General features: G+C 34.8%; 1 non-coding gene across 1 annotated transcript; it reads left to right on the top strand.

Moving 5' to 3' along the window:
* Positions 1–50,295: 50,295 nt before the first annotated feature.
* LOC121229782 (small nucleolar RNA R71) lies at positions 50,296–50,402 on the top strand. The gene has a single exon (XR_005927738.1). It is a non-coding gene; the product is annotated as a small nucleolar RNA R71 (small nucleolar RNA).
* Positions 50,403–72,089: the final 21,687 nt, after the last annotated feature.

Genomic DNA, 72,089 nt, shown 5'->3' with positions numbered 1-72,089 from the left:
TTCAGCTTTCACTTGTTGACAAACTAAGCACTTTGATACAAACTCGGAAATATCTCTTTTCATTCCACTCCACCAGTACATTTTCTTTAAGTCATTATACATATTCGTATTGCCCGGATGAACCGCCAAACAACTATTATGTGCTTCATGCAAAATCTTTTGAATCAACTCATCATTTTTCGGTACACAAATCCGATTTTTAAACATCAAACAACCATCAGAACCGATTATGAAATCTGATCCCATATCAGCTTCACACTGTTTTCTTTTGGCTAGCAAATCTTGATCATTTTTCTGAGCTTTAAAAATCTCTTGTAAAAACATCGGTCTTGCTCTTAACTCTGCTAGAATCGAACCGTCATTTGACATTTTCAACTAAGTGTTCATAACTCTCAAAGCAAACAACAACTTTCTACTTAAAGCATCGGCAACCACATTCGCTTTTCCCGGATGATAATCAATAACAAGCTCGTAATCTTTCAATAACTCTAACCATCTTCGCTGTCTCAAATTCAAGTCTTTTTGTGACATCAAGTATTTAAGACTTTTGTGATCGGTATATACTCGGCACTTTTCACCATACAAATAATGTCGCCAAATCTTCAAAGCAAACACCACTACAGCCAATTCCAAATCGTGAGTAGGATAATTCCTCTCATGAGGTTTTAACTGCCTCGAAGCATAAGCCACGTTCCTTCTTGCATGAGGACACACCCCAAACCATTTAGAAAAGCATCACTATACACCACAAATTCTTTACCTAATTCGGGTTGTATCAACACTGGTGCTTCAGTTAATAACTTTTTCAATTCTTCGAAACTCTGTTGGCATTCTTCCGTCCATTCAAATTTAACATCCTTTCGGAGTAGTCTAGTCATAGGAGCAGCAATTATAGAAAATTCATTTACGAACCGCCGATAATACCCAACTAGCCCCAAGAAACTCATAACTTCAGTTACATTTTTCGGTGGTTTCCAATCAACAATGGCTGAAATTTTACTAGGATCAACCCGTATACCATCACCTGAAACAATATGACCCAAAAATCTAACTTCCCGGAGCCAAAATTCACTTTTACTAAACTTAGCATACAGCTACTTATCTCTCAAAGTTTACAAAACTATCCTCAAATGCTCAGCATGCTCTGTCTCATCTTTTGAATAAATTAAAATATCATCTATAAACACCACAACAAATCTGTCCAGGTATGGCCGAAATATGCGATTCATTAAGTCAATAAACACAGCAGGAGCATTCGTCGACCCGAATGGCATAACTAAAAATTCATAATGACCGTACCTTGTTCTAAAAGCAGTTTTAGACACATCTGACTCTTTCACTCGCAGCTGATAATACCCAGATCTCAAGTCAATCTTTGAAAACCATGTCGCTCCTTTTAGCTGATCAAACAAATCATCAATTCTCGGTAATGGATACTTGTTTTTGATTGTCACCTTGTTTAACTGCCGATAATCAACACATAATCTCATAGAACCATCCTTCTTTTTCACAAATAACACGGGAACACCCCAAGGTGAAAAACTCGGTCTCACAAAGCCTTTATCAGTCAACTCTTGCAACTGCGACTTTAATTCTTTCAACTCTGTTGGTGCCATTCTATATGGAGCAATCGAGATCGGAGCTGTTCCCGGTATCAAATCTATACCAAATTTTACTTCCCTGACCGGAGGCAAACCCGGCAATTCTTCTGGAAATACGTCCGCAAATTCACACACAACTGGCACTGATTCAACTTTCTTTTCAACTTCTTTTGTATTAATTACATACGCCAAATAAGCTTCATAACCTTTTCTCAAATATCTCTGAGCCGACATCGAAGAAATCATACTAAATTTTGCCTCTGATTTGTCTGGTTCAACCCGCAAGATTTCACCACTTTCACATTTTAATTCTATAACCTTTTCTTTGCAATTTACTATAGCATCATGCAATGTCAACCAATCCATACCCAAAATAACATCAAATTCATCAAACGGCAACAACATCAAGTCGGCCGGAAAATAATGACCCCGAATCATTAAAGGGCATTTCTTGCTTACTTTATCAACTATCACGCATTTGCCTAGTGGATTCGACACTCTAATCATAAATTATGTGTTCTCAACAGGTATATTCATACTAGACACCAGTTTCATGCATACATATGAATGAGTAGAATCGGGATCAATCAAAGCAATAACATTAGTATCGTAAAGAGAAAATGTACCGGTGAGGAAGCATCTTCACGCGCTTTAATAGCATAAGTTCTAGCTGGAGCTCTTCCTTCAGATCTAACTGTTGCATCTCTGGCTACATTCTTACTGCTTGTTTCACTTCCAGCTTTTCTCGGATACCTTCCCCTCGAGTCTGCACCACTAGATTTTACATTCTGAAATTTTTCTTTCTCAGCTCTCTCTGGGCAGTCTCTAATAAAATGATCCGGAGAACCACATCAAAAACATTCATTTGCTTTGCACGGACCAAAATAATTTCTACCACACCGCTGGCACTCGGGTTTAACAAATCTCGTATTTCCCACACTAGCCGCAGAAGTAGTCTGAGATTTAGGACCCACATTCTGCTTCTTAAAATTTCCATATGATTGCCCAGCTGAAACTTGGGAACGAGGATTCATATTTCTTAACTTTTCGGGTTGCTGTGAAGGTGCATTACTCATTGGTCTTTGCTTCCAATTTTATGTTTCAGATTCTACCTTTTTCTTTTCCTTCAGTAGATCTTCAGCCTTACAAGCTCGATCAACCAGTACTACCATTTCTTTCAGTTCAAGGATCCCGACAAATACCTTAATGTCTTCGTTGAGGCCGTCTTCAAATCGTCGGCACATCTTGGCTTCTGTAGGAACATATTCCCTGGCATACTTACTCAATCGAACAAACTCTCTTTCATATTCTGAGACTGTCATATTACCTTGCTTCAGCTCAAGAAACTCTTTACATTTCTCATCAATAAATCTTTCACTAATATATTTCTTCCGAAACTCTTCTTGAAAGAATTCCCAGGTTACCCTCTCTTTCGGTACCACCAAAATCAAAGTCTTCCACCAATTATAGGCTGAATCTCTCAACAAAGATGTAGCACATTTCAAACATTCTTCAGGTGTACAAGATAATTCATCAAATACCCGGATAGAATTTTCAAGCCAGAACTCTGCTTTCTCTGTATCATCATCAATATTTGCTCTAAATTCTTCAACCCCTTGTTTACGAATTCTATCAACGGGGGTTCTATGAAATTTTATCATATCCACTCCCTGAGGCATCGGAGGCATAGGTTGAGGAATTGAGGGAGGTGGGGGAGGTCGTACATTTGGGTTCGTACGAACGAACTCAGTGTACCATGCACTCATCATTTGGAGAAAGGCTTCCCGATCCCTTTCTCCTCCTCCCTGACCAACAGTAGGAGGTGGGTTTTCAGTCGGTGCTGCCCCTTCAGCCGGAGCTGGCGCATTACTCTCTACTTCATCTGCCACAGCTGGATCGGGATCCATTTACTATATAAAAATTTATTTAAAAAGGTTAGAAGTCGTCACACTATCACAATTCATACATATGGCATGTATAGCAAAATCCGTACATAAAACACGTAGTCCGAGAACCGACTAAACCTGCTCTGATACCATTAAATGTAATGCCCCCACGCCTGAAACCGTCTTCGGAGTCGAGCTTGAGGGGTTACCGAACATAATTTATCAAATTAAGAACTTCAAATCGTTTGTTTCTACATTCACAGCTTTCTAACTACCCGCGTCACAGTTACAAGAAAAATCATATCTCGAGTTACGAAACTCGAAATAAAGATCCGTAAATTTTCGCTAAATCTAGACTCATAGATCTATTTACTAATTTTTTTCTATAATTTTTGGTTGGGCAAATTAGTACAGTTTATTAGTTAAATTCTCCCCTATTTTAGGGTTCGATTGTTGTGACATCTATGTATTACGAATTAGATATCTCTCTATACAGAATTTAAATGACTACGAGGTTTGTTTTTATTAAAACTAGACTCAATAAGGAATCTGTACATATAAAGAAAAACTTCTAATTATTTTTTTAAAATTTATTATGAATTTTTAAAGTCAGAACAGGGGATCCAGAAATCACTCTGGCCCTGTTTCACAAAAGTTTAAATATCTCATAAAATATAATTTATATTTCTGTTTTGTTCAATCCATATGAAAATAGACTCATTAAGCTTCAATTTCATAACTTACTCATTATTTAGTTCCATTTATACTGTTTTTAGTGATTTTTCAAATTCATGTCATTGCTGCAGCAATATTCTGTTTTAAGGCAAGTTTTATCTTTCCATGAATTTTTATGAACTAGATAACCTATTAAACTTCCATAATATCAAACATGATCTAAATTAGCCATCACCATGACTTATCAATATTAAACATTTTCTCAACCAAACATGGCCTTATCATAAAATTATTTACACAAAATAAGTATATTGCTATACATGCCATACTTAAGTTTTACAAGCCATTTACCCAGATGAAAGTCCTTTGGATAGTGTGATCGAACCTTCGACCCGTCCCGATTCCCGAGCTGGCTTGTTCAAAACTACAGTAAATAAAGAGGAGGGAGTAAGCATAAATGCTTAGTAAGTTCATATGTAAATAACAAGTAACATAACAATACAAATATACCAAACAACTTTAGCATGGTATCACCAAAACATATATCACATTTCTAAACATCATTCATCATCTTACCATCTTATCGTTGTTGTATCTAATTTCAACCCGAGGGTTAAGAACATACCTGTCCAAAGTGTCCATTTCACAACACTTACCAAAACGTCACTTGCATCTTAAGTGTTTTTCCATTTCACTAGAAATTTCACCCGTTGAACACATCGGAATACAACTCGGATACACGGATAATTTGCACATAAGTGCCTCATATGTAATCAAGAAATCATGTAACCCGCTCCTAAGTGAACTCGGACTCAACTCAACGAGCTCGGGCGTTCGCATCCATAAGTGAACTCGGACTCAACTCAACGAGTTCGGATGCCTAGTTACATTTCACGAACTCGGACTCAACTCAACGAGTTTGGACATTCGCATCCATAAGTGAACTCGGACTCAACTCAACGAGTTCGGATGCTCAACCATCCTAGTGACATGTCACTTGTATCCTAATCTATTCCTAAGGTTCAAACGGGCTTTTTTTTCTCGATCTCGCATCTTTGCCGTCTTCTACGGAATATCGGAACCGATACTCGGTGATAGTTCATACTCATCCAGTAATTCACATAATTACATATTATTCAACAATAACCACAAAGCATAATATTTCATGATAATAATCAGCATCATATCATATAAACAACATTAAATTGCTTAAAATGACAATTATGTTACTACATTTACACATGAACTTACCTTGGTACCAAAATATAAAGATTTTGCAATTTAGTCCACAATCTTTTCTTTTCCTCGATCGCGACTTGAATCTCGTTTCTCTTGATCTATAATGCCAAATTAATCTTATTTAATACATACATTCATCAAAGCAGCATTTAATACGAACTTTGGAAAAATTACACTTTTGCCCCTAAACTTTTGCATAATTACACTTTTGCCCCTAGGCTCAGGAATTAAACTTTATTCCTTATTCTTATGTTTTATAACATGCTGATCACTTTTCCCTTCTATGGCAACATCAAATTCTCTCTCTAACATATACTTGTGACTATTAGGTATTTTTGCCGATTAAGCCCTTTTACTCGTTTTCACTCAAAACCAAGTAGCACAAGTTGTCTAACATAATTTAAAACCTCATATTCTATCATAAAACATCAAAATACACAAATTTCACCTATGGGTATTTTTCCAAATATAAACCCTAGGTTGAATTATTGCTAACATAAGCTTAATCGAGCTACCGAGATTCCAAAAATGTAAAGAACATTAAAAACGGGGCTTGGAATCACTTACTATGGAGCTTGGAAGCTTGAAACAAACCCTAGCTATGGATAACCCTTGAAATTTCGGCCTAATGAAGAAGATGGACAAAAATTGGCTTTTAATTTTGTTTTTAATTCATTTTAATAACTAAATGACCAAAATACCTTTACTACTAAACTTTCCAAAAATTCCTTCCATGTCCTAATTTTGTCTATGAACTTAAAATTGGTCAAATTGCTATTTAAAACCTCCTCATTAATATTCCAAAACAATTTCATACTAAAAACTTCTAGAATGCAAGTTTTGCAGCTTATTCGATTTAGTCCCTACTTTCAATTTAAGCACTTTAGGCATAGAATTTCATCACGAAATTTTCACACAATCATGCATTCATATCATAATCATCAAAATAATTATAAAATAATTATTTCTATCTCAGATTTGTGGTCACGAAACCACTATTCTGATTAAGCCCTAATTCAGGATATTACAAAGTCCCCAGAAACGGTGCCAACAACTTGATCGCACCGCAACGTGCGTGCACCGGGGCTTAGAAAACTACAATTAGATATGGAATTAGAGTGCATTATCTGCAAGCGAACATGTCAAGTTGTAATATAGATTTTTGTTTACAACAAAACACATAAGTATTTCGAGAATCATACCCAAAGGATTACTAGATTGGTGAATACTATTACTAAATCAATTATTCGAAAACAATTACTAATCTAGTCGAATTACGAATCAGTAGTGCAAATTCTAAATTAAGATGACAATTAAACTAACTAAATTAAACTAACCTAGATTAACCAATTGGAGTTTCAACGATATGAGCTACATGGCCTAGAATTGATTAAATTATTAATTATTAATTAAGCTAATTATTACCCTTAATTAAGTTATTTACCACCCTTAACTAACAATACCCTCTCATTCTTATCCTCGCTAAGAGTTACTACCTAAGATACCCTTTCAGTCTCACCTAGGCATACGGATACCATTTCAGTCTCACTACTTAGCACAAATTCACTAAATGTGTACTCAACAAAATACTTTTTCAGTTTCACCTGTCTAGATGTTCTACTAAGATTGTCAATCCTAGTATACTAAGTTATTTATCAAACTCAAATAAATATCCAATTTCGGACAACTATTTACGTAATTGATCAATCAGTTAAACAATCCATTCATGCAAGATATTTATAAAAGCACAAGGTTTCTAAAATTTATAAAAACATTCAATTAACTAAATTAATGAAATTTAGATATAAATAAAAAGAATAAGAAAGAGAATGCTCATTGATATATTTATGTAAAAACACACATTCAGAACAATCTCTATTCGCAACGTCTCAACTTTAGAATAGAAGATTTCTAATTAAGCAAACAGAAAAACCTAAACTAAGTAGAAACTGAAAACTGAATAATGGAAAAATATGAAAAGTTGTCCAAAGAACTCCCTAATTCTAGTTATAATGTTACTTATATAGGCTAAAATCGAAGGACTAAGATGCCCTTCTACTTAATACAACAATTAGGGCTTTAAATCTGAAAAAGACCTTGAACTACCCTTTGAAATAGTAGTTGTCGTGCTTGGAGAATCATCGCGACATTGCAACATGGAGTACCTTGCTCGTTGCGACACCGACTTTGTTTGTGGCCCTTCCTCGCATCTGTCTTCAATGTCGCGACATTCACACTAGTTTCAATCCCGAGGCTACTTTCGTGTATTTTTTTGGTGTAGCGAGTTCCATACTTCATGGTTGTGTCATTGGCAACAAGTTTAGCCCGAAGTTGCATATTTAGCTCTTGATTCATCCTATATAACCACATAACCTTATTTAGTTATCAAATACAATAAAAACTACTGAAAAACATAAATTAACTACTTACACTGTAAAAACATGAATTATTACTAAAATACTTGATTTAGCTATTAAACAAACTAAAATTACGAGGAAAAGGGATATAATAAACATGCATAAAAACTGTACATAATATCACAAGCATTGATCCCACAAAGGGTATTCTTTCTTTATTAAACCCATTCTTTCTTTTCTAGAAGGTGGCCTTCCTTACCGAGTCAATGATAATATAGGCAAGCTTCACTTTTTTTTTATGGCCATGCCTTGCAAATCGAAGGGTTTCTTATGTATTGCTTACCCAAACACCAAATTGATGCTATATAGAGAGATGAAGGGAGCGAAAATATGCCAAAATTTAATGTCCATTATTAACTAATAAATTTAGTATATGGAAGATATCAAAGTTGTAATATCATGATCTAGAGAATTCAATTGTGATTTATTTAATTATAAAATAACGTCATATGTAATTAAAAAAATCATCATATATTTTTACGAATCATATAATATTGTATTTATATATGGAAATGACAAATAATAATGTATATATAAGTCTAGTTAGCGAAAATGAATCTCAAATTGTAAAAAATAAAATAAAATGCAATTTTTCACAAATATATTATATACAAATCATATAATATAGACTAATTTTATCATATATATAATAATGATTAGGTTTATTCATGGGTTAGGTAGTCCACTCGACCCGATTTAGGTTGGGTTTGGATAAGTGTTTTTGCACATCGGCCGGCCCAAATTCAATTTAAATAATGAAAAATAAATTCAACTATAAAATATTAATTAAAAATATATTAATATTTTATTAATTTTCAAATAGTAAAACGGAAATTTTGGACTGGTCGAGCCAAAAATGGGCTCAAGCTTGAAATTTTTTGAAACAGAGTCTCGATCCGACCCATTAACGCCTCTAGTAAAGACAAATATGTAGTAATAGGTATTTAGTTAGGAAAGATCTTGTTGTCAACCTTAAATATTATTCTCATTCCGACCTCTAATATTGTATTAAAAAATAACAGGAAAGAACATTATAATTAATAAATAGTATACAACAGTTATATAATTAACATATGAGAATATTTAGTACTTATCAATATAATTATTAATTAAGAAATGTAATTATGTGTTTAGATTTTGTAAAATCAAAATATATATACATAGTGAACTTTAATATATATTAATTAATTTTAATTGTACAAGTTTATAGTCATTAGAAGTATTAATTTTGAGTTGAAAAAGTGTCACTGCAACTTATATATCGGTACATTTAAAGATGTATCGGCACAACTAAAAGATATATTGAACATCTAATGGACGTATCGAGACATCTCGTTTTAAGGTTGTAATATGGTTAATGACTTACAATGTATCAAAACCTAGGCTCTTAATATCGATACAAAACTACCAAAATGCTTTAAAAACATTTAAAACAGCTTGGAATATTTTGGTATTGACTAAAAAACATTTGCATATAAGTTAAACCACATTTGAAACATCTTTTTGAGTACTTTGTGAGTCTTTGAAAATGTTTGATCATGGAATGACTTAGTTAATAAAAAGTTACCTTAAATAGTGTTATATCAAAGCTTGGGACATCAAAGCTAATAGACATCCATTTGTCTATGTTCATTATGGACTTGATTTTTTTTAGTTTTTTTTTAATTTAAAATGTTTTTAATTCTTATAAATTTTCAATATTTTATATAATATTGAACCACATTCAAAAATGATTGTCCAGATTCAAAAGAATTTGTACATCCATTTGTCCAGATTCATTCTAGCCACTCAATGTTGATCAACAGCCACATCATCTGTCAAAGGTCACATCATTGTGACCTGACGTCAAATGTAGTATTTATTTTAGGTCATTCCCGTATTTAACGAGTTTGTTTTTTATGACTTTTATAATTAAATATTACATTTTCGGTATTAGTAGGTTAGGAACTAAAAGTTAATAAAAATTAGTGTTTTACGTATTTTCTGCTATTCTGATGACTCGTAAGGCAGAATCAGGTCTCAAGAGTGACTAATGAGCTATTTAAGTGTGTAGGATGCTAATCTAGGTCCAAGAATAGAAGGAAGGATGATTGGGTCATGAGACAATGAGCCCGATAAGCCAACAAAGCTACCAAAGGGCCGAGACACATTTGACATCGTGACGATGAGCTTTCTCTCATCACACCGACGTGACAATTAAGGGAGGTAATTCATAGTGGCAACGTCGTGACGAGGAGCATTCCCATGTCACGGCGATGCGACGATGGCAGTCTATAATATGGTCAATTCCTTAGACGAAACATTTGGGAAATTTCCTTATTTGGATCCTAGCTTTTAGCAAAATATTTTATTCATTGGTATCTAAATGCATCTTGGGTTGAGTGGTCACCAAGTAGACCGTTGCCTATATAAGCAACCGTAGGGTCACTGGAATTGTAAGCAAACCTAGAAAGACAGTTCTACTATTCAAATTTTAGTTTTCTTTTCATGTTCGTGTATTCGAAACTTTTCTGCGAGTAGAGATTGTTCTGGGATTGCGCTTGTAACACCCTATGCTCGATCCGTCACCTGACCCGGGCTATAAGGTATTACAGCTATTAAATATCACTATCATACAAAAATTCGACATAAATAATCCAAAAATCCATAATGCAATATAATTAAAATTATTCAACAATATTCAATAGAAACCGAACTTCAATCGAGCTTACATAGATCTTAAAATTAGGGGTGAGCAAAATCCGATTTGATTTGAAAAACTCAATAAAAATTTTAAATTTTTAATTAAATAGTTCGAGTTATTTGAGTTAATTGAGTTATTCGGATCAACTCTAATAAAAAAATCAAGTTTTTCGATTTAACTCGAATATGCATTACACAATTCGAGTTATCCAAAAATCGAAAAAAGAAAAGGGCAAACTACATCATTTTGATAAATGTTTATCTTTCCTAAAGTTAAAATTCAAAACCATTAAGTTAAAATGTAAAACTACGTCGTTTTGATAAATGTTTACTTATTACGTTTAAAGGCAAAATTATTATATTGTTTATGTAGTTAAATAATCTTGTACTTCGTCTACTAGTTAAATAATTGATCCATGTAAATGCAACATTGAACAAATTAAGTTAACTTGACTCGACTTGACTCGAAACTTTTTGACTCAATTCGATTCAATTAAAAAAATTCAAATTGAGTTTGGTTGCTAAAACAGGATTTGTCAACTTGACTAACTCGAAATATTTTGACTCGATTTGACTTGGCTCGACCGAATACTCACCCCTACTTAAAATAACCCGAAAAAATTTGGACTAAACTGAAACTTTTATAAAAAAATTTAGGTAAAAAGTGAAAACAGGGGTCACACAGTCGTGTGGTTCTATAACATGGTTTGGTTGCCTAAACGCGTAACAAACTAAAGTCGTGTAAACCAAGGTCACACAGTTATGTCGCCAGGTCGTGTAACAGACTGTGGCCATGTAAATCAACCTACACCTAATTTCAACAAACCACATGGTTGTGCCCTACACATGTGTATGTCACATGGCCGTGTGGTAGACCGTATACACCTAAACATACCTTCTAAACCAACCAATTTTCAACTGGTTCCAACTGTGCCACTATTTCCTAGCCATCTGTTTCTTGTAGGAGTAACAATAAGTTTCAAATTATGATCTTTGTTCAAATCAACTTGATTTGGGTAATCTTTCTTATAATGATCTAGAGATCTGCAAATGAAACATGACCGGTCTTTTAATCTATACACCCCAAAATGATTTCGGCCACAATGGCTGCATTCAGGACTATCCACATTTTGTACACTACCAGCACTGACTACTGAAGTTGTCACTGGTCTCACATTACTCTGTTTCATTCTACCTCGGTAAGAAAACCTTGATGGTACTGAAAAACGGCTACTAGATTCTTTTATTTTCTTCAGCGAAGAAGTAGAAAATGCTTTGGATGTATTTCACTTATTGAAGTCGCGAGCTTTCATTTCATTATGTTTATTGTGATTGCAAATTTCTTCTATTTTCTGAGCCCGATCATATAAAACTACAAAATCATGTAATTTTATTGCACCCATAAGCATTTTGATCTCGTCATTCAATCTGTCTTCAAAGCGTACACACATTTCTTTTTCAGTCGAAACAATCTCACAAGCATATTTACTAAGCTGAACAAACTCACTCTCATATTTAACAATCGATTTATTCCCTTGCTTCAACTCTAGAAATTCTTTATTTTTCTTTTCGAGATAACGTTTACTGATTTATTTCTTTCAGAATTCATCTCGAAAGAAATCCTAGTTAATTCTCTCTTTCGGTACCACAGTTGATAAAGTCAACCACCAATGAAAAGCTTATTCTTTGAATAATGATAACGCACATCCCAAACAATCCTCGGGAGGACACAACATCTTATCTAAAACCCTCTGCGTATGCTCTAACCAGTATTAAGCTCTAGCCGGATCATCACCCACTTCACCGCGAAACTCTTCAGCCCTACATTTTCAAACTTTATCTATAGAAAGCATGGTTGACTCTCATGTAATTAACAAACATATCACTTATCATTCGACAAAAGGCACCATGAGCCTTTTCCCCAAGTCCTTGAAACTCGGGCACACTTTGAGCAACCCCTTGATCGGTGGCTGAAACATTACTTTGTACCTCGTTAAAATCTGCTCGATTAGATTAAGTTGACATCTTTTATCTATAAGAAAATAAGTCAAACTGATCAGGAGTCATCACACTATCACAGGTTATGAAGTGGCATGTATTTCTAGACTCAATACATGCTACGTTTAGTCCTAGAATCGACTAGACGTAGCTTAGATACCATTAAATATAACACTTTATACCCAGTTCGATCACCTGACTCGAGCTATAAAGTATTAAAAATATTAAACATCACTATCGTACAAAAATTCGGCATAAATAATCCACAAATCCATAATGCAATATAATTACAATTATTCAACAATATCCAATTAAAACTGAACCTTAATTGAGCTTACATAGCTCTTCAAATAACCAGAAAACAAATATGGACTAAACTGAAATTTTTATGAATAGTTAGGTAACAAGTGAAAATAGGGGTCACACGACCGTTAAAGATTAAATCGAACTAGATTTAAATCTAGTTACTAATCATATTGGTTACCCGAACATGCCACACATGTGCATTGCACTCAAATCTAGTTACTAAGCAGTTTTCCATATGAATATTAAATAAAACTGTTAAATATTAAAATGTCATATATTTAAATGGCACAATGACTTATTTGACCCTCCAACTTTAATAACCATTCAATTAGTTTTTCGCCTCTTTTAGCCCTTAAACTTGTGTTATTTGTCACATCACCCAAAATGAATGGAAAAATTAACATCTATTAACTTTGCTGATATGGCATGCACGTGGATTGCTATGTTAGCAATTAATTAATTGTTTAAATTTTTTTAAAGTATTAAAAATAATCAAGAAAGTATAAAAATGATAAAAATAATTTTTTTAATTTTTTTATTTTTAAATAATTAATTAATTGTTAACGTGACATACACATGGATTGGCATCTGGATGCCATGAAAGCAAAGTTAACAAACATTAATTTTTTCTTCTATTTGGGGTGATTCAACAAACAATGCAAGTTTACTAACTAAAAGAGGCGAAAAATTAAATAGAGAGCTAAAATTACTTCTAAAATTAAAAGGGTTAAATATAATATTAGTATCCAAACTTGTCCACTTCTCCCAAATTGGTACTTATGGTTTTGTTTTGTCCCAGATTGGTACCCGAACTTTTTTCCATCAACTAAATTGGTATCCGAGTCTAACGGCATTAAATGCAGGACGCGTGGCACTTTGAAATGAAGACACATGGCAATAATGATGTCATAATGACATCATCATTTTAAAAATATTTAAAAAATATTTTAAAAAAATTTTAACTTTCTCCCCCTCTCCACTTTCGATTCTTCTTCTGCAGTGGCCTTCTTTCTTCTTTTTTCTTTTTTCTTTTCCCTTCGATGAAATCGTTGTCTTCCCCGCCGTCTGAGCTTCAATCAAGCACCATAAAAATAGTCCTCTCCACCACCTCTCTTCTAATCGTCGATTAGTTTACCAAGAATCCGACCCAAATTTTATGAAACAAAGGTCAAAGCTTTGATCTATTTCTTTCTCTTATAACCCTTTTACATCGTCAAATCACCATCGGTCTCTAGTATGTGGTACATCGTGCCATGGTTCGCCTTACCACCATTGGGATCGCCAAATGGAGATCCGGAGTTTCGTCGTCACCGCTACTACTACTACTAGTTTGTGACTTTTTTTGTTATTATTCTTTTCTCTTTTCTTTTTTTATTTTTCTATTATACTTTTGTTTATTTTGTTAGGGTATAATTCGATGAACACTTTATTTGTATTTGATTATGTTCCAGAATTCAATCATTCCTTTATGTTCACCGTTTATTCTCCATTGTACTTTATTATTTTGGTTTACCATTTCCCCTTTAAGGCCTCTTGCTTAGCATGTTTGTTAGTGGATTCTCGGTTTAAGATTAGAATCTGAATGTTGAATAAACCATTTCCTATTTCTTAAAAACACTTATATAATTTCAATAATTTCAAATTGGGTTCAAACTGCTAGGTAATTGAGTTTTTTTTAAGCCCGATTTCATGGAGTAAACTAGGGATTTTAAAAGATTCAAATTCAGATGAACCTTAATTTGGAAGAAAACGTTAATTGGAAACCCCAAATTAGCTCAACTCCAGTGCCATTTTCAGGCCAAAAATAGGCCAACCGCCGGCAATGACGGAAGCAACAACTTAGGTTAAAGGGAATGAGACGATGTATGAACATTGGGAAATTTTGAGGGGTTTGACAGAAATGAGAAAGAAGAAAGATGTAGAAGAAGAGCCAGAAAAAAGAAGAAAAAAAGAAACGAAAATGAGAGAAAATAAAAAATAAAATAAAAAGAAAAATGAGGTATAATATGACGCCATGTGGAATCACACGATTGGTTAGCACTACCACATCATCAAAAAATTAACGTCATTAGTGTCAAGTACTAATATAGTAGACGAAAAAAAGTTCAGGTACCAGTTTAGGTGAAGTTTAGGGGTGTGCAAAATTCGGGTAAAACCGAACAAATTCGGTTAACAGACCGAATTCGATTAATCTGTCAGTTAACCGAATTAATTCGGTCGGGGGCCAGTTAATAATTTTTTAAGTTTTCGGTTAATGGTTAATTCGGTTCGAAACCAGTCAGTTAACAGAATTTTTTTGATTTAACCGAATTTTTTCGGTTTAACCGAAAAAATTAATAAATAAAATTATAATATATAAATAGCCCACTATTAACTCAAACCAATCCAACATAAACCCAAATACCCAATCTAATATATATTAACCCAAGTACCCAACCCAACCCAATTACCCAACCCAATCATAAAAATTACAAATAATTTAATAAATAAAAATAAAAAACATATAATTTTATACAGATAATTCAGTTAATTCTGTTAATTTGGATAATTCAGGTAATTTGGGTAATTCGGTTAATTCGGTTAATTTTATACTTATTTTAACCAAAAATTTAAAAAAACATATAATTTTCAGTTAATTCGGTTAACCGACCGAATTAACCGAAAAATTTTCAGTTTGGTTAATTTTTTTGAAAAAATTTTGGTTCGGTTAATGGTTAAAAATTTTGAAATGTCGGTTAATTCGGTTAATATTATTTCGGGTCGATTAACCAATTGAACACCCCTAGTGAAGTTAACAAGTTCAGGCACTAATCTTATATTTAACCCAAATTAAAAATAGAGATATTAATTGAAAGGCATAATTAAACTAAAACAATCAGTTTTTCCAAAAAAAAAAAGAAAACCAAAAAACGGTTATTATGTTTTATTTGGAAATAAGTTCCTAAGATGTTTTAATATTATTACATCTTATAATCTTAGTACATCATTAAGTTTTTCTCTTCGTTTTCGAACGAGTAACTTAACTCCAAAAATAAATAAAACCCTGTATAATTTCTAAAAAGTTAAAATATGATATAAGGATTTGTATTTTTCAAAAAAAAATTAGAATACAGTTTTTATATTTTATATTTTTATAATTTTAGTCCTTTTATTTTACAAATTTTAAAGTTCAAGTCCAATTGTTAAAATAATTAAATTTTTTTGTTAAATTTGTTGACGTGACATTTTGAAATAAAAATACTCACTTGATAGTCATGTAATTGAAATACAACCTTATAATGAACTTGAGTTTAATAAAATAATTTTAATAATATTAACAATTAGACTTAAATTTTGAAATCTAAAAGTAGAAAGACTAATTCCAAGAAATAAAACTATAAGGGCTAAATTGCAAATTTAAGAAGAGTAGAAGAATTTATGGCATATTTTAACCATATTAAAATAGTTTACTGAAATTACTTGCAATTAATTATCTAATTTTAATAATACATGTTTCGGAATTATCTAAGAGTAGCTCATCTCTTATGTGTGTGTGTATATATTTATACTTTCACCCTAATAGTTGCATACTTATTTAAGATTTTCTTAGTTGTGAAGATTTTGGGAACACAAGGGTTAGATCCTAAATGGAGGTCTTTGGATTATTTGTCTTTGGATTATTTGTTGGAGTTGACCAAGAAAAAATGCAAGAAGGAAATTTTATGGAGGAGATGACGTATTGTGGAAAACATGAGGGGATTAAAATGAATTTTGGTGATTCAGAGACAACAATTTTTCTCTTATGTGAATCCTCAAGCGAGTCAATTGTTGATACTAATTTTGAAATTCGAATGGCATGAGTTCTTAATCGAGTCCGAGATTGAGAAGAGGATTTAGTTATTTTTAGTGCTTTGGATGTGGTGATGTAACAATTTTTTTATCCGTAGGTTATATAAAGGTAACTAGGGGTGAGAATTTGATGGAATCGAATATCTTATACTTGAGACCTTTGAAAGAGAGATTTAGTTATTGTTGCTAAAGGCAAAAAGACGAAGATAACATCATATTTTTACGTTGTTTTTTTTGGGGTTATGTAATAAAGCAATATACATACATGTTTTGATTCAAGTAATACTAATATTTAACATCATACGCTACTTCATAACTTCAACTATATATTTTTTTGGGGTTAAATCAACTCAGAGTTTTTGAAGTGCAAAGCATAAAGTTGAGTTGACTCGGAACGATTAAAGTTGAACAACTCCTTCAACTTTGAGTCGATTGTTCTTTACAATAGAATTCCAAGATGTTGTTCTACTTCTCTTGCATTTTTTTCTTGCTCGACTCTCACAACTTCTAACAAATAATCTATAATTGTCCATTCAGGTTTAATCATTGTGTTATTGAAATCTTCATAACTAAGAAGCTCCATTTTTGTTTTAGATAATCATATAGATATTAGGGTGGAAGTATAAATATATAGACATGAGAGTTGAACCGTTCATGTAGAGTTGGGTTTTTTTTTTTGAAAAATATCAAATTAATCCAAATCCAAATAGAAATTGGATTATTCAATTTAAATAAAAATAGGATTTGAATTAATTCAAACCCAAATCCTTATCTATAGAACAGTCCTAAATGCCCCCAATGCTCAACTACATTTGAATAAATCGTGCAATGGAATTGCTAAAGCCAAACCAGTCGCTGCAGGCAGTGGGAGAGTATTGAGGGACTCCAATGACAGACATTGATCGATAGTTCAACAAAAACCAGAGGAACACCAACATTGAAAACCAAAAATATCAACTACAAGGAGAAATAAGCACCAATTTAGAATAGGAAATTACCACACTAGGAGCCAAGTAAAGGTTGCTACAATTGGCCATAGGTCAAGGAAAGACTGTTGATTCTCGACACGCTAGGAATGATACAGCCAAGTTGACATATAAGGATCTGATAATTTACCCTCATCTTCTAACTTGAATAGAGTCAGATTTAAGATAAAGTAAACCTCTTTTAACAAGCTTAAATTTTGTTCTTACAAGTTGTATCACCCATCGGAAATATGGAAAACATTTTATCCAAAAAAAAACCTTATGATTGGTTTTAAGAAAGAAAATAGAAATACAGTGTATGATTCAGGCATTTCATCAAACAACCAAGATTCTCAACACAAATCTAAGAAACTGTTAAACTTTGGCCTGCAATGCAACATCAGACCAGCATTGAAGTTGAACCAGTGGAGCAACAAGATCTTGTTTATTTTGTTCATTTGTAACTTTCTTAGTTACTTTGTAATGTGATTTAAAGTTAGTAGGATTTGTTGAAGATTTGAAAGTGATGTAATAGCTGGTATACCAACTTCCTTTTGTGTGTAATTTTAGCTTAACTTAAGTCATGTATTAGTGGTAGCAGTTAGACATTAGGTAACTATCATATTTTATTGTATCAACATCTATACTTTTGCTGGATGAAATGGAAAGTAAGAGAATTTCATTTCTTCTTCAAATTTTTGTTTTGCTTTTGTTTTGTGGTTGTATTCTCTTTGCAAGTCTCAAGTCTTTGAAGCTCAAGATTCTTTCATACTTTATCCAAGTTTATTACTTTGTTACTCTATTTCCAGACAGAGCTTCATACTTCATTCGGATTACTTGGTTCTGTTTTTCTTCCTGTGTAAAAAAAAACCTCAACATGGTATCAGAGCCTGTCATCTTTGAGGGCCTCTATTGTTGGTATTTTTCTTTGTGGAGAAAACTTAAAGAGGAAGAAGTTAAAGTTGTTGTTTTTGTTACTGCAAGATGAGTTTTACAACACCACCTGTGTTTGTTGGAGAGAACTACCACATCTGGGTAGTGAAGATGAAGACATATCTCCAAGCACACGATTTGTGGAATGTTGTAGAGAATGATGTTGAACCACCTCTACTGAGGGCCAATCCCACAATTGCACAGATAAGGCAACATAGTGAAAATTGTGCCAAGAAGCATAAGGTTATGGCTTGTCTGTAAAATGGAATATCCGATATGATTTTTACTAGGATAACGGGTTGTGACTCACCAAAGCAAGCATGGGAGAAGCTAAAGGAGGAGTTTATGGGGTCAAACAAGAGAAGGCAGCAACAACTGATCAACCTCAGGAGAGATTTTGAGAACTTGAAGATGAAAGAGTCAAAAACCATCAAGCAATTCTCTGATAGAATAATTGATACGATCTCGGTTTAGTAGTTGAGTCCGAGTCGTTTGATGCCCGATCGTAAACGAAGAAGTAGATTAGACGAGAAGGAGTTAGAATATATTTGTGTACAAAGAAGTAAGATAAGTTCGTGCAAAGTTGGATGTGGATTTGGTTTAAGTCGAAATGGTATGAATATAATGGAAGAGTTCGGTTTAGGATAATTAAGAAATGGTATTTGGTTTTGGTACGTTTTGGTATTTGGGAATTGGTACGAAATGGTATGGAATTGGTATGAAATAGTATGGTATTTGGTACGAATTGGTTATGGTTCAAAGAGGTCAAGAATGAACCAACACTAAAGAAAAGTGTCGACCCGAAACTTATAGGACCTAAATGAATTAGAAATGGTTGAAAAGGACCTTGACCCGATACTTAGGAAAGTATGAACCAAAGGTATCAAAGGTGAACGCCACACTCGGGTTTAAGGAGTGATAAGTTCGGAAAAGACTCGGAAAGACGCCACTAAAAGCTTAGATAAGTCTTACGGGTCTCGAACGAAATTTGAGAGAAAATGCCTCACAAATTTGGCAGCAATTCGCTAATTAAAATGTCAAAAAGTCCCTTTTACAAATGAACAAACAAATATTTATAGTTCTTCAAAGGCTAGCCGAATAGACAAACTTAAAAGCTAAGAAAAATCAAGAAAATTCCAGAATTAATTCCTCCATAAGATTCGGCTGAATAGGCATTCAAATGGGCAGCTTAAGCATGAAGCAAATGCACCTTGCAAAGATGAATGCATCGGTAGATCAATGGTCTTGTCCAGGTTCGGCCTTGCTCTTAAATTACTCCTTAAATTGGCACTTGTTGGCTGAAAAGATAGGAACATTAAAGATAGTTGTTGAACAGCCACACAAGTGAAAAAATCAGTTTTGAAGAGTCAAATATGTGAACATATAGAACCGAACAGCCAAGATGAATCCAGCAATGTGAAAAGAATTAAAAGTCGGCTGAATGGTCAACTTGGGAGTAGGAAACAATAGCTTCTTTGGCCGAATGGTCACCTAGGATACTTCAAACAGCAGCCAAATTTAATTCCCCAAACATGCATGTGCCGTCCCCTTACATGTATCTTCTTTTAATTCATTCATGCACCAAGGACGTCCAAATGGGATGTACCTGCAGCAAAATTTATTCAATAAATCAAATACATTTTTAAACACATTAATTTGGCAGCAAATGACACAAAAATTATGCACATTAAATTCGGCCACCTTAGGACATAATTAAAACATGTAATAAAATTGACACATTAAAACATGCATAAAAAAACATATTAATGAGCTGTAGAAATTAAGACAAATTAATAACATATAATTATAACTCAATTATCATGCATAATTAAATTTGTCCAGATTTTAAACCAAATAAATAATGAATATTAATTGAGCTGTAATAAACTAATTAAATGACTCAAATAATTATTTCAGCTACTATAATAAGGTCTTAATGAAATTGAGCTAGTTCGAGCTCATTGAGCTTGAAATGGAAGTTAATTCAGCTCGTATTAAAGTGCAAGGAAGGCTCATCGAGTTTGTCCAAGCTTCGTCAATGCGTCCAACCAAAGTCTCGCCCCAAACTTGATCTACTAAGGCTGAAACAGCCTCCTTGAATTGTTTAGCTCGTGATCGGGTGATTGGACCTTGAGGAAGCTCCAAAGGCTCCTTGCTCGAGCTAGGTTGGACTTGAAGCGTGGCTGTATCATCCTCCCCCTCTTCAAAGCGATTTGCCCTCAAATCGAAATCTGCATCAAAAGGGGATAAGTCAGAGACATTAAAACTTGCACTTATGTTATACTCACCTGGTAGATCAAGTCGATAAGAATTCTCGTTGATTCGTTCCAAGACTTGAAAAGGGCCATCACCACGCGGTAGTAGCTTTGACCTTCGTTGGGCGGGAAAACGTTCCTTTCTCATGTGAACCCAAACCCAATCACCAGGTTCGAAGATAATTCTTTTACGACCCTTGTTCGCTTTCCTAGCATAACTTTCGGTTCTTGCTTCAATGTTGGCTCGAACTTTCCGATGTAACTCCTTTACATACTCGGCCTTCTTTTTAGCATCTGCATGAATAAGTTGATCGTTAGGTAAAGATACTAAATCTAAAGGAGTTAACGGATTAAATCCATAAACAATTTCAAAAGGAGAATGTTTGGTTGCCGAGTGAACGGATCGATTATACGCAAATTCTACATGTGGCAAACACTCCTCCCACGACTTAAGATTTTTCCGTATGATGGCTCGTAACAAAGTTGATAGCACCCGGTTGACCACTTCCGTTTGTCCATCTGTTTGGGGATGGCAAGTGGTTGAAAACAACAACTTAGTTCCAAGCTTTCCCCAAAGCGATCTCCAAAAATGGCTCAAAAACTTCGCATCTCGATCAGAAACAATCGTCCTCGGGATGCCATGTAAACGAACAATTTCCTTAAAGAAAAGATTAGCAATGTGAATGGCATCATCAGTTTTTGAACAAGGAATAAAATGAGACATTTTGGAAAAACGATCAACAACAACAAAAATAGAGTCCTTCCCCGTTTTAGTCCTAGGCAATCCAAGGATAAAATCCATGGAAATGTCCTCCCAAGGTGCATCGGGTATAGGGAGCGGCGTATACAACCCGTGCGGCTTAATCTTGGATTTGGCCTTCTTGCACGTCACACATCGCGCACACACTCGTTCAACGTCCCTTTTCATTTTCGGCCAATAAAAATGCTCTTGGAGGGTTGCTAAGGTTTTCCCAACGCCAAAATGGCCCATAAGGCCTCCACCATGCGCCTCATGTACTAATAGGTCTCGTATGGAACTCCGCGGCACACATAATTTTCCTTCTCTAAAAAGGAATCCGTCGCTCCTATAAAACTTATCAATAGCAACACTTTCACAAGCAACAAATATTTCTCCAAAATCATCATCAGCAGGATATAAGTCTTTTAACAATGCAAAACCAAGCAGTTTAGAGTCCAAGTACGACAAAAGGGTATACCTTCTTGAAAGAGCATCAGCTACGATATTTTCCTTACCCTTTTTATACTTAATGACATAGGGAAATGACTCCAAATACTCTACCCACTTAGCATGGCGTTTGTTTAATTTGTGTTGTCCTTTAATGTGCTTTAACGCTTCATGATCCGAATGGATCACGAACTCCTTCGGCCACAAATAGTGTTGCCAAGTCTCGAGAGCGCGGATAAGTGCATACATCTCCTTGTCATAAACGGGGTAGTTTAGCACGGCACCATTCAACTTTTCACTAAAGTAAGCGATCGGCCTCCCGTCTTGAGTTAACACGGCACCTATTCCAACACCTGAGGCATCACACTCAATTTCAAATGTTTTAGAAAAATCAGGCAGTGCTAACAACGGAGCTTTAGTAAGACAATCTTTAATAATATTAAAAGAATTTTCTTGCTCTTCGCCCCAATGAAAAGTCGAATTCTTCTTGATAGTGCTTGTCAACGGTGCAGCCAACGTGCTAAAGTTGGGTACAAATCGCCTATAGAAACTTGCTAGGCCATGGAAGCTTCACACTTGGCTTATGCTCGTCGGTCTCGGCCATTCTTGAATCGCCTTAATCTTTTCGCTATCTACTTCGAGGCCCTCCGAGCTAACCACGAAACCTAAAAAGATAACTTTGTCAGAACAAAATGTACACTTTTTAAGATTAGCATACAAAGTCTCTTTTCTAAGAACTTCCAAAACAGCTCGCAAATGAATTACATGCTCATCCATCGATTTGCTATAAATGAGGATATCATCAAAATACACAACGCAAAACTTACCAATGAAATTTCGTAAAACATAGTTCATAAGTCTCATAAAAGTGCTAGGGGCGTTGGTTAAGCCGAATGGCATTACCAACCATTCATACAAACCATGTTTCGTTTTAAAAGCGGTTTTCCACTCGTCACCTTCGCGCATTCGAATCTGATGGTATCCGCTTTTGAGATCAATTTTTGAGAATAACTTGGCACCACTTAACTCATCGAGCATATCATCTAAACGCAGTATGGGATGCCTATACTTGATGGTGATTTTATTTACGGCACGGCAATCGACGCACATGCGCCATGTTCCGTCCTTCTTTGGTACCAACAAAACCGGTACAGCGCATGGGCTAAGGCTCTCTCGAATATAGCCCTTTTCCATGAGTTCGTTGATTTGACGTTGAAGCTCTTTGGTTTCTTCGGGATTGGTTCGGTATGCTGGCCGATTAGGAATAACAGCTCCGGGCATTAAATCGATTTGGTGCTCAATCCCACGAAGTGGTGGCAAACCACTTGGCACTTCATCCGGAAAAACGCCTTTGAAATCCTGCAAGAGAGACAAAACAGAAGAAGGGGGATCTCCGGATAAGTCGTTAGTATTAAACAAATTTTCCTTATACATAAGTACAAGGATCGATTGTTTTGCCAAAAACGCTTTTCGAACATCACTTGCTTTTGCAAAGACATTCAATTTTTCACTCACTTTTTCTTTTTCTTCTTTTTCTTTTATCGCTCTCTTTTCATTCTCTTTTTTTGAATTTTCTTTTTTTTATCATTTTTCTTTTCTTTTGTATTTTCGCTCTTTTCTTTTTCTCTCATTTGATCTACAGAATTTTTCAACTTAAGTTGATCCTCATAAACTTGCTTTGGCGTCAATGGTGCTAAGGTTACATTTCTCCCCAGATGCTTGAAAGAATATCGATTTGAGTAACCATCGTGCATAACTCGACGATCGAATTGCCATGGACGGCCCAATAACAAGTGACCCGCGTGCATCGGAACAACATCGCAAAGCACTTCATCGGAATATTTTCCAATGGAAAAGGAGACTAGAACTTGCTTTGTCACCTTTAACTCTCCTCCATCGTTGAGCCATTGAAGTTTGTACGGAGTTGGATGCTTGGTGGTTGGTAGATTTAATTTTTCCACCATGAGAGTGCTCGCGACGTTCGTACAACTTCCTCCATCGATGATGACACTACATAGCTTTCCTTGTACTTGACAACGAGTATGGAAGATGTTCTCTCGTTGTTGTTCATCGTCGATGCTTTGGATGCTTAGACTTCTTTTAACAACGAGGAGTTCTCCATCAAGAGCGTGTTCAACTTCTTCATCGCTTTCAGAAATGATTTTGGGCTCGTCTTCAAGATCTTCCTCCTCCGATTCGATTTCTCCATTTGCTCGAACCACCATGACATTGCGGTTGGGACATTGACTTGCAATATGGCCCCTTCCCAGGCACTTAAAACACTTAATATCTCTTGAACGATTAGCAAATGAATCGGTTGCCTTACCTTTGCTCGTATCGCCCATAGGTTTGTTTGCTTTGGTAGGCACCATTGGCTCTTTGGCACGGATTGGTGGATTAGTTTTACTCGAACTTTGCCCCCATCTAGTTGTGCTTGGGGTAGGAAAACTTCGAGTGGTACTCTTTCGCTTGAGTTGTTTCTCCACCTTAATGGCCATGTGTACCATGTCCACTATCTCAACATAATGTTGGAGTTCCACAATGTTAGCGATATCTCGGTTGAGACCAGCAAGGAATCGCGCCATTGTTGCTTCACGATCTTCTTGGACATCGGCTCGGATCATTGCGATCTCCATCTCTTTGAAATAATCCTCAACACTCTTTGAACCTTGAGTGAGGTTTTGAAGCTTTTGATAGAGTTCCCGATGGTAGTAGGAGGGAATGAAACGACGTCGCATCACGGCCTTCATCTCGGCCCAAGTGGATATTGGTCGTTCCCCATTCCTTCTTCGGCTCGTAGTGAGTTGATCCCACCATATCATAGCATAATCGGAGAATTCTATGGCCGCCAACTTCACCTTTTTGATCTCGGAATAGTTGTGACAATCGAAGACCAATTCAATCTTCTTTTCCCACTCCAAGTAAGCTTCCGGGTCAGACTTTCCTTGAAAGGATGGAATGGATAGTTTAATGTTCCTTAAGTCGTCATCCATACGTCTTTGATTCCGATTACCTCGGTTCCTTCGACCTCTTCGTCCTTCACTTATGTTTGATCCTTGATCACTTTCGACTTCATTCGGATCATATAGGTCGTCTTGATTGATTTCCATTTGGTCTCGCCCTCTTTGCGGCCCTTGGGGTGTACGCTCTCGTTGATTTCCCAATTCAACTCGATCCAACCGTTCGTTAATAGATTCTAACTCACCTCGGATCATGCGTTGGATTTCTCGTAACAAAGCTTGTTGAGCCAAATCCGGCACTCCACCTCCTCCAGGCGCAATGTTTCGGATTGGTTGCCTTCCACCTCCTTCCGCCATATTTCGTTCAGGACTTTGAGACATGTAAATAAAAACCTCACAGCACAATCCTCACAAAATCTCTCACAGAAAGAATTAAACACTCCACTCGTGTTTCACTCAATTTCGGCTTTTAACTTGATGTACCTCTCGTGCCTTTTACCACTCACTTTCCTCTCGTGATTTCGTAAGCGACTCGTAGTGACTTAGTCTTAGTTCAGTGGGTCGGCTTCAAATGGCTTTACAAGGGATTGATGTTAGGTTACGGGTAGGCTAAAAGAAACAAGAAAGGTTTTAGGCTAAGTGTGGCTTAGAAGATGAATGGAAGAAAATGCCAAACTTACAAACTCGAAACACTTTTTTTTTTTTATATCGAAATTTTTTTTTTTAATTGCGTGAAATTTCACTACGGGGGATATAAAAGGGTGTAAAATGATATTTTGGAAAAATTTCTATTGAAGTGTCTCCAGACTCTTTTTTTTTTTTACGGATCTTTCACGTTCTTTTCGTCCGCACCTAAACCGTATGCAATTTTTTTTTTTCAATTTTTCAATTTTTTTTTTCAATTTTTTTTTTGAACTTTTTTTTACGCACCTATTTCAAATTGACTTCGAGTGCTCGTACTTCTCGTTTTTACCAGCTCTGATACCAAATGATACGATCTCGGTTTAGTAGTTGAGTCCGAGTCGTTTGATGCCCGATCGTAAACGAAGAAGTAGATTAGACGAGAAGGAGTTAGAATATATTTGTGTACAAAGAAGTAAGATAAGTTCGTGCAAAGTTGGATGTGGATTTGGTTTAAGTCGAAATGGTATGAATATAATGGAAGAGTTCGGTTTAGGATAATTAAGAAATGGTATTTGGTTTTGGTACGTTTTGGTATTTGGGAATTGGTACGAAATGGTATGGAATTGGTATGAAATAGTATGGTATTTGGTACGAATTGGTTATGGTTCAAAGAGGTCAAGAATGAACCAACACTAAAGAAAAGTGTCGACCCGAAACTTATAGGACCTAAATGAATTAGAAATGGTTGAAAAGGACCTTGACCCGATACTTAGGAAAGTATGAACCAAAGGTATCAAAGGTGAACGCCACACTCGGGTTTAAGGAGTGATAAGTTCGGAAAAGACTCGGAAAGACGCCACTAAAAGCTTAGATAAGTCTTACGGGTCTCGAACGAAATTTGAGAGAAAATGCCTCACAAATTTGGCAGCAATTCGCTAATTAAAATGTCAAAAAGTCCCTTTTACAAATGAACAAACAAATATTTATAGTTCTTCAAAGGCTAGCCGAATAGACAAACTTAAAAGCTAAGAAAAATCAAGAAAATTCCAGAATTAATTCCTCCATAAGATTCGGCTGAATGGGCATTCAAATGGGCAGCTTAAGCATGAAGCAAATGCACCTTGCAAAGATGAATGCATCGGTAGATCAATGGTCTTGTCCAGGTTCGGCCTTGCTCTTAAATTACTCCTTAAATTGGCACTTGTTGGCTGAAAAGATAGGAACATTAAAGATAGTTGTTGAACAGCCACACAAGTGTGAAAAGTCAGTTTTGAAGAGTCAAATATGTGAACATATAGAACCGAACAGCCAAGATGAATCCAGCAATGTGAAAAGAATTAAAAGTCGGCTGAATGGTCAACTTGGGAGTAGGAAACAATAGCTTCTTTGGCCGAATGGTCACCTAGGATACTTCAAACAGCAGCCAAATTTAATTCCCCAAACATGCATGTGCCGTCCCCTTACATGTATCTTCTTTTAATTCATTCATGCACCAAGGACGTCCAAATGGGATGTACCTACAGCAAAATTTATTCAATAAATCAAATACATTTTTAAACACATTAATTTGGCAGCAAATGACACAAAAATTATGCACATTAAATTCGGCCACCTTAGGACATAATTAAAACATGTAATAAAATTGACACATTAAAACATGCATAAAAAAACATATTAATGAGCTGTAGAAATTAAGACAAATTAATAACATATAATTATAACTCAATTATCATGCATAATTAAATTTGTCCAGATTTTAAACCAAATAAATAATGAATATTAATTGATCTGTAATAAACTAATTAAATGACTCAAATAATTATTTCAGCTACTATAATAAGGTCTTAATGAAATTGAGCTAGTTCGAGCTCATTGAGCTTGAAATGGAAGTTAATTCAGCTCGTATTAAAGTGCAAGGAAGGCTCATCGAGTTTGTCCAAGCTTCGTCAATGCGTCCAACCAAAGTCTCGCCCCAAACTTGATCTACTAAGGCTGAAACAGCCTCCTTGAATTGTTTAGCTCGTGATCGGGTGATTGGACCTTGAGGAAGCTCCAAAGGCTCCTTGCTCGAGCTAGGTTGGACTTGAAGCGTGGCTGTATCAATAATGGTCATAGTCAACAACATTAGGCTCCTTGGTGATGATTTCAGTGAGAGTAGAGTTGTTGAAAAGGTCATTACAACTCTCCTGAAAAATTTGAGTCAAAGATATCTTCATTGGAGGACTCGAGGGATTTATCAACCATCTCATTGTCTGAGTTGGTAAATTCCCTATATGCACTTGAACAAATGAGGGCCAATAGGCAGGAAGAGCACCCTGAAGGAACTTTCCAAGAAAAGACCAAAGAAAACTCAAGTTCAAGCCACAAAGGCAAGAAACCATGGCTTGACAAAAGGGAGAAATTAAAAAGGGATGTTGAAGAAAAGAACTTTCCACTATGCATTCACTGCAAAAAGACTACACACTTGGAGAACTATTGCTGGTACAGGCCAGATGTCCAGTGCAGGAGATGCAAACAGTTTGGTCACGTTGAGAAGGTGTGCAAGAACAAAAGGAAGGTACAAGGTCAGCAGCAAATGCAAGTTAAGGCTGCTGAAGACCTTCAAGCTTAGGAGGAGCATGTTTTCTCTTCATCCTGTTATGCAACCTTAAACAAAATTAGTAAGAACTTGTTAGTTTACAGTGGTTGTTCTCACCATATGACTTCGAAGGAAAGGCTATTCAAGGATCTTAACAGAAGGTTTACTTCCAAAGTCAGAGTTGGAAATGGTAACCTTATTGAGGCCAGAGGCAAAGGAGATGCAGTGATCAACACACATTCAGGTAACAAAGTTATTTCTGATGTACTTTATGTGCCTAACATAGACCAAAACCTACTTAGTGTTGGTCAACTAATTGAGAAGGGCTATTCACTGGTTTTCAAGAATAACTCCTGTGTTGTTGAGGATACATTTGGTCAAGTATTGGTTACAGTGGCTATGACTGGTAGATGTTTTATGCTGGATGTAAATTAGTTAGAAAAGAAGGCCTATACTAGTGCTACTGACACAGCTAATTTATGGCACAAGAGACTAGGGGGGTCGGGGGCCTTGCCACCCCCGGGTTTGCCACTGATGCAAAGCATAAAGTTGAGTTGATTCGGAATGACTAGAGTTGAACAACATCTTCAACTTTGAGTTTGTTGCTCTTTACAATAGAATTCCGATATATCGTAATGACATATATTGAATTTTTGTGCATATCCCACCATTTAAAGTTTATTTCAGTTTCCTCCATTGATGGTTTCACCTAGCAAGTTTTAATGGTTTCTTTATTCTTCAAACACTCAGCCTCGAATTCGTTGAAGAACTCATGGGATTCGACTTGCGAAAATGATATCAACAACCGACTTGCTTAAGGATTCACATCGGTGATAAATAGTTGTTTTTGAATCAACAAAACACAATTTAATCCGCCCATGTTTTCAACAATGTATCGTTTGATAAGAGGCAATAGATCTCTTGTCTGGTAATACAACATAATAACCATTGCCCATTTTTTGTCAATAATTAATTATATGCATATACTTTTTTTATTAAAAAAAATTGTTTACCTCTACAGCCCAAAATATCGAGTCCACGAAGAATAGATTAATTAGATTTTTTTATAGAAATTACAATTAAATAATTAATTGCACGTAATTTTAATAAAAGCATCTGGGTTTCTGTCATGGATTCGCCTCCACCTTTGTTAACTGAAATTAAAGAACCAAACTATTAATTACTTCAAATAAAACCATTTTCACTCTTCTTCTTCTTCTTTTTTTTTTTTTATGTTCAAACCTATAATCCAGTACTGGGAAAAAAAATCAAATTCACCTAATTAGGGTTTGGAGGGATTGAAGAATTCCAAAAGAAGAAATAGACAAGATATGTAAATTTAAAAAAAAAAATTCAAATATATATATATAATATTCTTACAGTTTTACAAAAAATAAGTTCCTAAAAGTTAATAACAAGTCCCAATTGAAAGTTTTTCTATAAAAGTTTTTAAAATATTATTAAAAATTCAAAAATCATATTTTTTTTAAGATTTAGAAACCTTTTTTTAAAATAATTTGTTTGTAATTTTTTCTCAAAATTTTTATATTTTTAAATTTTAATAATAGCATGTAATGTTTTTAAATTTTTTAATTTTTAAATCAATACCAAAATATTCTTGTAAATGTTTTTAAAGCATGTTGGTATTTTGTATTGATATTAAGAATCTAGGTTTCCGAACATTGCATGTCATTAACCAAATTACAACCTTAAAAGGAGATGTCTTGATACATCGCTTAGATGTTTAATACATTCTTTAATTGTGCTCATACATCTTTAAATGTACCAATACGTAAGTTGCAGTGACACTTTTCCAACTCAAAATTAATACTTCTAATGAATATAAATTTGTACAATTAAAATTAATTAATATATATTGAAGTTGGCTACGTATATATATTTTTTATTTTATAAAATCTAAACACATAATTACATTTCTTAATTAATAATTTGATTGATTAAGTGCTAAATTTTCTCATATGTTAATTATATAACTGATTTATACTATTTATATATTATACTCTTAATTTTTTATATAATATTAAAATTAAAGGTGAGGATGAGGATGAGAGTAACACTGTTCAAACCCAAATCAAACAAATGTATGCTCATAAACATATTTGAATTTTACAATATAACGCTATTATGTTATTCATCCCTTTTTTTTAAAAAAAAATTTTATTCTATTCATCAACAACTGCAATTTTCTTTTTACAATTTAGGGCTGACAACAAGATCTTCCTTAACTAAATACCTATTAATACATATTTTTCCAGTAGTATGATGATCGAATGTGTAATCATGCTACTGAATTATTACGAGAATTACGGGATGGTGAACGAAAGCTAGCAAGGGAGAATATGAGACGAAGGCTACAACTTAGGAATTATGGGAGTGATAATGGTAGTAACGGTGGAGGTAAAAAGTGACAAGGTTTCTTAGTCTGAAAGTATGAGTGTGCAAAGTGGGTTTAGTGGGTTGAAACTAGCTTTATTATTGAAGCAGATTAAGAGCATGAAGCAAAAAAGAAATTAATTAAGGAGGGATATTTGTCTAAGACAATGCTTATTTTTAATGTAATTTTCAATATCTGGATTTTGATAGGGATATATGTGGTAAAACCTTATTCAAATTACCACAATGAATATATAATTTTTGGGGAATGCAAGGATGTAAATGAAATGTTGTATTACATTGAAATTGGTTCAATTTTAGTTTCACATTTATATTGAAGATAATCAAAGACTTGTAAGGGTTAGGTTGGGTTTAGCTTGGGATGATGAAACTGATAAAAAAGAAATCAAATATAAAACATAATTCCATAAATATTAATTATATTATATGTATATTCATTTGATCAAATTGATCCATCAAACTGAATTAAGTTAATTAGAAATAATGTGTAGTTACAAAATATGCAACTGAGCCTAAGCATATAACGTGTTCCTTCTAACAAAATCAAACAACTTGTTCTTTCTAACAAAATAAACCAACCAATACATTTTTGGTATACCATTTCACCTTGGCTATACAAAAATAGTCAATCTATATATGTATCACTTGCCTCAACCAATTTTAGTTTTGTTATCGTAGTGCCTTTGCAAACCATACTATAATTTACAAGAAATCAACTATACCAAACACGCACGAAAACAAAAACAAAAACCAAAACAAAAAATGTCATCATTCACTTCTACAAACATCACTTGTTTGCTGGTTTTGTCTTCCTTGGTGAGTTGTTGCTCCTTGGTGCATTCATCTTGACAGGTGCTACTGACCCTTGTGTTCCTAAAGGGTCTCCATTAGCTTTCCTCTTGTTGCTTGTGGGTTTAGATAGCATTGAGGAATCTCCACCAATTTTCCGAGGTGCATTATATGACCTTGCCCTAGTGCTTGAACCAAACTGCAACAATAGATAAATATAAAGTCAGTGCAAAAAACTTATCTCATTGTCTTTGTGTTAGTAGGAAATCAGTATGTTCAGATTAAGTGCATAGAAGGTTTGCTCTCCAGTGTTGAGATTTGTGCAATCCCTTGAAAGGATTGTCTTGCATCAACTTCATTTACCTTGTCCTTGCCTTTATGTGATTAAGCTTGGGTTGACTGCAAATTTGCACAACATATTTTGTAGTTTGGGCTGGTTAATTTTATGTCACAATGCAATTCAATTACCAATTTGCATTTAGTTATACCTGTTGAGGGGCTTTTCTATTGTTGGTTTGGTCGGACCTTCTAGCAGTAGCATTTGAAGAAGATTGGGATCCCTGCAAAATGTTAGGAAATGATAATTAGTAGAAAATATCAATTAAAAATAGTCTTTATTCAATTTTAATATCCCAATACCTTTTCACCAACTAAAGGTTTAGGAAATGCTTTCTTGTCATGAGCTACTTCCCCACAATTTTTACAAGTCATACTCATCCCTTTCCTATTCCAGACCTTGGTTTCTTAGGTTCATCTTTTGACTTCCTCCGATTATTCTTTAGCCTCCCTGGCATAGTTCTCTCAATAGGAGGAAGTACATGCTGAATCCCAGTCTTTGGCCAATCATGGTTACCATTTATTGGTTGCATTGGATAAGTGCAAAATCTTAGGTAGGTGTCCTTGTGGTAGCAAGTGCACAAATGCTCATTTTGGTTCCCAGATAAGTACCATAGTGTTGCACATGTATGAATATTTAGAGAGAGTCTGAGCTTCTATACTTCAAAGTCAAGTAGCTCAAACGATATATTTGAAAGATATATTATCACCAACGGTAACTAAGCCTCTCTCTGTTCATATTTCGGTTTCCTCCGACAGATTCCCTGTTATGAATTTTTTCCTCTCTCTAAATCTTTGAAAGAGCATATTGTATATATACTTCAAGAAAATCAGAACCATATATATATTTGTAATTCTTTGTTTCGTTCTGTCAATCTCGGTAGAAAAAATTGAGTTTTTGTCATAGGTTTCAAGATACATATTTGCCAATTTTGGGGAAAATGGGTTAAAGCATTTTCCAGTTGTTGTTTTTATTGTAATAGTTTCTTGGATTTGTGTTGAGAATCTTGGTCATTTGATGAAATGCCTGAATCAGACACTGTATTTCTATTTTCTTTCTTAAAACCAATCACAAGTTTTTTTTTTTGGATAAAATGTTTTCCATATTTCTGGTGGGTGACTCTATTCAAGTTAGAAGATGAGGGTGAATTCTCAGATCCTTATATGTCAACTTGGCTACATCATTCCCAGCGTGTGGCCGATAGTTTGGAGAAACCTGTTGTGTGTCGAGAATTAGCAACCTTTCCTTGACATGTGGCCAATTGTAGCAACCTTTACTGGGCTCTAGCTGTGGTAACTTCCTGTTTCAAATTGGGGCTTATTTCTCCTTGTAGTTGCTATTTTTGGTTTTCAATGTTGGTGTTCCTCTGGTCTTTGTTGAACTATCAATCAATGGGTTTCATTGGAGTCCCTTAATACTCCCCCACTGCCTGAAGGGACTAATTTGGCTTTAGCGGTTCCATCGCATGATGTATTCGAATGCAGCTGAGCATTGGGGGCTATTAGGACCGTTGTTTGGATTTGGATTTGGATTTGAATTAATTCAAATCCTATTTGTATTTAAATTCAAAAATCCTATTTTTATTTGTATTTGGATTAATTTAATCTTTTTCAAAATAAAAATAAAAAAAACCTAACTCTATACGAACTATTCAGCTCTCATGTCTATATATTTATACTTCCACCCTAATAGCTATATGATTATCTAAAACAAAACAGCTATAGATTATTTGTTAGACATTGTGAGAGTTGAGTGGGAAAAAATGCAAGAACAAATCTTCATGAAGGAGAAGAAGAATGACCAATTGAAAAGGAAACATCGAATCCAGGAAGAAAATAACAAGAACAAGAGACCCATTACCTCTTATCCACCTAAGCCATTGTTGCCTGAAATCTTGAAACGACATATTGTTGAAAACATGGGCGAATAAAATTGCATTTTGGTGATCCAAAAACAACTGTTTTTCTCCAATGTAAACCCCCAAGCGAGTCAATTGTTCATACCATTTTCACAAGTCGAATCCCATGAGTTCCTCAACGAATCCGAGGTTGAGCGTTTGAAGAATAAAGAAGCCATTAAAGTTTGCTTGATGGAACCATCAATGGAAGAAACTAAATCAACTTTAAATGATGAGATATGCGCAAAAATTCAATGTATATCCTTACGACATTTTAGAATTCTATTATAAAGAACAACTAACTCGTAGGTGAAGATCTTGTTCAATTCTAGTCGTTCCAAGTCAACTCAACTTTATACTTTGCACTTCAAAAACTCTGAGTTAATTTAACCCTAAAAAAATGTATAATTAAAGTTATGAAGTAGTTTATGATGTTAAATATTAGTATTACTTGAATCAAAACATATATACCTATTGCTTTATTACATAACCCCCCAAAAAAAACAATGTAAAAATCCTAATGTTATCTTGTCTCTTTGCCTTTAGAAACAGTAACTAAATATTTCTTTCAAAGGCCTTGTGTATATTTGCTTATCATACAGAGAAGCATAAAATGTAGACCCAAAGGCCCTTTTTACTTTTTGTCTCGCTTATTACTCTCTCTTTAACTAAAATTAAATCAATGGTAGCGTAAATCAACTAAATAATTTGTCTCCATGCCATTCAAACCAACAGCCAACACCATAAATTTGTAACACCAACATCTGTATAAAGTAACTAGGTTATCTTTAGGGATAAGTAAAACTTGATTAGATTAAAAAAAATCAAAAAAAAATTTAAATTTCGAGTTAATCGATTCGAGTTATTCGAATTATTCGAGTCAACTTGATTAACTCGATTCGAGTTGAATTTCAAAATTCGAATAATAGATTGGTGTAAATACTCTTGTAGTCCCTGTCAGCTTTGAAAATAAATAAATTGATCAGTCTCACAACAAAAATTATAATAAAAATTAAAATAATTTTCAAAAATTCAAAATAATTTTAAAAAAAAACTCAAATTTTATATTTTAAAAAATTCTAATAAATATAAAAAAAGTTAAAATTTTAAAATTTTTCTAAAATAATAATTGTGGGACCTAATTAATAATTTAAATTTATCATACTCAAGTATCTTATAGAACACAATACTTATTACTTCAATAAATTATGTTTTCATCAAAATACATTATTGTGTCCACGTATGGATGCATGCATGCTACTATATACAAGGCAATGTAGAGTGCTGAAATTTTGTTAAGTTAAACTTGATGAAAGCTTGGCTGAATTTTGTGGTGGGCATTCTTATTCAATTATTGGTGATTCTGCTGGGAGACGTCTGTCTGGTTGTCGTTCGAAGCTTGAAGTTATAGGTGCTTCCAATGACGACACCAGCTGGATCTGGTACGTGGGTATGGGAATTAAATGGCTTTTTTTTTAACAATATGAGATTTCAAACCATGTAAAACTGCACCACCTTTAAGGTTAAATTTTATTATTAATTGAATCAAAAACATGTAAAGTACAAAACATTTATATTACTTGAATCAATTCTGTTTATCTATCAGCACCTTGGTTTATTACATAACCCCCTATTATTTACTATTCCTGCAACAACATAATATCAAATATAACCCCATTAACTACCTGCTAACTTTATCTCTACATGTTATTAATTTCTTTGCCCGGCCTAAAATTTAGAGTTTTCGAAATGCAAAGCATAAAGTTGAGTTGACTTGGAATGACTATAGTTGCACAACATTATCAACCTCGAGTTAATTGTTTTTCACGATAGAATTCCAAGAAGTTGTAACCACGTGCATTGAACTATTGCTCATAACTCACTTATTAAAGTTGATTTTAATTTCCTCAATGGTTCCACAAATGAGCTTTAATGACATCTTTTTTGGTCTTCAAATGCTTAATCTTGAATTCGTTGAGGAGCTCATAAGATTTGAGTTGTGAAAACCGTATCAAGAATCGACTTGCTTAAAAGTTTACGTTGGAGAAGAATAATTTCTTTTACATCACCAAAACACAATCGGATCCACCCAATTTTTCAACGATATGTTGTTTCAAACTGTGGGGCAACAAAGTCGGTGGATAAGAGACAATGGGTCTCTTGTTCTTGCTATTCTCTTCCTTGAATTGATGCTTCCTTTTCAATCCGTTCTTCTCTTGCATGGAGCCTAAACACCCAAAACCAAGACTTTTGTTTCCAACTTTTCTGATTTTGAAGCTTCGTTGTTGCGATTTCTCTTGATCGAATCACGTAACCTCTAACAAGTAATCGAAAGCAGTCCATTTAGGATCGACGTTTGTGTCCTTGAAATCTTCAAACCCAAGGAGTTCCATCATCTTTTTTCCTTAGGTAATCAAACAACTGATACTCTACAAGTATAAAGAGTTGAGTTTGGTGAAAAGTACAAATATACAGAGAGTGTGTGAGCTTCTTTACTTTCAACTCAAGTAACTCAAACGATATTTTTGAAATAGATATTATCACTAACGGTAACTAAGCCTCTCTCTGCTCATATTTCGGTTTACTCCGACGGATTCCCTGTTTGAATTTTTTTTTCCTTCCCTAAATCTTTGAAAAAGCATATATATATTTCAAGAAAATCGGAACCATATATATATTTGTAATTCTTTGTGTAGAATTCCTATTTGGTTCTGGTTCTATCAATCTCCGTAGAAAAAATGGAGTTTCTGTCATAGGTTCCTGGATACATATTTGTCGGTTTTTGGGAAAATGGGTTCAAGCATTTTCTAGTGGTTGTTTTGATTGTAATAGTTTCTTGGATTTGTGTTGAGAATCTTGGTTGTTTGATGAAATACCTGAATCAGACACTGTATTTCTATGTTCTTTCTTAAAACCAATCATAAGTTTTTTTTTGTTTTGGATAAAATGTTTTCCATATTTCCGGTGGGTGATGCAACTTGTAAGAATAAAATTTAAGCTTGTTAAAAGAGGTTTACTTTATCTTAAATCTGACTCTATTCAAGTTAGAAGATTAGGGTGAATTCTCAGATCCTTATATGTCAAATTGGCTGCATCATTCCCAGCGTGTAGCTGATAGTTTGGAGAAACCTGTTGTGTGTCGAGAATCAGTAGCCTTTCCTCGACCTGTGGCCAATTGTAACAACCTTTACTTGGGTGCGGTAACTTCCTGTTACAAATTGGTGTTTATTTCTCCTCATAGTTGCTATTTTTGGTTTTCAATGTTGGTGTTCCTTTGGTTTTTGTTGATCTATCAATTAATGACTGTCATTGGAGTCCCTCAATACTCCCCCGCTGCTTGCAAGGACTGGTTTGGCTTTAGCAGCTCCATCGCATGATGTATTCGAATGCGGCTGAGCATTGGGGGCTATTAGGATCGTTCTATGGTTAAGGATTTGGATTAATTCAAATCCTATTTTTATTTGTATTTGGATTAATTTAATATTAAAAAAAAAAACAACTCTACACAAACTGTTCAGCTCTCATGTCTATATATTTATACTTCTACCCTAATAGCCATATGATTATCTAAAACAAAAATAGAGCTTCTTAGTTCTGAAGATTTCAAGAACATAAGGACCGAACCTGAATGGACAGCTATAGCTTGTTTGTTAGAAGTTTTGAGAGTCGAGCAGGAAAAAATGCAAGAGCGAATCTTTGTGAAGAAGAAGAAGAATGGCCAATTGAAAAGGAAACGTCGAATCCAAGGAGAAAATATCAAGAACAAGAGACCTGTTACCTCTTATCCACTTAAGCCACCGTTGCCTAAAGACTTGAAACGACTTATTGTTGAAAACATGGGCAGGTCAAATTGCATTAAGGTGATTTTAAAAAATTGCTTTTCTCTTATGTAAACCTTCAAGCGAGTCGATTGTTGATACCGTTTTCATAAGTCAAATTCCATGGGTTTCTCAATATATCTGAGGTTAAGCGTTTGAAGAACAAAGAAGCCATTAAAGCGTGCTCGGTGGAACCATCAATAGAGGAAACTGAAATCAACTTTAAATGGTGGGATATGCACAAAAATACAATGTATATTCTTATGACATCTTGGAATTCTATTTGTATAAAGAACAACAGACTTAAAGTTGAAAATCTTGTTCAGCTCTGGTCATTCCGAGTCAACTCAACTTTATGCTTTGTACTTCAACAATTCTAAATTAATTTAACCCCAAAAAATGTATAATTGAAGTTATGAAGTAATTTATGATATTAAATACTAGTATTACTTGAATCAAAACATATATATCTATTACTTTATTACATAACTCCAACAAGAAAAAAATGTAAAAATCTGATGTTATCTTGTCTCTTTGTCTTTAGCAACCGTAACTAAATCTCTCTTTCAAAGGCCTCATGTATATTTGCTTATCATATAGATAAGCATAAAATGTATGCCCAAAGGCTCTTTTTACTTTTTGTCTTTGCTTATTACTCTCTCTGTAACTAAAATTAAATCAATGGCAGCGTAAATCAACTAAATAATTTGTCTTCATGGCATTCAAGCCAATTGCCAACACCATAAATTTGTAATACCAAAATTTTTATAAACTAACTAGGTTACCTTTACAAGTAAGCAAAATTCGGATCAATTCAAAAAAATTGACAAAAAATTTAAATTTTGAGTTAATCGATTCGAGTTATTTGAGTTAACTCAAATAACTCGAATGATAGATTGGTGTAAATACCTTTTTAGTCCCTATCAACTTTGACAGTAAGCAGATTGTCTAAAAATAATTTTTGAAAAATTCAAAATTTATATTTTTAAAAAATTTTAAAATTATTAAAAAATTTAAAATTTTAAAAAATTTTAAAATTTTAAAAAAAATTTAAAAAATATATAAAAAATGTTAAAATTTTAAAAATTTTCTAAAATAATAATTGTGGGACCTATTTCATGATTCTAATTTATCATACTCAAGTATCTTATTTTTTATTGTTTTGCTTTAAAAAAAATTTCAAATATATTTATATGCTATAATACGGAGTTAGTTATACTCTAACAATATTTTTATTTAACATGTTTAATTTTTTTAATCTCACTTGATTCGATTCGACTCGACTCGAATTTTATTTCACTCGATTTGATTCGAAAAAAATTTAAATTGATTTAGGATGATAAATAGGACTCGCGAACTCGATTAACTCAAAATTTTATTACTCAAATCGAGTGAAATTATTCGAGTTAAATTTAAAAAATTAAACATGTTAAATAAAAATATTGTTATAGTATATCAAATTCCATGTTATAGCACATAAATATATTTGAATTTTTTTCAAAAATACAGGATCGACAACCTGATTTGACTTCCTACATGTTGTGACATCGTCAAAACAGTATGTTACGTAACGATGTTGTACCACTTGACGTTGAGACATCACAAACTGTTGGCCAATGTTGCGACGAAGGTAAATCAAAGTTGGGATGAGGAACCTGCTTTATGCAAAAATAGGTCATTTAACATCAATTTCACTTAGCTAAACATTCCACAAACCATTTGATGTTCAATGTACCACATCACTTGCATAGGTTCAAGTCCAAACACGTTCCAAACATAACATTAAAACATATTATCATCCAAATATCCAATATGCTTCAAACGACACCATTTTCACATCAAAACTACTAATACCATTACAACATACCAACTATTCATTTCTCAATTCAAATTTCATTCAAGCTCACATTTTCATTTACCATTCACACATAACACTTCATAAACTAAATACATGTATATATATATATATATCAATTGTCATTTACTACTCAAGTTTATTAGCAATTAAGGTTTCAAACCATCTTAACTGATAATATTCTAGAATGACATATATTTATGTATTAATTACATATTTATTTTGAGTATGATCCTACTAATTTGAGCTATTTATGGCTTTTTATCTTGTTGGGAATAAATTAAAAGCAAAAGGAAATTTAGGGGCAAAAAGCATAAATTTAAAGATAAAATGGGCCAGCATGAGAAGTAGGAGAGAAGTGGTGCCGAAAATGCAAATTATGGAAGACTTGACGGCAAAAGTGCAAAGAAGAGATTTTATAAACAAAGACTATTTAATTTTTAATTATATTAGGATAATTGTTAAATATTATTATTTAGATTTAATTTTAGCTTTTATATTTATTTATCTTTAATTATCTTTATTTATTTGTATTTATTTTTTAGAATTTAATTAGGAATAAACTAGGTTTCCTAATACAATAAATAGGGAATGGGGTGACACAAATTTAACTCATATTTTTTGTAAACACTCCCTCTTCCAAAAAGCTTAGCCTTATTTCCTTTCATATTATTCAATAAAAATTATATTTTCATTACATTTATTTCTTTTTACCCAAAAATCATGAGCCACTAAACTTATCTAACCAAAGGTTGTCGAAATTCCCCCAAAAGGGTTCATAAGGCTTAGGATCTGTGCTTAGCCTTCTCAACGAGTGTTCATCACTTCTCCGTACTACGGGACTGACGCTTCCATCCATGTCCCTTCAAAAGTGATCTTTTTATCTTGTGCAAAGGCGGCCGCTTTGTATGTTTTGGGAAGGTTACACAGTCGATTCTTTAGCTTACTAAGTCAGAGGTTAGCGAGCCCAAGAGACAAAATGGCATCGCATTCGTCATTGAGAAGTGAAGATCTAGCATAAAATGGTCCCACAAAAGCAATTGTTGGCTAGAGTTAGGTTCTTCTAAATCGTAAGTCTAAAATCTTGGGGCTAGTGGCCGTAGGCGTCCTTTTCCACTATAACTAGCTTATTCTGTTTGAGAAGGATCACCTAAAAGCCGAGGATTGAACCCAAGGCAGATCGAGTCAACTGGAGGCTGGAATCTCTCCATAAAAACTCTTTTTCCTCAACTCTATTTATTTTTACAATTTTAATTTTAATTTTCACAATTTCAATTCAATCAAACTTTTAATTTTGTTTTTTTTTTCAGGTACACAGGTTTTCTTGAGCACGACTCTATCCAGGATCTCGAGGAACAGGAACTTGTGCAAATCCAATCCCTAAGGATTTGACCCTACTTCCCTTATACTATTATTTTCATTATTTTATAGGGATAAAATATATTTGGTGCTCTCAACGACGCATCATTAACATTATAAGGTTACCTAACAACTACTAGTAAATTTCAAATTACCACCAAATTTACAATTCAAGTGAAACTTACGCCAATTAGCAAACTACCATCATATAATCATTTTCATATAACGATTTTCAAAACTCAAACAAACCATTTCATTTCCAACTAGGCCATTTACAAACTTTAACAAAAGTTGAACATGTTATCAAACATTCATTTATATACTTAAACATTAACAAATTCATATTCAAGGATCAACCATAGTTCCAATCACTATTATCTCAAGTAAACTCATATATTAACCCTACATACATTCCACATAACCAAGATTAAAATGAGCCAAAAGACTACCGACAAGATTATGAAATAGTGTGATCTTTAAGTTGATTCAAATAGATAAGTGTCACAACCCGAAAATCTACAAGGCAAAGCGAGACAATGGGTAAGAATTTTGGATGCTTTGTAAGTCCATATGAAAGTTTAATTGGCATTAGACTAATTTAGAAATTAAAATGCATTGGTACAAATATAGCAATCCTTTAGTTTCTTGCACATTCATATACTTTCACAAATACATCAAATAAGTTAGTCTGATTACGTGTCATAAGCTTAAAACACATTCATATAGTGAAATAACAATCCATCATATCACATATACTTACCAAATCATATTCAATTTGTAAAACATATATAATTTCATTCATATACATATATATTTATGTCGAACATCTTGATTTCATTTAGTACCATTTTCATTTATGTTTTTCACCCGAATAACTAAAATAAATTGAACTGAGATACACAAGACTGATATGATTACATATGTTGACATTGTCGAGTTGTTAACCTTAGCTTCTAATCCAGGTTGCTAACACTAGTTTAGTTTGAATTTGCTAACACTAGCTTCAAAGGATCCGCAACATATGTTGGATATCCAGTCATCGAATTAATTCCCAATTACAACACCCAATTTTTTATACAAGTAGACATATTCGAGCTACTAGCACTAGCTTCAAATCAGGGTTGCTAACTAGAAACACAAAAATATACACACTTTTTCATGCCACTTTAACTCAAATTCATGCAGTTTCGGTAAAATTATTGTCGAAAATTATATAATTATTATAAAATAATTATTTTGGACTTAAATTATTAACATAATTAATTTTAAATAATTTTATAATAAATTTTGATCATTGTCGAAAAATTTGCATGAAGGGCGAAAATTGGCTCGATAGAAACTGCTAGAAGCGCAAAATCGAGAAGCGATTTTTGAAGCCTCGAGACATGAAATTTTCAGCTAAAGACGGTCCAAATTATGTGTATTAATTCATAATTTAATTAAAATTTAATTTTAATCCAATTTAATTTGGATTAAATAATTTATTTTTAATTAAATTATGAAAAGTTGCCCAGTTGAGCTGAACCGAGAGAACAGAACCAGTCAAGCTTTGGGCAGCCCAAAACCGTCCAGCAAGCTGACCTAATCAGCTTGCTTGGCTGATTAATTGGCTAGCAAAAAGGCCCTTGAAGACTTCGTCTTCAAACTTGCCACATGTGTGGCCGGCCATGGGAGGGCTCTTTGGCTGCTGATTTTGGCTATTTTTAGCAGCCCTCTCAGCCTATAAAAACCCCCTTTGGCTACTCATTTCACCACACCACAACTTTCTCATCTCTTCTCTTCTCTCTCAACTTTCTCTCTTTATTTTTCCATCTGTTTTCCTTTGTCCTCTTGCCGATTTCACCTCTTGAAAAAGAGTCGTTCATCCATCATTTGGAGCAACATTCAAGTGTTCATAGAAGCCTTGGTTCGACAAGAACAAGTGAAGAAGGAAGAGTGGAACAACCCAGCCAAGCGACGGAGAAACACCGGATTTTCTTCTTGTTCCCTATCTTTTTAAATTCTGTTGTTGTTATGATGAACATGTCTATGAATATTTATGTTGATATGATTTATTTCATTAATATGGCTTAAATTTAATTTGTGTTAGGTTGATTACATTTCGTCTTCTTAATTTATTAAAATTGTGTTTGTGTTGTTATAGGCCTCGTAAGATGTTTGATTAAGTAAAACCATGACTAGGTTATTCTTGCATTACAATTGTAAGGTAACTAATGAATTAATTATTTAAACGGATTGAAATTGTAATTAATTGACACGATACTTAATCAGTGCATGTTTAATCATCTAAGGTAGCTAAAGGTTAATGATGATCGCTAAACTAACTAAAAATTCGACTAAGGCAAGCGCACCTATCGAACAGTAGTATAGTTGTGGTGAGACCGAAAATATCATATCCACAAGGACTAAAAGTACTAGTAATTACTATCTTTTTTTTTCTAGCCCAAGAATTAAAGGGATGTTTTTTAACTAAGATTAACTATTTAATTAACTAAGAACACGATAGAGATAAAAGTTGGAAAATACTTTTAGAAAACCGATGGAGAAGAAAATACCAAGGAAGAATCCACTTAGACTTCACTTATCATTTCTGAATTAGACGATTTATTCACTTGACTTAATCCGTAGAAATCCCTAGTTTATGTTAATATCTCTCTCAAGACTAAAAACAACTGACTCTAGGTTTATTAATTGAAATCTTTTTCTAATTAAAACCCATATTGTCGCATTAACTCGATTTATGGATTCCCTTATTAGATTTAACTCTAATCCGGCAGATTTATGTCGTTCTATCTCTAGGATTGCAATCAACTCCGCTTAATTATACTAGACCTACTCTTAAACAGGGACTTTTGCTCCACTGAATAAGCACATCAGACTTGAATTAATATCCTAAAATATTAAAGCAAGAATTAAGAACACATAATTAAGAATAAGAACAAATATTTATCATATAATTCAAATTGTAATAAGATTTGTCTTAGGTTTCATCTTCCCTAGGTATTTAGGGAATTTAGTTCATAAAAATGAGGGAAAACATCTCAAAATTGGGAAAACTACAAAACATAAAGAAGCCCAAAAAATTTGGTCGAAATTGAATGGAGATCTTCAGTCTTAAAGTAAATCCTACTTCCGAACTGATTCCAATGGATGTCTTCGAGTATTTTCTGTCTTCTATTCTCCAGTCCCTTTTGATCCTCTTCTAGGGTGTTTATATAGACTTTGGAATGCCCAAAATAGCCCAAAATTAGCCTTTTCTGAATAGAATTAAACTTGGGCTCGACAAGGACATAGCCGTATGACACGTCCGTGTGAGGGTGCTCAGGCCGTGTGAAATTCTGAGTTGGTTTAAGTCGACGTGGCCATGACATATGAGCGTGTGGCCTGCACATGTGTCTAACACGGGCGTGTGGAAGTGCCTAGGCCATGTGGAACACTGAAATCAACCTATTTTGTCCGTTTTTGGCTCGTTTCTTACTCTTTTTACTTTTCTATGCTCTCCTGAGTATAAAACATGAAATTAAAGGATTAGAAGCATCGAATTCAATAAAACTAGTGATAACTCATCCATAAATATGCCAAGCATGGGAAAAAAATATGTATATATTACGGTTTATCAAATATCCCCACACTTAAGCATTTGCTTGTCCTCAAGCAAAATCCTCAACTCACAATTAAAATAAATTATTCTCAACTTATAATTCTCATCAATAATGTTTCAAAGTAATCCAAAAGTAATCATAAATTGGGAGTTTAACTAAAAGATCATTAACTTTTCAAACAATCCAAGTTGAGCATTTTATCACAAAAATATAGGTATTCCCTTTATCTAAGTATTTACCTTTAATTCAAAATCACACAGAGTTGGCATCCTCACTAAAGATTCACTTAAATTACTCAAGGTGTTTAAGGTTCAAAAATAAGCGCTCAATTAGTCAAACATGAAAAATTATTACCATAGACTTCCATGAAAATCAAATATCTACCACTTTAAATGAGATGATACACAAATCAAAAGGACTTTAACAAGGTAGTAATGGGGCTTGGGTTAAAGGTGTGGATAAAGGCTAAAAAAGAAGGTTAGAATCGAGATTGAATTGATAAATTACCTAGCTAGAAAAACTAACACTAAATAATTACATCAATCGAATTTATTAACGAGAAACATAAGCTTCTTCTCAGAATATGGAATTAAATACTTAGCTCATAACAAAGAACTAATAAGAATCAACATAAATATATATACACATTTTTTTATTTTATTTTATTTGTAAGAATAAGAACAAGTCAAATATTTAGAACTACTAATTGAATAGGAAAACATAGCAAGGCAATTATTCAAATCAAATCTCGACAAAATGAAGATCAAATTAAATAGGGAAAATTCTCAAGGAATCAAAAAGAGGTTAAAGGGTTAATGTTAAGGGTGAATTAAGAGGGAGGTTTTAAGCTCAAGAGGGTTCACTAAGGGTTAATTATGAAGGTAAGTCTTTTAAGGAGTGAGTGGGTTAAAACCTAAGTGCCTTTATCATCTCAGTATATCAAATCAAATATGTGGTCTCGACATGTATAATCGAAGCAAGTTCTAGAATAATAAATCAGTATTGACACACTCATAAGCAACAATAAAAGTGAGCAAGAAGGGATATATGCTCTAAAGGCTCAAAATCTCACAAAATTATGGCTTTTGATGTCAATCCTGTGAATTTGAAACTTCAAGATAATACCTAACTTTGGGGAAACAACCTAAAAATTTTTAATTCTCAAAAATCAACTTATCATGCTTGATTCTCTAATGTCTTAAAGTTTAAACAATCAATGCACGATTACCTATGATTTAATCCAAAATACATAAATAAAAATAATAAGTCAATCAAAATTCATTCTAATAGTAATATGAGAAAATTACTTGAGAACGAGATAGAAATTTAGGGATTTTCTGATAATCATATAAATAACCTCTCCACACTTAAGATGTACATTGTCCTCAATGTACAAAAATATATAGTAACAATATAAGCATAATATCAGAAAAGAGGGAGAGAAGCGAAACTGCTCTGAATTTTTGGATGAAATCCTTGGAATAGCGAAAGCTAGAATTATAGATAAGGCCAATGAAAGGCATGATTCTGAGTTACTAATAAGAAAATAAACACAACTGTGGAAGAGAATTAAGGATTACTCGATAATAACCATAAAGATAAACATAAAATATAAAACATAAGTCTTTAAAAATAAATAAAAGAAAATTAAAATTAAAATTAAAATTAATAATAATAATAATAATAAAATAAATAGACTCAAAGGTCCTCATTATCGAATGCCTCGTGGGTCGACGGTGCTGAAGGAGAGATATGAAGGTGGTGGCAAATCTGTCGAAGAGTGGCATCGATGCTGTCGAACCGCTCAAAACACTGCTGCTCAAAGTGAGTGAGTCGCTCAAATATATCTGTCAAAGTGGCAGCAGTGGGGTGGTGACTCTGTGATGGTGGTGGAGGCAGGTCCTCATGAAGGGGAGGCACATCATCAGTAATGTCCTCTGGATTATCCTAACCATCAGAACCAGCTAACCGATACTAAGAGGGATTGAATCCATGACGTCACTCGATCATCCTCATGTGGATTATACTAGAAATTTCTTGAGGAGACATCAGGCCTACTAGTGTGAGTGTCGATGACATCTCTGGTGTGTCGAGGAGATCGAAGTGTCGAGCGAGATAAGTCACGTAAGGGCCGAGAAAGATGGGGCCATTTTTATGGCATTCAGTTTGGTTGCGACAAGTGAGTGCGATGAAATACGCCAAATCAAACACATGTCTGGTAGTCATGTTCCACAGGAAATAGGTGTCATAAGTACTAACCACTCATGTGTTCTCTCTCCGACCTGTCAAAGAGTGAGCTAGTAGGGCGTAAATATACCACATGGCTGGAAAGAGGTGCGTCGCCTTCGAGCGACTCGCGTCATAGTTATTTAGGCCGTCTGTGAGCTCAGTCCAACATTGTGAAGGTGAGTAATGAATATGTTTATGAATCTGAAGAAAGTCCTCGGCGCTCATGAACTCTTCTGTGTAAAGTCCCAAAGCAACACCAAACTCTGGGACGCTCATGTGTCGCACTAGCCCACCAAGGCGAAAGGTGATAGTATTGGGCTCGTCATGGACTGACATGACCTGCTGGACTAAAAATGTGACGCCAAACTCTAAGGTGAGCTCCGAGTAGGTGGGCTCGATGATGGTGAAGAACCTATCCCACGGGGCTGTGGTAATAACCGCGCGCACATCATCAACCAAACGGACCTGCTCTAGCACGGCCTAATCAATGCAACGACCCACACCGAGGGGTCGTACTCCGAAAAGCTGATATAAATTGAAGGAAAGGGCGACGAGTTACGGCCGAAGCGCTCGAGAAGGTTGCGCCTGAGTCCTTCTGCTTTTTAAAAGTGGGGACGGCCACTTTTGACTTACCTCATGTGTTCGTCATAATGGGCCTGCAAAATGTTTTAGAATGAATGAACACATTTAATAGCGGTATGTAAGGATAGAATAAAAATTTAAACGAAGCTCCAAAATTGGACGAAAATAAACATAGAATATAATGGGGCTAAGAAACAGCATGCCTATTAAGAGAAACCTAAGACCAATCCATAAAGCAACAGAGCAAAAAAAATGAAATTATAAAACTAAGAACAGTAATGAAAATAGAAGATATGCAGAATTTAATGAAGCAAAAATACAAGATTAACATCAAGGAATTAACTAACTAATTAAGAACAAAGGAGTAAATAAAATCAGTAGCGACAAAGAGAAATAAAATAAAGAAACAAAATACAAAATAATAATTCAACTAATAATAATAAAGGATGACAATAACAAGGTTTGAGAAGGGTGACCGACGGTAAGGTTGATAGTCGGCAGAGTCACACGGGCATCGGAGCAAGGCTAGATGGTACGAGCAGTGGTGGCCGTGGCGAGAGGAAGGGATAGGCATGTGACGGTGGGGCTGGGTTGTGGGGATAGAAGCTTGAGGTGATGTTGGTCGGTGGTGAAGGGATAAGTGAGGAATGGGAAAAAGGGATGAAAGTGTATACGCAAAGGGTTGAGGAGTACATAGCGAGGCTAGGTGGCTCCAACAGTGGTCAGACAGAGGGGAGAGTGGAGTTGCAGCGGCTAGGGTTTAGGGGAATTTGGGAGAGAACAGAAAAGAATGAAGAAAGGGGCTAAGGTTTTTTTTTTATGGTGACACGGTCGTATAACGGCCACGTGTTGGCTACACGGGTGTGTCACACGCCCGTGTAGCTCAAATCTAGCCCATGTTCATCACAAAAATTTTATGACCTTTCGTCACATGGCCTTGGACACGCCCGTGTGTTCAGGCTGTATGGTTCACACGGTCGTGTTGCATGGTCGTGCTCTATGTTTTTCTCTTCTCCCATGCCCGTGTGGCTCACCCACACACCTGTGTAACCTACCACACGCCCGTGTAGATCGACTGTATCTTGCACACAGCCGTGGGCTTTACTCGTGTAACTTTCTGACTTGTTAAAATTCGAAAAATTAAACTCCAGGTTTCACATGGCCTAGGATACGCCCGTGTGTCCAGGCCGTATGGGTCACTGTACCTACATAAAAAAACACGAAAAATAAATAAAATAGACGGGTTAGTAGTGTTAGTGCTCGGGTTGCCTCCCGAGGAGTGCTTATTTAAAGTTTAAGCTCAACTCACCTCATATTTGCACGGTCATGGTGGTTCAAGGAGTTAAACTCATCATTCTTACTATCAATCTTATCAAAATAATGTTTTAGACGAGTACTATTTACCTTAAAAGTGCTGAATTTGAAATGAGTTGCCTCGACTGTACTGTATGGGAAAACATTGAGTACCGGAAAAGGTATAGCTCCATTAGGTTCAGAAGTGGCAACACGAGGGTATGCTTCATCTAACAGTACTTTGTCTCCAACCTTAAGTTGATTCGATTCCCCTTTAAGTTTGTCATGACACTGCCTTGATTCATCGTATATTCTCAGTTTCTCCTTAACCTGTGTTCGCCATTCATCTAGTTCCTCGATCTGTAGCCTTTGCTCTTCATGGATAGTCTTGTTATTACATGGACTAGAACGTAGCTCATTTGTACTTCTCGAAAGTTTTTCCTGTAAAGAGGGTTGAGCAACAAGGTTACTCACATTAAAAGAACTTGTGTAATCATCTCGATCACTAGTCTTTCTGTCAAAATCACGAGCTTAAAGTTTAATCATGTTAAACATCAATGATAGATCTAGCAGTTGCTAAAAAGGGTCTGCCTAGAATTAAGGGTACGTCACTATCTTCATCCATGTCTAAGACAACGAAATCGACTGGGAATATGAATTTTTCAATTTTAACAAGCACATCTATAACGATACCCGTAGGAAATCTAATAGTTTTATCAACTAATTGTATGCTCATCCTAGTTTGTTTGGGTTTCCCTAGTCTTATCTGCTTAAACATCTTGTAGGGCATGACATTAATACTTGCCCCTAAATCAGCTAAAGCATTATTAACATTCAAACTACAAATTAGACAAGGATTCGTAAAACTCCCTGGATCTTTCAGTTTGTTGGGTAGCTTGTTTTGCAAAATAGCTAAGCAAACTGCATTTAACTCCACATGCGATGACTTATCTAACTTTCATTTGTTTGCTAAAAGCTCCTTTAAAAATTTAACTGCGTTTAGCATATGTGAAAGAGCTTCAATAAACGGTAAGTTAATGTATAATTTTTTAAGTAATTTAAGGAATTTATGGAATGTTCGTCTATATGGTCTTTCCTTGTCGCATTGGGGTATGGCAACGAGGTCTATATTCTTTGCTTACCGGCTTTTGTGTACCATAACTCACCTCAACCTTACCATTGCTTACAACCGCTTCTTACCTCGTTTCAGATTTAGATTCAGCTAACCCTTCTTTGTCGCGCACAGTGATGGCATAGAGTTGCTCCCTTGGGTTAGTTTCTGTATTACTAGGAAAGCCACCTTACGGTCTTTTAGAGATCAACTTAGCAAGCTGAATTATTTGAGTTTCGAGCCCTTGAATTGACGCTTGCTGACTTTTAAGTGCTATCTTAATATCCTGAAAACGAGTTTCTGACACTGAGATAAATTTTGTAAGCATCTCCTTAAGGTTCGGCTTTTTCTCCTGTTGGTACGATGGTTGTTAAAAACCTAGAGGGTGTTGTGGCCTTTGATTCCTTTGACCATCCCACGAAAAATTAGGATGGCTCCTCTAACCTGCATTGTAAGTGTTACTATAAGGGTTATTCTGAGGACTAGAATTGTTACCCATATAGTGGACTTGTTCTCCCTCAGTGCTAGGGTTGAAGGATGGATAACCTGTGTTGTGTATCCCTCCTCCATTTGAATTACACCTCATCACTGGATGTACCTGAGTAGAATCATACAAATCATCAATCTTTTTATTCAATAGTTCTACCTGGTTAGATAGCATAGTGACCGCATTGAGGATGAAAACACCAGCTGCTTTGGTCGGCTTCGTTGTCATGACTTGCCACTGATAGTTGTTTAGTGACATCTCTTCAATAAATTCGTAAGCCTCTTCAAATTTTTTGTTGTTCAAGGTTCCACCGGCGGTTGCATTAATCAGTTGCCTTGTTAAGGGGTTTACACCGTTGTAGAAGGTCTGAACCTGTAACCATAAAGGTAACCCATAGTGAAGGCACCTTCTCAGTAAATCCTTGTATCTCTCCCATGCATCATAAAGCGTTTCTAAATCCATCTGCACAAAAGAAGAGATATCATTCCTCAATTTAGCCATGTTAGCCGATGGAAAATATTTAAGCAAAAAATTTTCGGTCATTTGTTCCCAAGTAGTGATTGACCCTCGTGGTAACGAGTTTAACCACTGTTTAGCCTTATTCCGTAATGAAAAGAGAAACAATCGAAGGTGAATGGCATCATCAGAAATGCCATTGATCTTAAAGGTGTAGCAGAATTCCAAAAAATTTGCTAAATGAGTGTTTGGATCCTCGTCCTGCAAACCATCAAACTGAACAAACTGTTGTATCATTTGAATCGTGTTAGGTTTCAGTTCAAAATTATTTGCAAAAATAGCAGGTCTAACAATACTCGATTTAGTTCCTGTTAAAGTATGCTTAGCACAATCATACATAGTACAAGGAGCAGGATTCTAATTTACTGGATTTGCAGCAACTACAAGAGGTAGCAGATTATTCAGATTGTCTGCCATCTCTTCGGGTATATCGGTCACATCCTATTGCTCTTCCTCTATATACTGTAGGCTTCGCCTTATTTCTCTTCGATTTCTGTAAGCTGTGCTTTCTATCTCACTACCAAATAGCAACGGTCCTAACTGGTTCTTTCTAGTCATAAACTAGAGATTCCTGTCAGAAGCAAATAACAAGGAGATTAGAAGAGAAGTAAAAATTAAATTAAAAAAAAGTAATTTGCAATAAAAATAAGAAAAAATGGCTAAATTCATAAAATTCAAGCGTTCCAAATATCTTAGTCCCTGGCAACAGTGCCAAAAACTTGATGAATGCATCCAGAAAAGGGCTTTACACTGAAAGAAAGCAATTACATTGATTTCATTACGAGTATTCGTTAGGTTGCGAAAACTCTCAATTGGGAGTTGTTTTGTGAGAAAAGTCCTAGTATGGATGATGAATTAGTTCGTGAGTTTTATGTGAATTTAATCTCAAGCGAATTGACGGAAGTTCCTGTTCGCAGAATCAAGGTACCAATAACCTCAAACGTTATTAATGAATTCTTTGAATTACCTGATTTTAAAAACGACGAATATTCTTCCTTGATGAGCAATATTGAGCCTGAAAATCTGCAAGAAATTCTCGAGGAACTTACAGTTCCAAGTTCTAAGTAGATTATGTCAAAATAAGGAATTCACACTTGTCGAAGAGAATATTTGACACCACACTCGAAGATGTAGTTCTATTTCATTTAATCCAGCCTTATGCATATTTCACATGGAACTACAATTTCATTAGAGCGAATGGTCTTATTATACTCAATCTTAACTGGAAAGACCATTGATGTGGGAAAAATCATCTTAAGAGAAATGTAAAATTGTGCCGCTAGACGTTTTGGCCCAGTTTACTTCCTTTTTACGATAACAATTTTGTGCTTGAAAGCTAAAATTCTGGCAAACGTAAAGAAGGCAGGTTATAGCTAGGGCACAATCACATATTGGAACCTCTATCGAATAGCTGGAAACTTCGTTCTATAGCAACGAGTTGAAAAAAGTGAGGATCTCGAAGAAGAAGAAAAAGATCCACAAAGATCGAACCGATGCAATCAGCTGAAATCCCTGATAGGCAGAACCAATGGAACCAGAAGCTGAACCTGACGACACAACTTCAATGTTCAGAACTCTATCACCTTACCCAGATCTTCAAGATGAGCTGTCAAAGTTCATGGATATAATGCAACATATGCAATGGCAGCAACAAGCTTACTGGAGATATTCAAAAATAAGGGATAACTCAATGAGAAGCGCTCTTACGAAAATATACAATGACCCGGTTATTTTTGTGCCTGAGTTTCTAGATTTCATATTCGAACCATAGAGTCCAATATTGAAAAAGGAGTGAAGTGATTCATACAAAAACAAACATGATGGAACAAAAGATAAGTCGAATTCAGACAGATCTGCAAAAAAATAATCTTGACTTTATTTTATTTTTGCTCTTAGGTTATTTTAGGATTAAGTTTAATTAGGAAATCATTAATAAAAATGAACAAGTCGCAAAATATAAAGTGTGGCAATAGATATACACATGTCTAGGATTGGATTTAGAGAGAGCTTGGTACTTAAGCAGTCAAATTGACTCACCTCCTCTTTTCTAGACTTCTACCTGGTGTATACTATCTATTCACTTTTAACAACGAGGACATTGTTCATCTTAAGTGGGGGGATCGAAAAATTGAAATTATTTTCGCTCAGAATAAGTTTTACTTTCAGTTATGATTAGGATATATTTTGTTCAATAATTTGAAATTCTATTAAGTATGCTAAACTTCAGTATAAATAAAGTTCAATTATTTCAATAAATTGCTACGTTAGCTTAATAATGACATAAATGTATTTTTAATAAAGCATGTAAATCGTACCATAAAATTTTTAGTTCCTTAGGAAAGTTAGGTATGCATGAAAGTTTAAGTCTCTAGAATTGACTTAGTAGTTTCTTGAGGCGAAATCCTCGGAAGCATGGGAAGTTGAAAATGATTTAGGCAATTTTTTTTTTGGACCATTTGAGCCTTTCAAGCCAACCATGATGAATTTTTATCCGTTGAAACCCAACTTTGAGACTGTATGGCACTAATTTTATTTGAACCCTTGCAATATTTAGCCATCACTCCTCTCTTAATTATCTTTAAATTATCCCAAGCACTAGACTCAGTACTATTCAGAACATTATTTAAAAACAAGTTTGGGGGAGTTTAAAAGAAGTATCAAATGCTCAAAAAATATTTGTAGTACATACAACAAAATGCTCGTAAAAAAAAGACCATATGTACTTGAAAGAAATTGGATGTACAAAAGAGCATGTGAAAGAAAAATAAGTTGGTGTATTGCAGTAAATATTTCTAAGGTCCAATTGAAGCTGAGTCTAGGGCTTTTAGCCTAAATATATCTATCTTTTACCTACCTCTAGCCTAGCCACATTAGAACCTTTTTAAAGACCTATTGATTCAAGTTTTTATGCTACTTACATTAGTGGAGAGAAATTGCTAAGTTCAACATATGAAGGCATAAATTCAACTTAATGATTGTAGCTTAATCTTAAATAAAGGAATAAAATCAAATTGGTAAGGATTAACATGTCTTTATTAGGAACCATTTTAGTCTAATTTTTGTTTTCATAAGAATGATTGAGATTAATTTGAATGATATGTATACATAAGTAGCATAAATATCAAATTTCTTGTTCTTGAGCATAAGTATACCAAATTCATGATTGTTCGTAAGAATGTTGTTCTGAAGGAATTTTTCAAAGGTTTTTTCGAGAAATTTTTTTCAAATATGTGCATTACTCGGGACAAGCAATGAATTAAGTTTGGGGGTGTGGAAACACAAAAATATACACACTTTTTCATGCCCTTTTTAACTCAAATTCATGCAATTTCGGTAAAATTATTGTAGAAAATTATATAATTATTATAAAATAATTATTTTGGACTTAAATTATTAACATAATGAATTTAAATAATTTTATAATAAATTTTGATTAATTTTTATCATTTTCGACAGATTTGAACAAAGGGCGAAATTGGCTCTGCAGACACTACTAGAAGCGCAAAACTGAGAAGCGATTTTTGAAGCATCGTGACAAATGAATTTTTAAGCTAAAGACAGTCCAAATTATGTGTATTAATTCATAATATAATTAAATTTTAATTTTAATCCAATTTAATTTGGGTTAACTAAATTATTTTTAATTAAATTATGAAAAGTGACCCAGTTGAGCCGAACTGAGAGAACCTAACCAATCAAGCTTTGGGCAGCCCAAAACCGTCCAGCAAGCTGACCCAATCAGCTTGCTTGGCCGATTAATTGGATTACAAAAATGCCCTTGAAGGCTTCTTCAAACTGCAAACAAACACCTCCACTATTCGTGCCTTTCTAGATTTGCCCTAGCCTTAATATATCAAGTTTGGAAACTTCAAACTTGCCACATGTGTAACCGGCCATGGGAGGGCTCTTTGGCTGCTGATTTTGGTTATTTTTAGCAGTCCTCTCACCCTAAAAAAGCCCCCATTGACTACTCATTTCAACACACCACAACTTTCTCATCTCTTCTCTTCTCTCTCAACTTTCTCTCTTTATTTTTCCATTTGTTTTCCTTTGTCCACTTGCCGATTTCACCTCTTGAAAAAGAGTCGTTCATCCATCATTTGGATCAGCATTCAAGTGTTCATAGAAGCCTTGGTTTGACAAGAACAAGTGAAGAAGGAAGAGTGGAACAACCCAGCCAAGCCACGGAGAAACACCGGATCTGCTTCTTGTTCCCTATCTTTTTAAATTCTGCTATTGTTTTGATGAAAATGTCTATGAATATTTGTGTTGATATGATTTATTTAATTAATATGGCTTAAATTTAATTCGTGCTAGGTTGATTGCATTTCGTCTTCTTAATTTATTAAAATTGTGTTTGTGTTATTATAGGCCTCGATAAGATGTTTGATTAAGTAAAACCATGACTAAGTTATTCTTGTATTACAGTTGTAAGGTAACTAATGAATTAATTATTTAAACGGATTGAAATTGTAATTAATTAACATGATACTTAATCAGTGCATGTTTAATCATCTAAGGTAGCTAAGGGTTAAATTAGCAACGGTATCGAGTTTGCCTTGCATAACTTGCAAGATTATTGTGATTAAACTGTTTTAAGGTAGAAATACATTGTTACCTCACGTAATCTTTTATGTGCTTATGTGATTTAAATTAATTGTTTGATTGGCATAGATATATGTACAAGAGATTATTTTAATTTCATAAGTATGTATGTGCATTTAACACATTTGTCTATTGAAGTTTGTTTAATCAGTTGAATTGACATAGAGATACAGTCAAGAGATGAATGGATTTTTGTAGGTGAGTATGTTCATAAGTTAGCAAATTACCGAGTTGCCGTGAATTTATTCTAACAACATAAACATGAGTTTAATAATTCTAAGTTAAGAAATATAATCAATCTGACACAATTATGTCACCTTGATTCAAATCAGCTTTTGAAATTGTGCATTAGAATTTTATTTTATTTTATTTACTTTAATTTGTTTTATAGCTTTTAATCACTTTTCAAATCAAAATATTTTCTCCACCAAAGTGTTTTAAATTGCTTTCATAAATAATTCTTTTCATAGTCCCTGTGGGTACAATAACTCGACATTTACTTGTCACTTTATTACTTGTTGCGATTGTGTACACTTGCAAATTTTTGTCATTCCACTAAAACTAGCTTAGTACGATGTTACTAACAGTAGCTTCAAAGAATCCACAACTTATGCTCGATTTCAAGCCATTGTATTAATCCCTAATAACAACACCCATTTTCCTTTTTTGGAACCTTAATGGCTAGGGGTGAGAAAATCCGATTTGATTCAAAAAACTCAATAAAAAATTTAAATTTTGAATTAAATAGTTTGAGTTATTCAAGTTATTTGTATTAACTCGAATAAAAAATTAAATTTTTTGATTTAACTCGAATATGAATTACACAATTCAAATTATCTAAAAATATGAATAAGAAAAGACAAAACTATGTCGTTTTGATAAATCTTAAATTAAGATTTTTAATTCATCAGCCTTACTTTCCTTCTCGTCGTTCCAAATCCACCCCCCCCCCCATTTTCCTTTTCTCCTTTACTCAAAAGCTTGGATTCTTTCCCCACGCCTGATCCCCCCCACTTTTAATTGTTTACCCGTTTTTAGCTTTTTGTTTGATCCCACGACCTGGAAAACTAGGTTTGGAAAATGCAGCAAAAAATAAATTTAGGGAAAAACTACAGTTTTAAAAATTTTTCAAAACAAGAATTTAGTTGTGATATCTAAAGTACTAAAAACTTAATCAAAATTGTACCTTTTCAATTCGTATAGGATGAATGCTTCGACCGAGTAGTCTTCTCCACTATCCTTAAGCTCACATTTGCCGAGTGTGGTCTCGCTTCGAATTAGAATTTTTTCTCAAAAATTACCAATGGGGGTAATTTTATAATTTCTCTAAACTTTTGGGCCAAGTTGTAAATAAAAAAAATCTCTAGAAAGTTTCTGAAATAAATTTTTCAGAGAATTTTCTCTCTACAACTTTCTCTTGAATTCAAGTATGTGAAAAATAATGACCCAAGGCTCTTTTTATATAGGAAGAGTTTAGAGAGTTCAATTATTATTAATCTTAATCACTTTAATTTTAAATTAATATAATACTTATGAAGATAAATATTAGATTAAACTTAATATTATATCTTATTAAAATAATAGAATGTTTATATACAAGATAAACATTAAATTAAATTTAATATTAAAATAATCACTTTAATATTAAATTAATAAAATACTATTAAGATAAGTTTTCAATTAAATTTAATATTAAATATATTAAAATAATATTATTTTTGGAATAATAAAATCTAAAATCAAATTCTCTGGTAGAGTCTCAGTTGGAGTACAATTCTTCCACTGCTCAACCACCGAAAACTCACAGTCGTCGACCATTTGCTGACAACTGGAATGCTGCCGTCGAAGCCGCCAACACCTCGAGCTGATTCTGTTTCTACTGGTTTGGTCCAGGCTAGTGGCGGCCCAACCGGTCCAATCTAGCCAACAGTTGGACTATTGACTCGGTTTCACATACCAAGCTCGGTTTGACTAGTTTTTGGGTTTTGGTCTCGATTTGGGCTCCTGGACCCAATTTATGATTTCAGGTTCAATTTTCAAGTTTAATTATCCATTGGGCTAAATGTCTGACTTAAAAATTAATTTCCAAAAATATCTTATTAATTTTAATTAATTTGATTAAGTTAATTTTACTTGATCAAAATTAATTTTCCCAAAAATCACTTAGATTTTCTAAATTAATTTTTTAAGAAATTTCTTTAATCAAATTCTCTAGTTGAACAATTCTTACGACCGCCCAATTTAATTTCACGTCGAACAATCGACTCAATTAAATTATTTCCAAAGTCATGGAATTTTCTTCTGATTCAAATGCAGTCCGGTCGAGCTTTTGTTGAGCTAGCGGAAGGACCAATCGAACATATACAATTAGGCTCTAGTAATTGCAATTATGTCCAAAAGCAATTTTCTGATAATTTGCAATTACTCAATCACGGAGTCAGTCCACAAGACGTACCATGATTGAAAACTCCTTATCGTATACTCTTTACGAAAGCAATTCATCCAACTGCTTTGTCCAATGACCTCGTCATGTTTGTGTTACCCTCATAAGATATCCTTGATTCCTTTTGAGTTAAATCCGTTCACTTAATACGATCCTATTTTATCTCATTGTCATCATTGTGTCTTCTTAATAATTAATATGATCACTATCAACAAATGACTGTGATAAATTTCTCATTCGAGAACAAGCAACCCGTGGCTACGGTCGATATTTATCAATCCACACAATGTCAGTGAAAGGATATCGTTACCTCTTTAACTGAGCTATGAATTCTACTGTTGCTAATAAATTCATGTCATACACAAGTCATGTACCCCACATACTGACTATCAACTCAATCATCTTTAGAGCATAAGCCTTCACTTATATCAAAACACATGAGTTACATATGCATGATGTAACACCCCTTACCCGTGTTCGACATCGAAACAGGGTATGAGGAATTACCGGACATAAACACATGCAATCATATAAAATTGAGTCATGAATTTTGCATTCAAATTTAAAACTTTTCACATTTCATCTTAAAGTCCCTAATATGGGCTTACGAAGCCCAAATCATGCTTTGGAAACGGTTCGGGACCAAACCGAGAACTTTAGAAAACTTTGAAAATTTTCATGAAAAATAGGGGCACACTCCCGTGTGATATTAGGACACGGCTGTGTGGCTCGCATGGCCATGTCCCTAGCCCGTGCACTAATCTGACTTGCCGTTGCGAACAATTTTACGTTACACATAGATATCACCACTCATTCATCCAGAACTCTTTATTGATTGTGTTTACAGAGCCTTAAAAAATTACTCTTTCTTTCCTCTTCTCGTGCCCTTTCCTAAGAGGGGCCACGTCCTTCACTCTAACTGTGAAACTTATCTTTTACGCTTACACTTCTCAAATCCCCTAACTTTGACAAGGCAACAAACAAGTAAGCTCTTAGCGCTTTTTTGGCAAAGGCTACTCGCTCGCATCTCGGTAGAGTTGTCTTTGCTAGCTTCATATGTAAGCATACACATCCTTGAAATGCATCATCATGGACTTATAATATAGCCAATATACCAACATCAAATGGCCTTACACAACAATGAACTTTCAAATAGCATAGGCCAACATTTTAGGCCAAAATAATTATGACACATACAAAAATAATCAAGTCCCCTATACATGCCATTGACCTTAAGTAGAAGAATTATTAATACCCAGTTTGTTAGTTTGATAGTGTGATAGGTTTTCCGGTGACTTCCAAACCGAGCTAACCTGAGAACATTATAAACACAGAAAATAAAAGGAGTAAGCTATATAGCCTAGTAAGTTGGTATGTAAATAATAAGAAATTTATTAACATGCTTTTACGAATTCTCACAATATGTTCTCAAGATAATACAATCATAATTGCAAATAGTTCCACTATTTACTCTTGTTCATCTCAAGTTGTCTACTCAAGTCACAGTCACTAAATTATTTATATATTGAGCTAAAGAACTCCAAATTAAGATCTGCTAATTTTCCCTAAAACTAAACTTACATATCTTCTTACCATAAAATTTTCAAAATTTTTGGTCTCCCCAATAAGTACAGTTTATTCTTTAAAGCATCCCCTATTTCGCTGTCCGACACTTCCAACCCTTCTTCACTAAAAATTAATTATCTCTTCATACGGGATCCGGATGATGTTTCCGTTTGTTTCTTTTAAAAATATACTCATTAAGGATTTTAAGCATATAAATTATAACCCATAATTTTTTTTACAATTTTTAATGATTTTCCCAAATCAGAACAGGGGATTTAAAAATCATTCTAACTCTGTCTCACAAAATTTAAAATATCTCATAATATGAAATTCTTTTGCTTACAGAGTTTCCTTTATATGAAAATAGACTCAATAAAATTTAATTTCATATCTTATTCAACCTCTAATTCGATTTCCACCATTTTTGATGATTTTTCAAAGTCACAAAACTGCTGCTGTCCAAAACTGTTTTATTGCTAATTTTACTCTCTCACGTTTTCTTTATATTAACTTTCATTCAACATTCACATAGATTTCGTACACACCTATATCGCTTAAATCAATTATACTTTCATTGTTTTTATCTTGGTTATGTCAGTTGATACACTTAAATCTCAACAAAAACACATTATTTCAATTCAACATCAAATAATATTATTGGTTCATAATTCTTACACATTTAATCATCACATAGTCATATTCTGTGACAGCTCTAATTTGACCCTAGTCGGAAAGTGGTTTCGGGACCACGAAACCGAGTCATAAAAATAATTAACAGTCATATTTGATGCTTATTATATATGAATATGCATGTGTGAAAAAAATTCATGCTTAAATTTTGTATATAGTATGTGAAATTTATTAAATAGGACTTGTATGAGAAAATTTAGAAATGTGCTAGGCAAATGCTAAAGTGGCCTATTAATATATGTTGGAAAGTGCTTGTACTTGCATGTCAAATTAGCCAAACTATAGGTAGTGGCCGGCCATGCTACAAATTATATAATCAAATATGAATTTTCTATTAACTTTAATTAGCTAGATGCCATATTATCATGGATGAATGTAATAAAATAGTAGGTGGGTGAAAACAAAAAAAAAGTACTCACCTTCTTTCTTCCTAAAAAACCGAAAGAGAAGAAGAGTTGGGGAGAAAGGAGACTTTCGGTCATTGAAGGAGAAGAAAGGTTAGTGAAAGGTATTGGATTTTTGAAATTTAAGCTTGTTGTAGGTTAATCATCTTGTTTCTTACTTAGCCCATGCCAAAAAAAAAATTGAATCTTGATGGATGAATGGCACATTCGGTTATGGTTAATGAGGAAATAATTTGATTTTAGCCTTTAAACTTTGAGGAAGAAATTGTTGTTGCAAGAAGTTGAGCTTATTGATAGTATAAATTTTTATTGCACTTATGGTAATAGCCGAACATGTAGTTGTTTAAGGTTTTGAACAAGTACCGTTTAGGTGCTCTAGATTGTCTAAATTAGATGTTCAATCATCTAAGAGTTCGGCATTGTGCATTCTTGTTAAGAGTTTGATTTGAAATCATGAGATTTTGTTGACTTGTGTTTAGATGACATTCGGTCATGGTCTATGGGTGTTTGTTAATCCGGTTTAAGTGCATAGGTGCTAAATACTTTATATTGGAAATTTTGATGTATAAGTAGAAATTAATTAAGACGATATTGGGTAAATTCTTAGTTTAGTTGTGTTAAGTATTCCGCAATAATTATAATAATGAAAATGAGAGTATATAAATACGTGATTGTGCATAACTTAAGTAATCATATGAAAATTTCATAAGTATATATATACTTATATGTATGTTAGCACCTTATGTATACATCTTGTGTCATGGGGACATTCGAAAATAAATATGTATTAAAGTTATATTTGTAGTTGTTTAATGCGACTTACCAAGTACACAAATTTGAACGCGAAATGGTGATAGACTTAAGTGGTAAATTGATTCAAATGAATTGGTTCTAAACTGTATATGGATGCCGTATGATTGTGTTTGATTGGGAAGTAAATTGTTTAATTTAGCTCAAGAGCTTAGAGGATCAAAGTTGGATAAGGGAAAGGAAAAAGAAATCGAATAGCCGTTGAAATCGTTCGACAACATCCGAGGTAAGTCTTTAAGTAATGGAACTTAGTTTATGATTTGATAAAGCAATTATATATATGCATATATGTGTGAATGTTAATCGGGGTTTAAATTTGAGCTTGGTCTCGAAGGGCTTTTGAGCCAATGTCATAATCCGAGCTTGGTCTCGAAGGGCTTTTAAGCCAGTGTCATAACCGAACCTAGTTTCGAAGGGCCTTCGGGCCAATGTCATAATCCGAGCTTGGTCTCGAAGGGCTTTTTGAGTCAGCGCTAAGAATTGGGCTTGGTTCCGAAGGGCGTCTGTGACGGCATAATACTGAGTTGAAAACTCGTAAATATTCGTATGAGAAATCATATAATACATGTTGAAACAATTTTAAACAAATGTGCTACTTACAGTAAGATAACTAGGTAAGTAATTTACTCTCGTTGAGAATATGATTATGATAAATTATGACTTTGAAATTGGTAGGGATGCTTAGACCATTGTTTAAAATCGTTCGAACGTTTATGATCTGATTATGATGTATGAGTTCCGAATTAGAGAATTCAACTTCACAAATGTGAGATATAGGTGTATATGCATGAGATTGACACGGAAATGTGAGAGGAACGTATTCGGCTATAGAATGAATTTAGTTGGATATATATTGCTTCCACCTTTGTGATATGAATGATAAAAGTAGTACCTTAGTTATTTTCTATTCGGCCAAAGGATGAAACAAACAAACTTAGATATTATTATGCCATCCTTTTAAATGATTTCATTATTTAAAACTTACTAAGCATCGAAATGCTTATTCTTTTGCTTTAATTCTCTGTTTTATAGATTTTGTTCGTCAGCTATCGGACTCGGAAGCGTCAAAGTCGAAGTCATCCACACTATCTAAACCCCTTTTTGGTACTCTTTAGTTGAACTTGATAATGGCATGTATAGGGCTGACCCTTGTTGTTGATTAAGTATCTTTTGGTAATGTATATTTGTATAGCCATGCGAAAATGGCTTGTATATTTTGAGTATAACATTATGATCATTTTGTATATATGGTCTTATGATTTGGTTATTAAGTGGTGTGGAAGTGTCTGGTAATGATTAGCCATTGGAATGGCCAATCATGGTCCCATTGGTGCTACGTATGTCATGGCTAATCGTGATTGTACTTGGAAATAATGTATGTCAAATTACTAGTTTATTCATGGAAAACTATGAAATAGGTAAAAAAAAATTTACCTTAAAATGGATGCTGACAGCAGCAGTGATGTGAATTTGAAAAATCAATAAAAATAGTAGAAATGGAATTAAATAATAAATAAATTATTTAATCGAATCTTGATGAGTCTAATTTCATATGAAAGAAACTAAACGACCATATGAGCCGTATTTTATGAGACGTTTAAGTTTTTGTGAAACAGGGCCAGAGTTATTTCTGGATCCCCTATTCTGACTTTGTAAATTCACCATAAATTAACCAGAGGTAATTAGAAGTCATGCTTTATATGTACAGATTCCTTTTTGAGTCTAGTTTCATTAGAAACAAACGGCGTAAGTATTGAAGCCCTGTACAGGGAGATATCTAAGTCATAATGCTTGAAAGTCAGAGTAGTCGAACCCTGAAACAGGGGAGACTTTAACTAATAAACTGTACTAATTGGCCCGATCAAAAATTCTAGAAAAAATTAGTAAATATATGCATGAGTCTAGTTTCAGGAAAAATTTACGGAATTGGATTTCGAGTTTTGGAACTCGAGATATGATTTTTAGAGTGACTGTGATGCAGTTAGCCAGCTCGTCTGGAAAATTTAAAAAAAATGAATTGTATGAGCTATTTAAGTAAGGAATTAAGTCCGTTAGCACCTCGTGTTCAACTCCGGAAACGGTCTCGGGTACGGGGTGTTACATTTAATTGGTATCAGAGCTACGGTTTAGTCGATTCTAGGACTACCGTAATACGTAGGGGAATAGCTATACATGCCATTATGTGTTTATCTGATAGGGTGGTGATTTCTGACAGCTAAAAATGTGTTTATTTATAGTAATGGATCCTGATCCCAACCGAGCGGTAGCTGATGATGTTGAGAGTGTAGCGCCTGCTCTCGCACATGGGACGGCGCCGGTAGACTCTCAATCTATTGCTAGTAATCAGAATGATGAAGCTAGGCAGGCTTTTTATAGCGTGATGAATGATTGGTTCAATCAGTATATTCGAACTAATACGGCTGTCCCACAACCCCCACCCCCAACTAATACAAACCCTGCACTTGTAATATCTCTTGGAGTTGACTCGTAGAGGTTGAACAAGCCCCCGGTTTGTAACACCCCGAACCCGAGACCGACACCGGAGTCGGACACGAGATGTTAACAGACTTTGAAAAATTTTTTCCAGACACTGCCCAGTCTGAGTACTAGTCGCTTCAAAAATCATATCTTGAGTTTCACAACTCGAAAATCAGTTTTGTGATTTTTCCCTGAAACTAGACTCATGTCCCCACCTATTTATTTTTTTCTAGAATTTTTGGTCGGGCCAATTAGTACAGTTTATTAGTAAAAGTCTCCCATGTTACAGGGGTCGACTACACTGACCTTTTCCCATTACGACTAGGATATCTCTCTGCACAGAGCTTCAATACTGATGCCGTTTGTTCCTATGGAAACTAGACTCAGAGAGGAATCCATACATATATGGTATGACCCCTAATTATCTCTGGTCAATTTATAGTGAATTTCCAAAGGCGGAACAGGGAATCCAGAAACTGTTCTGGCCCTGTTCCACAAGAACCCAAATATCTCTTACTGTACTGTTCCTATGATTGTTTCGTTACTTCCATATGAAAGTAGATTCATCAAGGTTCGATTACATAATTTATTCACTATTTAATTCCACTCCTACGAATTCTTGTGATTTTTCCAATCCACACCACTGCTGCTATCAGCTTCTGTTTTCAAAGTAAACCTTACCTAATTTGGGGTTTCATGGACCAACTAGGGCCTTGTCATACATAAGCCCACATATGATCATACTTAGCCATTCTAGTGGCTGATCATTTGCTCAACACTTCCATTCCAACTATAGTTACATCATGAAACCATCTATACATTCATAAATACGAATGGTCTAATGCCATACTCCACTTCTACAAGCCATTTTCGCATGGCTGAACACTTATACATTTCATAAAGTACTCGAAAGACAACAATGGGTAGTCCTATACATGCCATATCAAAATCCAACCAAAATAGTACCCAAAAGAGCCTTTGATAGTGTGGGCGACTTCGACTTCAAGATCCCGAGTCCGATAGCTGGAGAACCAAAAATCTATAAAACAGAGGAGCAATGTAACGAGTAAGCAATTTATGCTTAGTAAGTTTGAGCAAGGAATTCCAGCATGCACAAAGAATAGCACACATTTAGCTAAACGGAATATTTCATAATACGCAATTTACCGATATCAAACTTGCTTCACAACATTAACAACCCTTATGTACATACACAATAAACTAATTTGGCCGAAGGCCGGTAGCTCGTTTATCAACTGAGCGAACATTTATTTGTAAGGGCTCGATTAAATTCAACACATACGTAACATATCCCCATATTGGGATGTTTTTCGAGTATTCGCTGGAATTTTACAGCAAGCTCATTCATTACCAAATCACGTACCTTCGGGATTTAACCGGATATAGCTCCTCGTTCAAATGCCTTCGGGACATAGCCCGGTTTTAGTAACTCACACAATGCCTTCGGGACATAACCCGGATTTAACAACTCGCACGAATGCCTTCGGGACTTAACCCGGATTTAATAACTCGCACGAATGCCTTCGGGACTTAACCCGGATTTAATAACTCGCACGAATGCCTTCGGGACTTAACCCGGATTTAGTATCTCGCACAAAGGCCTTCGGATCTTAGTCCGGATATATTCACTTAGCACAAAGCCTTCGGGACTTAGCCCGGACAGCATTCAATTAATCATGCACCTCTAACAATAATTCATGGCACATTCGTATTTCTTTTTCATTAGCAAAACTCAACACAAGGCACACACCATCCTTGCACATTCGGCTCAATAGCCACTCATAGAGCATGATTTTAATTTGCTTAAAACATGATTTAATCACATCGTAATTTAAGCTCTCTTACTCAAGAACTTACCTCGGGTGTTGTCGAACGATTCCGCTAGCTATTCAACCACTTTTTCCTTCCCTTTATCGGTTTTATTTCCCCTTTGCTCTTGAGCTTAATCAAACAAATAAATTGATTTCATCATTTAGGCATCAAAAGATGAACACAAGGCACTTAGCCCATATTTATACATTAGACATTAAAGTCTCATACATGCAAAAATCATGCATCAACACAACATATTAGCTAATTTCTTTCCCCTTGGCCGAATATGCATGTCCATTTTTGGGGTCGATTTCAACACTTAATACACACATATACACACTAGTAAAGCATCCTCCCCCTTTTCATCAATTTAACACATGCATTGCTCATTAACATGCAAAGTTACATTCGGCCTTAGCACACATCTTGCTAGCCGATTCTTCTCCATTTAGCAACCAATGCACATATGTGCTCACACAAAAATGCTAAAAAGGAGGTTCAAGAATCATCAAGCCATCATCACATGCATCATTAACAAGCTTCATATTTTCATGCAATGGCATTAACACAACCTCCACCTAGGCCGAATCTTAACTCATCCTCATGCCTCATCACCACAACATCAAACATCAACCAAGAATGATGCATCCATGGTCAAGTGCCATTTCCATCACATAGCAAGATTTAGACCATGGGTTAGGTAGAACTCAAGCTAACAACTAAAACATGCATGCCTCTCATGGAACATCATCAAACATACCTTAGCCTAGCTACATGCATGGCCGAATCTCTTCACCTTTCTTCTTCTTTCCTCCTTAAAATTTTTGGCCAAGGGTGAACCAAAGGATGAGAAAATTTTTCTTTGTTTTTCTTTCTAGTTTTGGCAAGCATGAAGATGAGAAAAGGATGAACAAAATTCCCCCTTTCTCTTCTTTAGCTCACGGCAATGGGGGGGACAAACACTACACACACATTTTTTTTTCTTTTGTTTTCCATTTCTTTATTACCCATACTCCTTATTTTATTCTTCCATTAACAAAACATGTTTCATGACATGTTTTGCCCATCATTCCTTGTCATGGCCGGCCACTACTCATTAGGGGGGGAAATTTGACATGCAAGTCCCCCCCCTTGTCCACATGCACTAATAGGTCCTCACACATTGACCTATCACATTTTTGAATTTTCTCACATAAGTCCTATTGACTAAATTCACATGCAATCAACCAAATCGAAGCTTGAAATTTTCACACATTCATAATTACATATTCTACACAATAAGTATCACATTCAAACATTTCAGTGACTCGGTTTAGCGGTCCCGAAACCACTTCCCGACTAGGGTCAACTTTGGGCTGTCACACGGTTGATAGGATTCGGAAGCATGGGGCTACTGAGTTCAAGGCTACTGAGAGTGATGATGCTGAGCAGGCTGAGTTTTGGCTTGATAATACCATTCGTGTGTTCGATGAATTATCGTGCACACCTGATGAATGTTTAAAATGTGCTATATCTCTGTTACATGATTCTGCCTACTATTGGTGGAATACTTTGGTTTCCGTCGTGCCGAGAGAACGGGTTACTTGGGAATTCTTTCAAACCGGGTTCCGCAAGAAATATATCAGTCAAAGATTCATCGATCAAAAACGGAAAAAATTTCTTGAGCTTAAGCAGGGTTCTATGTCAGTTACTGATTATGAGCGAAAGTTTGTCAGACTTAGTAGATACGCTCGGGAATGTGTTTCGTCCGAGGCTATCATGTGTAAACGTTTCGAGGACGGGTTGAACAAAGATATAAAACTGTATGTTGGCATTCTTGAAATTAGAGAATTTGTAGTACTTGTCGAACAAGTTTGCAAAGCCGAAGAGCTCAATAAGGAGAAAAGAAAAGCTGAAGTGGAAGTAAGAGAATTTCGTAAGAGGTCTTCGGGAAAGCCCTTTCAACAATCATCAAAGAAATTTAAAAGTGATCCAGGCCGATCTAAAGACACTTTGGGCTTTTCCAGACGAGATCATGATCGACCCCCTGTGAGTACCGAGTCACTTCGGTTGCCAGTGTTGGAAATGATCGTCGGGACAGGACGGAGTGCCAGTATTGCGGTAAATGGCATTCGGGGAGTTGTAGATTCCATGACCGCTCCTGTTATAAGTGCGGATCAGTTGACCACTTTATCAAGGATTGCCCGAGACTGTCTGAACAGAATGTAAATCAGAGTGGGAAACCGGGTGCTACTACTGCTCGAGGTAGACCATCTAAAAATGCGGGGAATACTAGTGGCGGTCAGAGAGGATCTAGAGATGTTACCACTAGATCTGAGGCTCGTGCTCCTGCTAGATTTTATGCTATACGTGCACGCGAGGATGCTTCTTCGCCTGATGTTATTATCGGTACATTCACTCTCTTTGATACTGATGTGATTGCTTTGATTGACCCTGGTTCTACTCATTCTTATATATGTGAGACTTTAGCATCCAGTAAGACTTTACCTGTTGAGTCTACTGAGTTCGTTATTAGAGTGTCGAATCCCTTGGGTCATTATGTGCTTGTTGATAAGGTGTGTAAGAAATGTCCCCTAGTAATTCGAGGTTCCTGTTTTCTGGCCGATTTGATGCTTTTACCGTTTGAGGAATTTGATGTTATCCTCGGGATGGATTGGTTGACCGTACATGATGCAATTGTAAATTGCAAAAGTAAGACCATCGATTTGAGATGTGCAAATAATGAGATAATCCGAGTTGAGTCTACTAATTGGAACGGATTACCAACAATAATATCCTCGATGTTAGCTCAAAAATATGTGAGAAAGGAGTGTGAAGCGTATCTTGCATACGTACTTGATAATAAAGAATCAGAAAAGAAACTTGGATCGGTACCAGTGGTTTGTGAATATCTGGATGTTTTTCCCGAAGAATTACCGGGGTTACCACCTGTTCGGGAGGTAGAGTTTGGCATCGAACTTGTACCTGGGACTACACCGATTTCGATAGCTTCGTATCGTATGGCACCGACGGAATTAAAGGAATTGAAAGCTCAGTTGCAAGAGTTGATGGATAGAGGTTTCGCTCAACCGAGTTTCTCACCTTGGGGTGCACCAGTATTGTTTGTGAAAAAGAAGGACGGAACCATGAGGTTGTGCATCGACTATCGTCAGCTGAATAAAGTGACAATAAAGAATAAATATCCGTTACCGCGTATTGATGATTTGTTTGATCAACTAAAGGGAGCCTCAGTGTTTTCAAAGATAGATTTGAGATCGGGTTATTATCAGTTGTGGGTTCAAAATTCAGATATACCCAAAACCGCTTTTAGAACGAGATACGGTCACTATGAGTTCTTAGTGATGCCGTTTGGACTCACTAATGCCCCTGCGGTATTTATGGATTTGATGAATCGGATCTTCAGACAGTATCTGGATCGGTTTGTAGTTGTGTTTATTGATGACATTTTGGTCTATTCGAGAGATGAAACCGAACATGCTGAGCACCTGAGATTAGTGTTGCAGATTTTACGGGATAAGCAGTTATATGCTAAGTTCAGTAAATGTGAGTTCTGGTTGAGAGAAGTTAGCTTTTTGGGTCATGTGGTATCTGCATCGGGTATTCGAGTTGATCCGAGCAAAATTTTAGCCATACTTAACTGGAAGCCTTCGAGAAATATTACTGAGGTTCGGAGCTTTTTGGGACTTGCCGATTACTACAGACGGTTTGTAAAGGGCTTCTCGATGATAGCCACACCAATGACGAAACTACTTCAGAAAGACGTTAAGTTTGAATGGACAGAAAAATGTCAGAAAAGTTTCGATCAACTAAAATCTTATTTGACTGAAGCTCCAGTACTAGTGCAGCCCGAATCAGGCAAAGTGTTTGTCATTTACAGTGATGCATCCTTACTTGGGTTGGGTTGTGTATTGATGCAAAAAGGTCGAGTTGTAGCTTATGCGTCGAGGCAATTGAAGCCACATGAGAAAAATTATCCAACCCATGATCTCGAACTAGCTGCCATCGTATTCGCTTTGAAAATATGGCGACATTACTTATTTGGTGAGAAGTGCCATGTATTTTCGGATCACAAAAGTCTCAAATATTTTATGACTCAAAGAGATTTGAATCTGCGACAAAGACGTTGGCTTGAGTTGTTAAAAGATTATGAGCTTGTCATTGACTATCACCCGGGAAAGGCTAATGTGGTTGCGGATACTTTAAGTCATAAATCACTGTTTGCTTTACGAGCGATGAATGTACACTTGTCCGTTCTATCCGATAATGTGTTAGTAGCAGAATTAAAGGCCAAACCATTGTTGATTCATCAAATTCGTGAAGCTCAGAAAGTCGATGATGAATTGGTTGCAAAACGGGCTGAATGTGTTTCGAATATGGAATCAAAGTTTCAAATTGATGATGACGATTTTTTGAGGTTTAGAAGTCGTTTGTGTGTTCCAAGAAATTCAGAACTTATCTCGACGATTCTGAACGAAGCTCATTGTAGCCGAATGTCAATTCACCCGGGGAGTACGAAAATGTACAATGATCTGAGACGTCAGTTTTGGTGGCATGGTATGAAACGAGACATATCCGATTTTGTTTCGAAGTGTTTAATATGTCAACAAGTGAAAGCGGAACATCAAGTGCCTACAGGTTTACTTCAGCCAATCATGATACCTGAATGGAAATGGGATCGAGTTACGATGGATTTTGTATCTGGGTTGCCATTGTCGGTAAGTAAGAAAGATGCGATTTGGGTTGTTGTTGATAGACTGACTAAGTCGACTCATTTTATTCCCGTACGTACGGATTATTCACTGGATAAATTGGCTGAATTGTATGTTTCTCAGATTGTAAGATTACACGGGGTGCCTATTTCTATTGTGTCGGATAGAGATCCGAGATTCACCTCGCGATTTTGGAAGAAATTACAAGAAGCTTTGGGTACCAAGTTTCATTTTAGCACCGCTTTTCACCCCCAGACTGATGGTCAACCCGAGCGGATAATTCAGATACTCGAGGACATGTTGAGATGTTGCATCCTTGAGTTTAGTGGTTCATGGGAACGGTATTTACCTTTGATTGAATTCGCCTACAACAATAGTTTTCAATCAAGTATTAAGATGGCACCTTATGAGGCTTTGTATGGTCGTAAATGCCGTACACCGTTGTTTTGGACCGAGCTTAGGGAAAGAAAAATCTTCGGGGTTGATTTGATTAAAGATGCTGAGCAGAAAGTAAAAGTAATCAAGGAAAGTCTGAAAGCAGCTGCAGATCGTCAGAATTTGTATGCGGATTTGAAACGAAAAGACATTGATTATCAGGTGGGAGATAAAGTGTTTCTTAAAGTTTCACCTTGGAAAAAGATACTCAAATTTGGCCGTAAGGGCAAATTGAGTCCGAGGTTCATTGGGCCGTATGAAATATCCGAACGAGTTGGTCCAGTTGCATATAGATTGATTTTACCCCCTGAACTTGAAAAGATTCACAACGTTTTTCATGTTTCAATGCTTCGACGTTATAGATCTGATCCTTCGCACATAATTAATCTATCAGAGGTTGAAATTCAATCCGATATGAGTTATGAAGAAGAACCGATTCGTATCCTAGCTCGTGAAGTGAAAGAATTACGAAACAAAAAGGTTCCTTTAGTAAAAGTGTTATGGCAAGCGCACGGGATGGAAGAAGCTACTTGGGAACCCGAGAACTCTATGAAAGAACGATATCCTAACTTGTTCACTGGTAAGATTTTCGGGGACAAAAATTTCTTATTGGGGGAGAGTTGTGACAGCCCTAATTTGACCCTAGTCGGAAAGTGGTTTCGGGACCACGAAATCGAGTCATAAAAATAATTAATAGTCATATTTGATGCTTATTATATATGAATATGCATGTGTGAAAAAATTCATACTTAAATTTTGTATATAGTATGTGAAATTTATTAAATAGGACTTGTATGAGAAAATTTAGAAATGTGCTAGGCAAATGCTAAAGTGGCCTATTAATATATGTTGGAAAGTGCTTGTACTTGCATGTCAAATTAGCCAAACTATAGGTAGTGGCCGGCCATGCTACAAATTATATAATCAAATATGAATTTTCTATTAACTTTAATTAGCTAGATGCCATATTATCATGGATGAATGTAATAAAATAGTAGGTGGGTGAAAACAAAAAAAAAAGTACTCACCTTGTTTCTTTCCAAAAAACCGAAAGAGAAGAAGAGTTGGGGAGAAAGGAGACTTTCGGTCATTGAAGGAGAAGAAAGGTTAGTGAAAGGTATTGGATTTTTGAAATTTAAGCTTGTTGTAGGTTAATCATCTTGTTTCTTACTTAGCCCATGCCAAAAAAAAATTGAATCTTGATGGATGAATGGCACATTCGGTTATGGTTAATGAGGAAATAATTTGATTTTAGCCTTTAAACTTTGAGGAAGAAATTGTTGTTGCAAGAAGTTGAGCTTATTGATAGTATAAATTTTTATTGCACTTATGGTAATAGCCAAACATGTAGTTGTTTAAGGTTTTGAACAAGTGTCGTTTAGGTGCTCTAGATTGTCTAAATTAGATGTTCAATCATCTAAGCGTTCGGCATTGTGCATTCTTGTTAAGAGTTTGATTTGAAATCATGAGATTTTGTTGACTTGTGTTTAGATGACATTCGGTCATGGTCTACGGGTGTTTGTTAATCCGGTTTAAATGCATAGGTGCTAAATACTTTGTATTGGAAATTTTGATGTATAAGTAGAAATTAATTAAGACGATATTGGGTAAATTCTTAGTTTAGTTGTGTTAAGTATTCGGCAATAATTATAATAATGAATATGAGAGTGTATATAAGTACGTGATTGTGCAT

The sequence above is a fragment of the Gossypium hirsutum genome, chromosome A05 (genome assembly GCF_007990345.1).
Source record: "Gossypium hirsutum isolate 1008001.06 chromosome A05, Gossypium_hirsutum_v2.1, whole genome shotgun sequence".
Lineage (NCBI taxonomy): Eukaryota > Viridiplantae > Streptophyta > Magnoliopsida > Malvales > Malvaceae > Gossypium > Gossypium hirsutum.
The sequence above is the reverse complement of the archived record's forward strand: the minus strand, read 5'-3'. Positions and strand labels throughout refer to the sequence as shown.